The sequence below is a fragment of the Photinus pyralis genome, unplaced genomic scaffold (assembly GCF_008802855.1).
Source record: "Photinus pyralis isolate 1611_PpyrPB1 unplaced genomic scaffold, Ppyr1.3 Ppyr1.4_LG8, whole genome shotgun sequence".
NCBI lineage: Eukaryota > Metazoa > Arthropoda > Insecta > Coleoptera > Lampyridae > Photinus > Photinus pyralis.
Window position 1 is genome coordinate 35224387 of NW_022170819.1, and position 72089 is coordinate 35296475.

Here is a 72089-nt window from a genome sequence, read left to right on the forward strand (position 1 = left end):
GGTACTCCTTAGGTATTCCATGGAAGTCTATTGATATTCTTCAATATTTTACAATTTTTTTCAAGAAGTGAGGATGGCAATAGACGAAAGAACATCAAAGACGACCAGGAAATACCACAATTTCACAGAAAAATGAAGATTACCAAAAATTACAAGAGAATACTACATAATAGCAATTTTATTTTTTTACAAAATGTCATTAACTTCATTTTTACATAATTTCGTTATTGAATTTGGAAAAATACAAGATTCGAAATCACAGGAGTCAGAGCATTTTACTGTTACTTTTTTACAGTTACTGTAAGCACCTTTGGTATTACTCGTCAAAGTATTTCGAACCCATCTGCCATTTTTTAGGATATAATGAAACATTTCTGGGTTTCTTTGTACTTTTATTACTCTTCATCACATGTTTGGGACTCGTCTTATATTATTTATAGAATTTTTCTGAAACCGTTCTGTTTTTTTTTGTAAAATCATTTTGAAACCTTAGGATTCCATTACAGTATTAGCTGGGTCAAATTTTTTTGGAAATATTCCAGGAATTTGGTGGCGTAATTAGTTTCTAAGTTTGAGATTCGATGGTACATAGTCGATTATGACACTATACTTTAGGTTTGACGTTATTTTGTTGACTGTTCTAAATATGTAGTGCATGGGAGTGGTTTTAATGGTGAGATACTTTACCATTATAGAACGTATTTAGGGTGATTTATGCTGGTGCAATCTATATATACAGTGCGAGTCTCTAACTGGGAATAAATTTAGTAAAGTCTGCCAATTATCAGAAAAATTGTGCACAATTTGTAAAATAAAACAACTAAACGCAATAGTCCAGTATGCGAAGCAGTCAGAAGGGCCGATTCCTGCAAAAAGTGGTGTACACGATTTTATCGTTTTAAATGGTGCATTTATGGTCCAAATAACATCTATTTGAAGAGTGTCCACAAATTTTTTCCCGACACAACTTTTGGCAGCCAAAAAAACTCAAAATGTTCGGACTTTTTTCAGTTTTTCGCGTAAAACCCTAAAACGGTCCATATTTTATGAATAACACTTCTTGAGTAAATTAAACAAAACAAAATTCAAACAAAATCGGTCCAATAGAAAAATGTTCACAAGCGATCAAAAAATGCCCATTTTTTCCAACTTTTCCATAAAAACCTGAGTTAACCTTTTTTTAATGCGTTCTGGCTCCTAAAGGAACGATAAAATCCACTACCCCCTCCCTAAATTTTTGAAATTCGTTGGAAAAATGGGCGTTTTTTGATCGCTTGTAAAAATTTTCTATTGGACCGATTTTGTTTGTTTTTTTGATCGACGAAGAATTTTGTTTTCTTTAATTTACTAAAGAAGTGTTATTCATAAAATATGGACCGTTTTCGAGTTTTAAGCAAAAAACTGAAAAAATGCCAAACATTTTGGGTTTTTTTTGGCTGCCAAAAGTTGTGCCCGGAAAAAATTTGTGTGCACATTTCAAATACACGTTATTTGGACCCAAACGGACCATTTAAAACAATAAAATCTTTTACACCACCTTTTGCAGGTCCAAACTATCAGCATACTGGACTAAAATAGAACATAAAAAATACTTTTCAATTTCAACATACAAAAGCCTTTGGAACGTTTGGTCCGCCACTTGTGTTTTTTTAGTTTTTATAATTTATTTTTTATGTTATCGTAATAAATTAATATGGTTCGTCTATTCTTTAAAAAAAATTGTAATATATGTACAGATACTCTTTATCTAATTTTTGTCGAAAACCATTTAATGATAAGACATACTGCCCGGTCTGAGTTTATACACATATTAAAAAAAATATAGCGTGTTCCACTTGGAAAATTGGGTTTTACTTACATAAAATAAAGTTGAACAAAAGTCCTTATTGACTTTGTAGATATTGTGAAGAACACCAACTTATCATGCTTTCCATTTTAAATGCAAAAAACCGCATTAATATTTTTAAAAAATAAACATATTGAGACTTTTGACATAAAACAATTAGTATCCCAAATGCGGTTAATATTTTGAAAAAAAAATAGAAGACATGAAATAATTGTAGTATAAAGGGTTGTCAAAAAACACAAAAATGTAGGGCGTTCAAATTAGCAGACAACATCTTGACATACACACCACTGTTATGAAGCATCCTGTATGCCTACAAACATTTTTCGGTTATAAGGCTTCTCGTACCATAAAACTTTTGTTTAATACATTCTTTTCTAATCTCAAATATTTTCACGCTATTGGGCGCCTCCTGTATACTTAAAATGTCAAATGACATTTAGTATCAAGTATGAAGCATTGAGATTGAAAAATCAGAAAAACATTCCACAAAATAACATTTGTGTTAATCAAACATCCTGTATATTTTTCCATATTTTGAAATAAAATACAATTTTGGATTAAAAAATCTGAAACGCACAACCACCCCTAATAAATTAATAACAGAACTACAAAATATTAAACATTCAAAGTAAAAATTACCATAACAAAATATGCATCTTAATTTGGGACCCCTCACGAAAACTACACAGTTTAAATTAGAAAATTAGTACAATTTCAACTTGAATCTAGAAAATTGAGGACCTTTTAATTCTACAGTATTTCTTGACTTTTGACTCAAAATATAGTTGTATTTTGACCCTTTTTTGTCCCAACAACAATTTAAAACAATTACAATATTAAAACCTGATTTTTTGTTAACTTTAGGTTAGGTTTAGAATAAGCTTTACTTGATTTTGAAACATATTGTCTTTTTAGTCGTTCCAATGTCATAAGTAAGCAACGGTTTTCAGCTTCAATATGAAAATTAAACGATCATCCGGAAAGTGGAGCCTATTTAAAAACCGGAGCCTGAGGGGGACTATGGTTGGTAGAAATTAATTCCTTTCGTTGAGACCTTTCATTAGAGTACCATGAAAGATAAAACCAGTTCCGGCCCCCACCCCACCCCCTATTTTGATAAGGGGCAAAAAAGAAGGGACGTAGTTGGTATACAAGTATAAATTGTGCACAACCCATGTGCAGATAAAGCGCATTTTTTTAAACCGAAATAGATTAGTAAATGGTTGCGTTATAAGGTGGTAGCATGCTATATTTTCTTTCCACTTCACCAATAAATATGTCTTGTCCCGATAAACCCCCGAAAAACCGTTTTCGAGATATTCGCTCACAAAGTTTCATCACCAATAGAGATGTTTCTTCCAGACGTCCCAATCGCTCATTGTGAGTACCATCCTCCGACAATCTGTTTTTGAGATATAAGCAATTATTTATATCCGATCACGATAAGGAGTCGAGGAGGAGAATATGGTTGGTAGAAATCAATTCCTTTTGTTGAGACCTTTAATTGGAATACCATGAAAGATAAAATTAAGTTTTGCCCCCTCCCTCCATGCCTCCGGCCATACACTGAGCTCGGGAAGGAGTCGCGCAGGAAAGTTATACTTTGTACAAACCAATTCATTTCGGTGAGACTTCTCATTAGAATACCATGAAGGGTAGAACGTGTGGTTACCCCTGCCCTCCCCTCTCATGAAATAATGAGACAGCGAAATTTGATGGCCATCTGGAACACCTTCAAGGTATACGATACAAATTGCACAAAATTCCAGTAGGACCATTCCCCTAAAAGTAGTTCGAAACCGCAGAAGTGGGTCCGGAAGGATTGACAGACGGAGCGGCGGATTCTTAAAATATGCACTAAAAACGTATCGCATCAAGTTCAAACTTTCTAGGTTGTTCCAACTTAACAACTGTACGGCTTGCAACCCTAGAACTAAGAGATGAAAGGAAGTGTCTCTCTGAAACTTAAAATTGCCGAGGGTTTTTAGTGAGTTTTTTTTAAAGAATAAAGGTCAAGATTCTCTCCTTATTCCCCTAGCTTTCCAAATTCTTGCCATGCTCGTCTCAAATTTTCCTCGAATTACTTTCGCTCGATTTCCCCCCAAAACACAAGTTCACTTCAGAGTCGTTTAATTTCCCTTCAAGCTCCTCCGACAACAGCCTTCTCAAGCTCATTTACGTTCCCCTCCTTCATCTTACGGTTCTCTTCGAGTACTCCTCAAATTTCCTCCATGTTTTCCTCACGCTTTTAGGTTGTTTTAGACATCTTGACTTTTTAAGAAATGTATACATTGGTAGGTAGGATGATTGTAATTCTTCCTTAGCTTTAAATGACTCCAAGGGCTTTCAGGGATTTTCAAAATTCAGAAGTTGAAGCATTTGCAATATTGTCAAGAACCTGAACATAATATTGAAATCGGACTGTGCGATACTCGTTACCCAAAGACCTTTTTTAAAAACTTTGGAACGAACTAACTATGGTCGTCAGAATAATAAATGTGCGTTTTGAGGAAAAATGATGCATGCGTTTTTTTGTGATAACTGCCAAACACATCCGATCTGTCCAGAACAATTATATTGACCGCCTGTTACTTTTCCTCATTGATCCTCAGATTGCTTTTTCTTTGTAAGTTACCCGATTCAATAATAAGTCATGATTAGAGAGAGGATTCACTAACGCACAGGTGGAACCCATCGAATGAGGTGAAACAGGAAGCAGGAAATATATAACTATACTACAAGAATTGTATGTGTACTGCTGGAACGGAGATGACTTTGAAAAAACTAGTAACAACCTGCAAGTTTGCATATATCGTCGCTTATGTGATTTGTGCCACTTTTTCCAGATTAAGATCAAAATTTGGATAATGTCGATTAAATGGGATAGTAACAGCACGAAAAATTCCTTCTGTAGGTGTGCAACTTCCAAATCCGAAGAAATGTCACCGTTCAAATGGCAAGCCGTCGTGACCTCGACCCGAATGGAATATCAAAATCGTGCCCCAACGCAGATAATAGCAATAACCGCCCAACTCCACCTATCAATCAATCTTGAACGAAATCTAATCCGAGATCTGTGCGCATGCAGTTCAAATTTGCATTCATCACTTCGTTGATTGATACGTGCACGCTAATTGAAAAGTAAAATGGGCAAACGCTCCCTAAAATTCTTCGCTGGTGAGCTTGTTGATCCCGTCATCGAATGCGTGATCGCTCGGCCACATGCTTTGATATATGGACAACAATCATTCATTGTGTCGAGAAGCACGTGGGTGGGAAATGGTTACGTTTTTAATTTTCATCTTCTATCTCTTCCAGTAATCGTGTTTCGATCGCATTGTGTAACCAAATGCTTGGTAATCCTTTAACTATCTCGTTAATTATATGTTTATGTGGATTCGAGGGCTAATTGCAAGATAAGGGTGGTTGATTTTTAACCCGTAACCACCAAAATTTATTTATTTATTATTATCCCTCTCTTGTTCTTGGCCCTCATACTAGTATACAGACTTCTAAAGACTGGACGTTTCGGCGAAGAAAGTAGCTCCGAGGGGTCTATGTCCACCAGCACAGAAGGAATCTATCACCTCTTCCTAAAACAACCATGACAGTTCCTCTCGGTAAATAGGCATCAGATTTTCATATTTTCCTGGTGGCATTCCAAACCCCCTCAATCCCCCGGTGTTCTGCTCTAACATGTTTATAATAACTAACTTATGGCCGATTGCACCGGCAAATTTCATCTGAACTCAGTTTAGGCGTAGCTTAAAATCCATGGCAACGATTGTTGCAACATTGGTTACCATAGATTATAAGCTATGCTTAAGCTAAGGTCAGCTTAACAGGTCGGTGCAAACGGCCATTTTTCATTTTCTATGGAGTGCCATTACATTTTCTTAGAGATTTTACATACAAGAGACTTCTAACGACCGGACGTTTTGCTTACAATGTCGCTCTAGGAGGTCTGGGGGGTATGGAATGCCCTCCAGCACAGGAGGAATCGATTACCTTTCCTGAAAACTACCTTGACGGTTGATTCCGAGAAATTTCCATTTGATTTACCATTTTTCATAAGGGGGGTGAGGGGGAGGGGGGTATTCTATACCCCCAGACCGCCCGGTGTTACGTTCCTCCCAACACGTTTATAATAATCAACTTAATTATTTTCTATGCATTGTAGTCACGATTTCTTTTAGAGATTTTGCGTACACAAGACTTCTAAAGACTTCATATCTTCACTTTGTCCAGAGCCAATGAGAACTCAACAACTGTTTCCCTACTACCCTTCCAGACTAATCGAATCTTTGTATTTATGTGTCTGGCAGTCATTCAATAAACCCCAGACCCCCCCGGTGCTACGTTTTCTTTGTGAGAGTGCTAGTTAAATTAAGTCCCCATTTGCTGGGGAGTATTACTGAGGGTATTCCATATGTCATATTATTCCCCCCAGTGATATGCTCTTCCCTAAACACTAACACGAAAGTCCAGAGCACTTACCGTTCTGAGAAGACGTAGTACCGGGGGATCTGGGGTAACCCCCCCCCCCTCCCCCCATACATACCAACAGTATTATATCATATTACGAATGTTCAGTTGCCTTCTTTCGAAGGATTACTTGTAATATTCCACAACAAATGAGAACTCAACAACTTTTTCCCTACTACCCTACAAGTATAAATTGTGCACAACTCTTGTGCAGATGAAGCGCATCTTTTTAAACCGAAATAGCTTTTGTTTTGAGATCACCAATGGATATAATATGTTTTGCAGACGTCTCAATCGCCCTTTGTGAGTACCCTCTTTCGACAATCCGTTATTGAGGGAATACCTATACCCGATCACAATAAGAGGTCGAGGAGGAGGACTATGGTTGGTAAAAATTAATTCCTTTCGTTGAGACCTTTTATTAGAATACAATGAGAGATACAATTAATTTTTACCCCCCCCCCCCCCCCCCCCGTAGGCCCCGTCGTTCACTAATCTCGAAAAAGAGTCGCACGAGAAAGTTATAGTTTGTATAAACCAATTTATTTCGATGAGACCTACTGCAAAAAAATCCAGGACTCTAGGACCATTCCCCTAGAAATAGTTCCAAACGCCAGAAGTGGGTCCGGACGGATGGACGAACGGACAAAATGCAAACAATAGCACATTTTTTTAATTCTTAAAAAATGCGCTAAAAATAGTCCTCATTTTCTGTGTAGTATTGCGGAGGGTGTTCCGTATTCTCAAAACTATGAACATTAACACGAATTCCTGAACACCCTGTATACATTTTATGAAACGTTATTACATAATGCCTTTTTTGTTATTGACAAAAGAAAAGAAAGAATTCCAACCGAAACATTCTAAGCCATTGTTTTATTTAACGAAAGTTACATAGTATAGTTATACCAGGTGTCAACGAATTGATTAGGCCAGTCACTTCTAGGCGTATCAAAATGAAATTTGGCATAGATAAATGGTATCGAATGAGGAGATTGTTCGCATATTTTTCAGTTTCTGGTCACATTCGGTTTCACTTGAAATGCTGGCGAGTTGAACTAGTTCTGCAGGCGGAAAGCTGGTTGTTTCTTGAAGCGCCATCGCAGCACAGTTCGGGGCTCTGATTTTAAACGTTTTCGACCAGGGAAGCGACACTCTCATCACTTGGTCTTTTTGGCCAATGAGGGTGCAGCACGTTTTAGTTTGCTGCCGGAAGTTGATGCGACGCGTCACCATATTACTCCCCTGCTCCTCAGCGGCATGGACGTTGGCAAGCTTTTTGGGAAAATTCACGTGCGGTCCGGATCTTGTTTGTTCATCCGAAGAGTGGGGATTGTTTGGAAGATGCAGTTTCCTCGGCACGACTGATAGCTGGGGCGAAGAGGACTGCTGGATTTCACGATTTTAGACGATCGAAAGATACTTTGTCGTTATATAATATATAATATTATTATAATATATAATTCTCCCGGCAGGCGGAGTGTTGCACCGTACACAAGAGATGCGAGTGCAGAGTCAGAATCATCTGCGGGAGTTGAGCGAAGACCCAGCAGGATGATACCTCTACGAAGAGAACAGACTCAAATTGTCGGTCACTGTCGGTTCAAATCTGTTCCCGAATTCCGAATCTTGCAATCCATCCGCTTAAGAAATGTATTGCGACGGACTCGGCGGAGGTCATTTATGGGACAGCGTGGTGGTACGTGTATCTTACGCTTGTAGGAAGAGGACCGACCAAATCCATCTGTACGTGATTGAAATGTGGAGAAGATTCCGATTGGAAGTGTCCTGGAGGTGATACGGTGTGGCGATGATTGAGCGTTGACAATCGAGACACTGGCGACACCAAAGCTTCATGTCGGATGCGGATCTTCTGGTTAGTGGAGCTTGGCGCGAGGTCGAGCTGGCAAGGCGAACTGCTTCTGCAGGCGGAGAACTGGTTGTTTCTTGAAGCGACGTCATAGCAGGTTGCAGAGTTCGGAGCTCTGCTTTTAAACGTTTACAGCCAGGGACGCTACGCTCTCATCGGTTGACCGTTTGAACCAATGAGGGTGCAGCGTGTTCTAGTTTGCTGCCGTACGTGCATGCGGCGCGTCGACAAGGACAATTTGACATCGGCGCCTGAGAGAAAGGTCCCGCTGGAATTTTTCCGGCTGTCTAGTTCTTTCGTGGAGCTGAACGCGTACTATGACAACCGAGATGACAACCGATGGTTAGTGAAAGCGAAACAAAAAGTGAAAAACTGGAGGTCCATTAACTCTCGTTTCGTCAAAGAAATCTGTATATGAATGATTATTTTGGGCTACATAATGTGCCATACCTTTTGATATCGGGTTCAGAGCAATTTTCTCATTATTCCACATTCGGGTAGAGTGAATGGTTAGTTGATAAGCAAAGCTTATTGTGTTTGCTCGTAATCGAATGCATTTAAGTATAAACGTATAGTAAGGTGTTATTAATTAATCGATGGGTCAGCAAGCTGAATGTAGCTACAACTGTTCTTAGTGCTTGGATTAAAATTGCAACGTTCAGAACAAACACATCTCGATGCAATTTTCACGCATTCTGACATGATCGTCCACCCTGAAATCTGTTAGCATTCGATTCAAAACGATCGCGCACGTATTCCACATTTACCACTAGAGTAGTGTACGTGATTTATGTAAATACAAGGTACCCGATGGAACCGAAACGTTTTTAATGCACGAAACGTCCCGTTCGAATCGATCTTCTTTCCAGTGACCGCGTAACTGTACACGTTAATTAATTTTCTCCCGCCCCCTCCCCCCCCCCACACTTATAAATCGTGCCCAAATCGGCGAAGAAAATGAAAGGTACTTACTACGAGTGCGAATAATTAAAGAATTAATTGTTCATTATATCGACGATTACAATCACGGGTTGGCCTAAATTCGACCGCAATCAATCGAGGAAATTTTCTACTTTCTTTTGCAGGTGAAGGTGGAAGGACGACATCCTTCACCTTTTAATTTTGAAAAAAAACAAGAAAATTAATACTGAAGTTCTAACAAACCAATCTACATTGGCCCCTCTTAAAGTGTCTATTACATTTTTCTATGGTTCGTTTCAATGCTTTCAAGTTTCCATACAAATTTGTCCCAAATTCTACAAAGTTCTCTTCAAGGCTCGCTACATTTCTTTTCAACTTCCTCTGTCTTCTTAAATATCTCTTAAGTTCGTTCGAAACCCTTTTCATATTATTCTCAAGTCCTTTTTAAGAATTCCCTCTAATTCCTCCCCTCAAAATGTGCCCTTATTTTGTTTGAAGCGTCTCTTAGTTCCTCTGAAGCTTTCTTTGTAAGGGTTGTCGGGTTCTCAAATCTCTCAATGCCTTCCGCTCTATCTTGTAATGATGTGACATTTTTATCATTAATTCTTAATTAAAACTCCTGCAGGAATTCCTGAATCAACTGGTATTTCCACTAAGAGAGGGCGGTAGCTTTGAAGCATGGAATCAGGAATAAAAGTTGTCACCAGTTTCGTGCAAGAGAAGGTTGTGAATAATCGACAGGAATCTGGCACACCACGAGCTCGTTCTTCCGATCGTACAAGTGATGAATTAGTAATAATGGGACCGCTATCAGGAGCCAATCCAGCGCGTTCATACGATCGCACAAGGTTTTGCTAAGATCGGGTGTCAAGTCAGGAAGTCAGGATGGCTTTCACTGCCGCAAAAGATTCCCTTTCTGGTTGTTTTCTGGTGTATATATCATTTTAGAAAGAACTGTGAGTAAATGGTGGGAAAACCGGTGACAACTTTTATTCCTGCATCCATGCGCCAAAGCTACCGCCCTCTCGTAGTGGAAATTTAAATTAATTCAGGAATTCATGCAGGAGTTTTAATTATGAACTGATGATTAACATTTCCCATCATTACAATCTCATATGAAGTGCGATGTACGTAATTCATCGTTCAGCTTCCTCTAAGCGTTTTCAAAATTTTTTCACATTTTTTTAAGTGTCCTTTGAAAGTGAGGAGTTTTTTCTTAATTTTTCATCCTGCCAATTAGTGAATTTCGAAGAGTATTGTAACATTCCAATAGGGAGACTTTTGGAACTCCCTCAATTGTATTCAATGGTATGAAATAAAGGTTTAAAAGGAAGTGCTGTAAAGTTTTGCTATGTGTAATGGCAAATGGCGACTAAGGCACCCACAAAACATCTGCCCAGCTAACTGAATTAAGCTCACCACCAAAATCTCGATATCTGATGTAATTCCGAATACAAAATGGAAAAATTTAACATGAACACACTTTTCTAAGTCGTACTTTTGGGCTCGATTAATCACAAAACCAATCATTTGACATAAAACAATCAGGTTAAAAGAAAAACAGGCACACAGGGCCAGAATAACACATAACACGAAACGAGCGCTCGATAAAAATTTAATCAAAGTGTCAATACTCCAAAATCTCCGACCGTTTAATTACCGGTTCGCGTATTCAAAACTATTTTCCTCTGTTTAGTTCAGTTCCTCCTTCATTAAGAAAATAATGCGCGTTTTCGACAGATAGAACAGCACCTGTATTCAGTAGTGCAATAACACGTCCTGATCTTGAAATGTAATTTAGCGTACGCAGCGATAAGAACACTTCTTATCTACGACCGGAGAAAAACATGAGATAAACTTTTACAAATACTACGCAAATAATTTCCAGATGTTTAAATCTAATCTTATAACACGTAATTCTTTTTCATTTAAATAAACAAGGTAATTATTTAAACAAAATTAACAACTAATAATTAGGATACAAAACAAAATCGGGTCACTAACTATTATATTATTAATTGTTCGTCTCAAATTAAAGCATCTGTTATACCGGGTGTAATGAGTCGTTTGTTCTTGCGACTACACTAGAAGGGTAGCCAAATTTGTATACTTTATTAACTACAAACCGTATTTCTGAGTATGCAGTCTTCACAATTTTAACCCAATATTTATTAATAGGCAATGGGAAGAGATCTATTTTCATTACCCGAGTGTACCATTCATCATGAATTAGCATTAAAACATCACTCTTTTGCGTCGACCATTGAAGACACTAAAGAAGGTGATGAAGAATTTCGCAATTGCCTATTTAAACCTAAAGAACCTTGTTAATTCGTTCGTGGTACCTTGGCGACTACCACTGCACCTTGAGAATAACGCATAGTGCAATTAAATACGCGTTGCGTCAATTACACGACTTTCTTCTGTTAATGTCCCTGTTCTCTAATTCAATTGTTATTTTGTACGGCTTACACAACGTAATGGTAATTTTTTTTATTAAGCTGGAAGCAGTGGCGTGTAAGAGAATGATGCGTGCAACTTGAGCACGCTAATCATTAGCGACCCGTGCCTCTCTATAAACACGAGCTACTTTAAGTTCCTGCTCGTAATAACCCTTCGTTTACAACTAGGTATCCTGATTGCGATCTCGCCCATTATAATCCGTGTTTTTTCTTTCTTATAATAATGTCGACCGATCTTTTTAAGACTGCGTGATAATTAGTTAAGTAACGGAGCTGATCAGTGGATTGTCACTAATTCGCGTGTAATTTGGTTTTCAGAATTTTCGAGAGCAGCGGATCGACGGTTCCGGTTTACCGTTACTGACCGAGGAGCATTTAACGTCGACCATGAGCATGAAATTGGGACCGGCATTGAAATTGAAGTCGGTGCTGGCGAAGAAATTGGGCTCGTGCAGCGTCTGTCTGCACTGCACCCACTGTCACAGAAATTCCTCGGGCTCACCCGAATTGGGGCACACGACCGGGAATACATCCGATTCGGGGGGAACATCGTGATGCAACGATCCAGAACACTCATCGTCAGTGCAATAATTCCACGAACACTGCCACTCTTTGGGCACCATTGAGCAATTATTCTACTTAACGTTACGCCCTCGTAAATTTAGTACAAAGACTTTGCAGAAATGGCGTGCGTACTTATGGATGAGGAGAATTGAGAGTTGTTCCTGATCATGTAATCGATTGTAGGTTTGTAATTATAATATATTGTTATTTTATATATTAGGATGTAAATATATTTTATAATATTTAATGTAATTAGTGATTGTTTATTATTATTATTATTATTAATATGATGAAATTGCTCAAGTTGTTTGGTTGTGTTTTTTGCACACAATAAAATATTTATGTACCTTTATTATTATATTAATGTATTAAAATTCACGACGAATATTTTGCTGTTACCTTGTTTCAAGGCAGACTGTATTTTCGTTTATACAAAACCGTCCAATATAGACGTCAATGGGCCGTATGAATAAAAGGAAGCAAATGCTTATACTTACAAAATTGAAAGTAAATACTCGTAACTGCCCCTTCATACTGGTCTGTTTAGCATGGTTTAGCAGCGCTGCACTGCGTCCTGTCCTGCTGCTCAGAAGCGCTGCTAAATCGCCCAGTGTGAAGGAGCAATTACGAGTATTTACTTTGAATTTTGCAAGTATAAGCATTTGCTTCCTTTTATTCATATGGGCCAATGTACGTTCAATTTTAGTGGAAACAATTACACATTATCCCCACTCTTGTTTCGGAATGTCCTGGAACCTTTTTCGCAATCTCAAGTTTGTTGGAAACTTATCCCACATAATTATGTCTCTGCTACTACAGAAGAGTCACATGATCACTACACGCATTTGCCATTTTGACCCCTGAATCAAAAGTTATAGGCAAAAAACCAATATCGAAAAAAAATTCAAGGGCTGTAACTTTTGATTTAGTAGCCCAATCTTGGAACTGTTTGAAATTACGGTTTCTACAGGCCACATTCTATAAGAAAATGTTTTTTCTCGGTCGATCTCAGACAATTTTTTTTTGCGGCCTCAAAAAAAGGCAGTGTACAACCTTTATTTTTTGCCAAAAATCGACTACACCAAAATTTCTCGGGAAAACACTTTTTCTTATTAATCTTGATGCGTAGAATCCAAAACGTTTCGTACTTTTTCGATTAGACTTCTCAATCAAAAGTTATGGACTAGAAACCAAGTTCGAAAGAAAATTCAAAGGGCTGAAACTTTTGATCTAGTAGCCCAATCTTGGAACTGCTTAAAATTACGGTTTCTACAGGCCACATTCTATAAGAAAATGTTTTCTCCCGGTCGATCTGAGACAATTTTTTTTCCGGCATCAAAAAAAGGCAGTGTATAACCTTCCTTTTTTACCAAAAATCGACTACACCAAAAATTTTCGGGAGAACACTTTTTCTTATTAATTTTGGTGCGTAGAATCCAAAACAATTCGTACTTTTTCGATTAGACTTCTCAATCAAAAGTTATGGACTAGAAACCAATTTCGAAAGAAAATTCAAAGGGCTGTAACTTTTGAACTAGTAGCCCAATCTTGGAACTGTTTAAAATTATGGAATCTACAATCCACATTCTATAAGAAAATGTTTTCTCCCGGTCGATCTCAGACAATTTTTTTTCCGGCCTTAAAAAAAGTCAGTGTATAACCTTCCTTTTTTACCAAACATCGACTACACCAAAATTTCTCGGGAAAACACTTTTTCTTATTAATTTTGGTGCGTAGAATCCAAAACAATTCGTACTTTTTCGACTAGATTTCTCAATCAAAAGTTATGGACTAGAAACCAATTTCGAAAGAAAATTAAAAGGGCTGTAACTTTTGATCTAGTAGCCCAATCTTGGAACTGTTTGAAATTACGGTTTCTACAGGCCACATTCTATAAGAAAATTTTTTCTCCCGGTCGATCTGAGACAATTTTTCTTCCCGCCTCAAAAAAAGGCAGTGTATAACCTTCATTTTTTAACAAAAATGGACTACACCAAAAATTTTCGGGAGAACACTTTTTCTTATTAATTTTGGTGCCTAGAATCCAAAACGATTCGTACTTTTTCGATTAGGCTTCTCAATCAAGTTTTGGACTAGAAACCAATTTCGAACGAAAATTCAAAGGGCTGTAACTTTTGATCCAGTAGCCCAATCTTGGAACTTTTTGAAATTATGGAATCTACAATCCACATTCTATAAGAAAATTTTTTTTCCCGGTCGATCTGAGACATTTTTTCTTCCGGCCTTTTTTACCAAAAATTGACTGGCGAAGAAATTGGGCTCGTGCAGCGTCTGTCTGCACTGCACCCACTGTCACAGAAATTCCTCGGGAAAACACTTTTTCTTATTAATCTTGATGCGTAGAATCCAAAACGTTTCGTACTTTTTCGATTAGACTTCTCAATCTAAACTTATGGACTATAGAAACCAATTTCGAAAGAAAATTCAAAGGGCTGAAACTTTTGATCTAGTAGCCCAATCTTGGAACTGCTTAAAATTACGGTTTCTACAGGCCACATTCTATAAGAAAATGTGTTCTCCCGGTCGATCTGAGACAATTTTTTTTCCGGCATCAAAAAAAGGCAGTGTATAACCTTCCTTTTTTACCAAAAATCGACTACACCAAAAATTTTCGGGAGAACACTTTTTCTTATTAATTTTGGTGCGTAGAATCCAAAACGATTCGTACTTTTTCGATTAGACTTCTCAATCAAAAGTTATGGACTATAGAAACCAATTTCGAAAGAAAATTCAAAGGGCTGTAACTTTTGATCTAGTAGCCCAATCTTGGAACTGTTTAAAATTATGGAATCTACAATCCACATTCTATAAGAAAATGTTTTCTCCCGGTCGATCTCAGACAGTTTTTTTTCCGGCCTTAAAAAAAGTCAGTGTATAACCTTCCTTTTTTACCAAACATCGACTACACCAAAATTTCTCGGGAAAACACTTTTTCTTATTAATTTTGGTGCGTAGAATCCAAAACAATTCGTACTTTTTCGACTAGATTTCTCAATCAAAAGTTATGGACTAGAAACCAATTTCGAAAGAAAATTAAAAGGGCTGTAACTTTTGATCTAGTAGCCCAATCTTGGAACTGTTTGAAATTACGGTTTCTACAGGCCACATTCTATAAGAAAATGTTTTCTCCCGGTCGATCTGAGACAATTTTTCTTCCCGCCTCAAAAAAAGGCAGTGTATAACCTTCATTTTTTAACAAAAATGGACTACACCAAAAATTTTCGGGAGAACACTTTTTCTTATTAATTTTGGTGCCTAGAATCCAAAACGATTCGTACTTTTTCGATTAGGCTTCTCAATCAAGTTATGGACTAGAAACCAATTTCGAACGAAAATTCAAAGGGCTGTAACTTTTGATCTAGTAGCTCAATCTTTCTGCAGACGTTTTCCAAGGGCTAATCTAAGAGTAGAATAGCATCTCGTGTTGTTTTTGGTGCCAGTTTCCTCTCCGTCTTCTTACGTCACTGTACATCTAATAGCACAATTCTTCTATATGGAAGACTTTTTAGGAATCTAATTCTTCTTAATAGAGTCATATCTACAAGGGTAGTTTGGGCCATTTTTGTGAACTAATGCGGTTGGGTGGAAAGGAGGGTTAAAATCAAAGTAACGTTAGTTTATTTTATTTTACTCCTTGAAGTATAGCGAGAAATTTGGCTACAACACTGTTAATACACAACAAAAAAATATCGACGAAATGGAACAGATGTATAGTATTTTTGTGAAGAACTCTGAATACTGCCGAACATTAAGTGCATGTCATTCTCGCCCTCATCCGCCACTCTCTTACTTCCTAAAGCAACTGATTGGGTTGAAGTAGCATTGACGGTAGCGACTTTGTCTTTTCACTTCCGGATTACGGGCCAGACGTTCCCAGGCGGCCGGTATTGGTGGAATCTGATTATATTCGGATAATCTCTGGGCCAACATTTCCAGCTGCAATGGCGTTAGTCCGCTGTCTATTAGTCCTCCCGATGAGCCATCTTGCTCTTGGTTGATCTGAAACGACAGTAAACATATGAGGGCCCAGAACAAGAGAGGGAAAATAAATAAATAATAAATAAATAATGAGAAAAACTGGCGAGCAAAGTAGTTATTTAATGCAACGATCTTCAATGAAGAAAGGTAGGTATGTAAATGACTTATCGTTAGTATAAAAAACCACAAGCGCGTCAATTTTCATGGTGGATCGAACTATTATTTTGCGACATTTTCTTTGAGTTAGGGGAGTAGTTTTTGTTGTTGGTTTTAGAGAGGTTGTAAGGATTTGTTCTTTTATTCGTTCAGGCTAATAAATGTAATATAGAGCTTTTTGACATTAGCATCGCGGCTGTAAGTCCTACGCAGGGAGTAAAAAAGCTCTAGATTTGACATAAATGAGTCACAAAATTTTAAAAAGTCAATTTCGCATTGTGGAAGCTCTTACAAGTGCCTTCAAGCAGGTTATGGGACCACACCGGCATGTGGAATCGTACTGAAAGAATATCTCTAGCCAAAGACTCTACTAGAGGTACCCTCTAGCCAAACGATCAAAGACCTGCTGAAACTCTATAAGAACCACTAATATCTATGCACAAAATAGACCCTTGGTACAAGGGGTACGAAGAGGAATACTGCGTCATTGTGAAACGGACTCACTGTACACAGATGCCTTGGAAGAAGGAACGCTGTTCCCAGGAAGATGTTGGAGAAGCGAAGAGAACATAGCTTCAAATTTCGATTTACCTGGTTCGTTTCGCCAAAGTGAGTGGTAGATCGGGCGGACGTTGACACTGTCGCCAACACAAGAAGGAGTAAGATGGAACGCATCAAGAACTGCATGATTTGTTGTGGCATTGTTGAGCTGCTGAGATCTGAAACAATTGCAAAAATTACCAACGTAATATGAACGATTTGGCGTGCATCAATCTAAAATAAAAAATCCAAACAGTGAAATCCACATACAAATTCCTCGGCGCGATTTAAAAGTTCGTGAATTAGGTCTTCTACTGTCCGGAACACGTACATAAATGACACGTACCATCCCTTACTTGTTCATCAACGATTCAGGTCTAATCTCTCGCACTGAAAATGAAGCAATAAATATCAACAAGCGCAACTAACTTAAATTACCCTTAATTTCGACTTCGTGCCGGTGCCTCATTTGCCTACTGTTACTTAAGAATATCAAGCCGTACGCAACAAAATTAATTTGGGAAGAGAGATTAATCAAACACGAGACGGGTAAAAGTTGCTCAAATAATATTAATTAAGAGAATATTAAGAGGAAATAATAAGATTAGAGGAATGAAGGTTTATTCTATTATTTTAGGAATCGGTAGGCGGCGTAGTACCTACTTCGTTTACATTAAATTACTTCGGATCTCTATTTTCAGTTAAATTGTAAATGTAATGCACGTAAAAGCTTTTAGGCGACCATCTCTTAGTTTGTAACTTTGTTAAACGAATTAAAGTAAATGTATAGATATTTCCTGAATAACGAATTGTTGGGGGCCCAGCAGCGTCATTGCGTCATCTCTTTTGATGTGCAATTGAATAACTAAGATTTTTCCATCAATTTTTTCTGGGAAATTCCAGTGTAAAATTTAGTATTACTTGAGTCAGCGATTGTGCCAACAACATTTAATGGAATCGTAATTATCGATGTTTTGCGAATGTGCGTTTATCAAAAAAAATTATCAAAATCCTCGTGTGAGATTTGCCTCCACCATCAATAAGATTTTGTGGAAGATTACCATATTCCCTTTATCGGTACCCGCTAATCTTTAGCATTGCCCTAATAGAGTTCATTGAAAGCAATGAATTATGAAATAGTAAAATTATAATGAAGTTAATGACAAGAGAAGCAAGTAAAAGAGATTTCTAATTTAATCCCTCCAATTAAACTAAATGCACGTTAGCAGTTCGCATGTTTTTGCAACTTAAATTCAATGACCAATAATAATTGACATCCGGACGCATAATTTCAAGTCGCGTAATTTTTAATTAATTCCCAGAAAGAACATTGCGATAACGTCTAGATTAATTATACCCAGTAGCAGACCACAGCAATATTCATATTATGATTATAAAGACAAATATTGTTCTCTAATTCAATTAATTAAAGTTAATTGCAAATAATTTACCTTGTACGAAGTATTCCGATAGTGGGTTTGCACGGAATATAATTAACAAATGCCTCAAACTGAAAGGTTTGTAACTCCCCTCGAGCGCTTCCTTTACAAGTAAATATCCATTCTATAAGAACACCGTAAAACAATTATTAGGCATGCCATCAGAAGCGTAAATTTTTCGCTTTTATTGTTTCAGTCTCATAATCAAATTATGCTTATGCCCGACGTCACAAATTATTAGTTTATGTGTTTAAGGCCGTAAGCGCTACTTTGTTTCGGTTGGTTTATACGTTTAAAATCCTATACGTGTTAGAAAAAAACACGCCAATGTGTAAATTGCGTAAATGCTCCAAATACACTGGAATGTTAGGGTTATAATTTAGTTTGAGTTAGTATTTTTCCAAATTTGAATTACGAGCTGTTGACCGTTAATGAGATTATAAATGGAAGAGAAATCTATTGATTTCTTTCCTATTCTTAACCCATTTTTAACTGAGTCCGTCTGGGAAGTAAAAGATCTAAAGGTAGCTTCCAACGTATAAAATTGCATCGAGCCACATCCCGAACCTGAGAATATTACCAAACCTTTGTAAGAGCAACCATAGCAAATTGTCACCCAATCGGCGGTCTTCGGATCATCACCGCCTGTAAAGCAAGAGTCTCAATGCAATTTCATATATTCCAGTGGTGTAACGAAGAACAATTTTAAGAAACAAAAACCAAAGTACTATTACAACTATAGTAATGGAATTAAGGTTCGCTTTTAAGAAAGCTCCTCCAATAACCAAGAAGAATAAAATGGATAATACTAGTGGTGACATAATTTTCAATCAAGAAAGTCAAACCATAAATGCAAAAGTGGACATGGCAATTGTAGTGAAAGCGCTGCAAGATATAGAAGCAGGACAAGTACAAATGAAAGGACAAGAACAGATTATAAAAATCAAGAACAGAATGCAAAACAATTACGGGATGAATTAAGAAGCCAAAAGCAAGAATGAAATGATTCATTAAACAAAGATTGAAAGCTTAAATCGGCAACATGCGGGATTTAAGTAACAGTGGACTGTAAATTTAAAAAAAGGACATAAAATAACAAAACAGGTAAGAGTAATAGATTAAAAACTTACTGAATTGGACAAGGTAAAAAGTATTCCAAAGATCCTCCGGAAATCCTAAAGAAAGGTACCCACAGAGGCAGAATAGGGAAGAAGAAAGTCAGAAAAACGAGTAAAATCTGGATCAGTATAGCTCCGTTGATTCAGCAACAACGAAATTTACAATAAAGAAGAAGAAAATTGAAATGAATTTTATTAATTCAATCTGGAAAAAGAGGAAGGAGAACAAATTACTAGAAAACAACTCATGCCCCACCTTTAGGTTCTCTTTTTCGAATTTGAAATTTTTACTTTCGCCTTGCTTTTTGTTAAAGTTTAATATTTTATGACGGTATTTTATAAACTAAAAGTTTGCTTTTCGATTTAACTGTTCGGATGTTTGAAAAACAGGAGGGGGTACTGTAACAGCCAACGTTTTCTCCATTTCAAGTAGTTTCCTTTTTATTCCAAATGTAGAGGGAATTTTTGAATCTTATTTAATGGGTCGATTCCACCCATTAGATCGTAGCTCACTCGAGATTATTGTCACATTGCAAAAGAATTTGTGTTGGTACTGCACATAAATCAAGGCTTCCTAAACGGACTAAAATTTTGTAACTTTGTGGGCGGATTTCATATTATCAGTTGGTGTTCCAGTGAATGGACTTTTTTGTATGTAATCCTAGAGGTTATATTTGTTTCCTTTTTAAAAGGAATTAAAATGATACCGGCGTCAAACAAATTTTCAAAACCCCAATATCGTGGAGATCAGGGCAAAATGAAACATGTGTTTTTTTCTAACATTTTTTTCCAATTTTCCCCCCCCCCCCCCATAAATGATTTCACTCCCATAGATGATAACTCGGTGAATGGCCATTTTTTTTTTTTGTAATCGCCATTGGAGTCTTATTACTTTAGAAGGGAAATAAAATATAGTAGTGACAAAGGACTTTTTTAAAACCTCATGAGCGGATTTCACCCACTTTACCGGTCGCCAAGTGGCGTAACGGTACATACCTGTAAATTTGCTTTCAATTTTTTTCTAAATTTCATCCTGAAGTTAGATTTAGGATTCAAAATTTTAAGCATTGAGAATCATCAAAGTTTTCAGGCTGTGAAGAAAAAAAATTAGAAATGCGAAATTATTTCCCAGCTTGGCGGAAATTCAAGAATCAATTTTTTAATTCAGGGACATCAGTATTATAAGAAATTGGTTATGTAGAGTGACAAAGGTCCCGTATTCAGTCAAGGACATTGTTGATAGGTGCGCTAACACATGTTTGGTATCATAAAGGGCTACTCTTTAAAACAACCGTGAAACGTTTTCATATCGCTTCACATCACGAAGGGTTTGAGCTCAGTTGTTTGGTCGTGGAAAAAACATTCTAATTACTGCAGCGGAAAAAGCTCGGTAACACATTAAAGCGCATTTTATTACGGATTGAAGCTTTATCCCATTTCGTTATAATTTAAAGAAATGTTAGATGAAAATTGTGGTGTGTTTGCAATTTTCAAATACAAGGATCCGCCAGAAACAACTGCGTTCGGTAATTCTTTACATCTGTCGAAATTTCAACGAAGAAATTTGCCGTTGAATTAAAAATGAAAAAAAAAACTTTCGGTTGCCTAATAATCGGTGTGCATATTAAGTTCTACTGGATTTTTACATTTTTATACCCAAAATAGATAAATTATAAAAATGCAGGCGCCTAGTGACCCTTTTGGCAAGAAAAAAATCCCTATTAAAGTGTTTGCTATTCTGAACAGATTTAATGCAGCCCTTCTACATTTGATACTATTAAATATTGAGTTGCATTTGGGAAATGAGCAAGGAAGACTCAGTAGCTTTCGGTTCGGAAACAATTTCTCCAAAAGTAAACGTTTACAACCCTGATTGAGCTAAGTAGGTGTTTCTAAATGACAATAATCGAAAATTTATAGTTGCAGAAGGAATAGTTGTTCAAATTGTGGTAGAGACAGACGAAATGGCTACCTGTCCATGGAAATGCCAAGAAGTAAAACAGCAGTTTATCCGAAACAGAAACAGGACTCAAAGTTGTAATCGCACAATCAAACGAAGCTTTGCAGTAAACTGTTATCCCAAACCATGAAGTTGCGCTTTGCTTTCATACTATCAAATCTCTTAAGCTGCACAGATATAGAGAACTTGTCAGTTTTACGTTACTGTCATACAAGAAACCCATTTATTCTTTCATGTAGATGAGACCTGTCAGTCGTTCAGAGGCTTATTAGAAACCAAACGCAAATGTTCTGCATTCTCAGTGGCAGATCGTGAAAGTAATAACGAGTATTACAATCAAATGCCGATTTGAAATGCTAAATCCCTCTCGAACGGCGGATTAGCAAATTTGACACGCGTTTGAAACCGAACCTTGTATCCAAAACCCACGTCAGCGTCATCACAACCCCCAACTCCCGAAGTCCCGCGTTTCTTTACCTCCGTCAACGTTTCTGTTTGCCGCCAAATTAACACGTCACACGTAAACAATTTGCATATTACAGTGTTGCTAATTAACAACTCGCTCCATGCGTCCATTTACGTTGACAAGTTGGTATTCGGTATAGTGTAAAATATCTCGTCAACGGGAATAATAAACGAATTGTGGTGGACTTTTCAAAATGCTTACCTAATACCTACCGCATTCGTGGCAATTTTTATCGTTCAAAGCTTATTCGTTTGGAAAATTGGAGAATTGGAAACGATTATTTGATAATCTGGCGTTTAAGTTTTAATTTCCCTATTGTAGGTACTTTGCTAAATGATCAATTTGTACAGTGTTATTGCATTTTTCACCTACAATTCAGTAATCATTGTCGCAATTTAGGATTGAGGACGAGAGTGATGAGTAACTATATAAAGAAAAGACAAGAGTATAGAAGAAGATATTCCCAGTGTCTAGTATTGACTTATTGAGGTTTTAACTAAAACTGGGAGATAAAAGTTGAGGATCAATCTGCTCAGTGTTAGGCAAAATTGTTGTACACGTAGCATTTTAACAATTCAGCAATAGTCTACTGTGAATAGAGTATATAGGGAATTAGTAACACAAAGTTATACAATGATGGACATACACTGTATGTCCTTATTTGGATCATTTGAACATCAAATGTACGTCCAAATTACGTACCTAGTCTGCTAGTCATCCATTAGACATCCATTGGATTATACATTTGGCACAAGAATAGAGTATTATTGGACATCCATAAGTCACATCCATTTGATGTACAAGGTACCATCCGTAATGCATCATTTAGGGTTGCGAATTATAGATATGATCGTCCATTGTACGTTCAACGGACAAAAGCTAACGTACCCTGGGACCAAATATGGACAAAAAAAAATTATACACTATAGATTTAAAATTAACATCTATTATTAAATACGTATACAAAAAGAAACAATACATAATGTAAACAAAATACATACAGGGTGTTTTTTTGGGAGCTTTAGTAGGTAGTAGTGGTAGTAGTAGGTTTTTGAAAATGTGTACTTAGGAGTTACTCTGAAGGCCGAATTGATGTAAAATATTTTTAAAATGGCCGCACTTGCGGAAACACCGGAAGTAGAATAGATAGTAACTTCGTTATTTTAAATTTTTTATACGCGAAATTTCAGTTCTTTTGGTACCCACATGTCGATATCTGCCATTCATTGTTTTTAGTTATTTTGACTTTATGAAAACAAATTGCCGGATGCAGATGGTACCTTGATAATTGATTACTTGAAAACGGTTATAGTCATGGCTACCTATTTTTATCAGTGCATAGAGAATGATTAGGGTTTTCTTTTAGTGTACTTAAAAAAAAGTTGCGTACGACCACCCCTATGGAGATCCAAATTTATGAAACTTCAAAGACTAAAACCTCAGTTTTTTTTAAATAGATCGACCATTTTCTTACTACTGCATGAGATAAAGAATCGAAATGAGCACATTTTGACAGTACATGTTCGTATAGCTATCTTTAACAGCTTCTGACTTATTCCCATTTTATTGAATTGACACTATTTTTTTCGGATTTTATTTTTAGTAGTCGGCCATGATTTTATAACTATCGAATTTTAAAGAAATATAGTGACACTAATCCGCCACCTACTGTTATAGATTAAAAAGGGGTTTACACGGGTCGATTTTCGTCGCACGTCGCACGACATGGCCACGCGGCAAAAATCGACCGTCTAATGTCAATTCGGCTAGGCCGCAAGACTTTTGTCCGTGCGGCGACCGGCAGCATGCGGCTGGTAACTAAAATCTGTTCAACACTCTTTGGTACTCTTTGGTGTAAATGAGGTGGCGATGCGGCTTTGTGAGGCGATTTGTGAAGCGATTAATCACACGGCGAAAATTGACCCATGTAAACACCCCATAACATAAGTTTTTCAAAATTCGAAAAATGACTGGCAGTGGTTTCACCTATTTTGGAATTTAATTGTTATTTATGGTGAAATGGACAGAATCGCGGCACGTGCTTGCCGTACACTCATTCGAACATTGGAACGAAATTGTATGAATTTTGAAAATGTTGTACCCCTAAATGCACTGCAAACTGTTGAAGCACAAGTGATACAAAGCTCTACAAGAGAATATTTAAGAAAATGAATTGAATTGCAAAATACAAAATAAATTCAATGAAAAATATAAAAAACTTCGTTGAAACATTTTTGGTATGGAATTGTTGCTAGAACAGATATTACCTCTCTGAATTTCCAGACTATACGCTGTTTAAGAAATTCAGTTGAACGACTCTGTCTAGATTTCTCAAAAATTTTCCCTCCTATATCCTTAATAAATGACTTTAATGAATTATTTAGACTAGAATCAATGATATTAAAGAATCCTTTCCTTGATTTGCTTAAAATTCGATTATTATAAAATCATGGCCAACTACTAAAAAAAATGCGAAAAAAAATGGCATCAATTCCGAGATCAATTCAATAAAATGGGAATAAATCAGAAATTGCTAAAGATAGCTATAGGAACACGTAATATCAAAATATGCCAATTTCGATCTCATGAAATAGTAAGAACATGGTCATTCCATTTAAAAAAACTGAGTTTATAGACTTTGAAATTTCTTAAATTTGAATCTCCGTGTGTGCGGTTGTACGCAACTTAACTTTTAAGTACACTAAAAGAAAGCCCCATTCATTCTATATGCACTGATAAAAATGGGTTGCCATGACTATAACCGTTTTTAAGTAATCAATTATCAAGGCAGCCGCCTTTTTTTTTCATAGAGTCAAAAAAAATTTTTTTTTATTTTATATTTCTATTTGCAATCAGTATAATTTACATTACTATAAGCAAATATGTTGCAATGTGTATGCGTTGCAGTGGACACGAAAGTTTTGTCCAATGACAAGACAAAACTTTCGTGTCCACTGCAACGCATACACATTGCAACATATTTGCTTATAGTAATGTAACTTAAAAACCATAAATGGCAGATATCCACATGTGGGTATCAAAAGAACTGAAATTTCACGTAGAATCCAAAAATGCAATAAAAAATAGGGGTTGCCATTTAAAATAACGAAGTTACTATGGACTTCCGATGTTTCCGGAAGTGCGACATTTTGAAAATATTTTACATCGATTCGGCGTTAGAGTAAGTCCTAAGTACACATTTTCAAAAACCTACCAAATTTGCTATCCCAGAAACGTTCAACTAAAGCTCCCAAAAAAACACCCTGTATAGTGCGTATATACAAAATACACAAAAATTTAATTTTTGTCTTTTCTTTCTTTTGCTCTTCTTAACCATTTCTCGATCGCTTTTTCGAGATTTGAGATACATTATAATTTCATACCTATATAATGGACGCCCAGTAGATGTTCAATGTGTGCAAGAACTACACGCCGTTATTATGTACGGAAGCGGTTATGCAATGTATGCTCATTTTCCGTACATGGACGTATGTACATATCATGGACCAAATTCGAATGTCCATTGTTTGTACTGTGTTGCCTCGGTGACCAAAAAAGCGAAAAGCTACTGCTTATGCATATGCAACTCTTTCAAAAAAGTCGACTTAATACATTAATCCCAAATTCAATTCCTACCGCAGAGCGCCTTGTGACACTTCGATTCTTGGCTGACAAATATTACCTCGAAAAACTACCAATACAGACACGAGATTGCACAATAAAACTCTCACGTGCTGCTGATACAAAAGTCTCAGACCAGTGAAGTCATATCACGTTTACACGTTGAGACTTATTGACAAAATAAAATTGCGTGAGGCAATGTGTCATGAAACATTTCTCTAATATCTCGTGTATCTCACTATCGCTTTCACCGTAAATTTCATGGTTGCAGAGATTTTTGTATCATGACACAAAAATCGCATGAAAAAATCTCATCGTGTAATCGCACTCTTTACAATACTACTTACGCGAGTACCACAATTGGGTACTACACCTTATTTTGTGTAACTGTACAGGGCGAGTCAACGATTGCGCGGAGTAACTTAATGCCTTGAAGATAAGATTTTTCCATAGAATGCCTTGTATTATGATATTGTTGATTCTCCACATTTTAAAAATATTTGGAATTATACAGGGTGCGCCCACAAAGTAGGGCGCCACAATGGACATTTTTTGAAATAGAATGTGTAATGTACGTCTTTCTTATTACATGGTTGATATCCGAAAAACTAGTAGTTTTAAAGATAATTCGATTTGTAAGAAAAATTGGGCATTTGCAAGCGTCAGTATATTGTCAAAGTTATTACTTAAATTTTGATTCCAGGTTTTATATCTTTTATCCTGAGTTAAGTAAATGTCAAATAAATACATCTACTATGAAACATTAAAAGAATAGCTTACATGGTGTTTTTTTGGTAGGTCCAAAGTTCCTAAACGTCATATTAAAAAATCTCACTTTTTTTTTAATGGAACACTCCGTATATTTTTCTGTCATCTTTTATCGCCTCCAAAAACCTTCAACCTTTGATAATAATTTCCTATACCTATCCCTGATAGTTTTCGAAATATCTTGGTTTTCCTGGTTTTTATATTCTAATCTTATAAATAAGTCATATGTAATTTACATAATAGTGAGGTGGCCATGCAAAAAAGGGAATTTTTATCTATCTCGTCCAATCATATCGATTAATTTATTTTTCAAACAATTTATTTTAAGTCCAAAAACTGGAGAATAAGTAAAACATTTGACTACAAAGCAAATTTAATTTAACTCCTAATGTCATTGAGTCAGTGATATTAGTTTTATTTTTTTCATATTCATCTCGTTATTATGTAAATTAGAACTTATTTCAGATTAAAATATAAAAACTAGGAAAACCAAGATATTTGTTTATGTTTTTACTATCAAATTTGTTCTCCAGTTTTTAGACTTAAATGAATTATTAGAAAAATGAATTAATAAATATGATTTTAGCCTTGGACGAGGCAGATAAAAATTGCCTTTTTTTTGCATGGCCACCTCGTTATTATGTAATTACATATAACTTATTTAAGATTAGAATATAAAAACCAGGAAAACCAAGATATTTTGAAAAATATCAGAGATAGGTATAGGACATTATTAGCAAAAGTTGAAGAAGAAGGAAGAGGTAAAAAAAACACAAAAATATACAGTGTTCCATTTAAAAAAATGTGAGATTTTTTAATATGAAGTTTTGTAACTTTAGATCTAGAAAAAAAAACACCCTGTAAGCTATTTTTTAATGTTTTATAGTAGATGTATTTGACTTTTACTTAACTCAGGATAAAAGATATAAAACCTGGTCACTAAGGAATAATTTTGACAATATACTGACACTTGCAAATGCCCAATTTTTCTTACAAATCGAATTATCTTTAAAAATACTAGTTTTTCGGATATCAACCATATAATAAGAAAGACGTACAATTACACGTAGAACTCAAAAATGCATTCAAAATCAGGGGGTTCTATTTAAAAAAATGTACCATTTTGGCGCCCTACTTTGTGAACGCATCCTGTATAATTCCAAATATTTTTAAAATGTGAAGAATATTCAACCATATCATAATACAAAAGCATTCTATCGAAAAATCTTATCTTCAAGGCATTAAGTTACTCCGCGCAATCGTTGACTCGCCCTGTACAGCTGATTGTTCCTCCAGGTGTGGGTGCAGAAAAGCAAGATTAAGATTCTCGCAAATTACTGAAATTGTGAGGGAGTACAATGCCTCAATGCATACATGGAGCAAATTTGCGAAAATCTTGAAGATCCCGAAGATTCAGACATTCAGTGCTGCACGATTAATAACACATGTACAATTAGGAAAAAAATATTTCAATATAAATTTATGCTCCAACGTATTTTTTAATAGAATTTTACTGCCACTTCCTGTTAAAAACGTGAAAATCCAGTTCACTCTACGTTTTTTGAGCATGACCACTCCGGTACAGTACACCTCTTGTGGTTAGCGACTCCTTGGTTCCTTGAAATATACAAATTTGCAAATGTCTATACCAAGTTTCAACCACTTCGCAATTTTCTTGCCTATTTTGGACAATTTGCCTGTGCTACATGTCATGTCAATAAAGAGATTAAGCTTCAGTCTTGTCCACATAATTTTCAATTATTTACGTAAAGATAAGAGTGTAGAAACCATTGCGGTTGGAGATTTGTTGTTGTTGACGATCAAAACATTGACCCCACCTATTAATTTGCGAAATTAAAATTTAAATTTTCGAAAATCCCCCACCTGCCCGCACAATCATTTTGCTCTTTGGAATTAAAGCGATTAAGTATATTGGCAATTCTCCAGGTGCAGTCCCAATTCTGGCAATCAAATCAGGTCTTCCCATACTGCCATGCGTCACCAGTGCAAGCGTTCAAATATGAAAGGGTAGTCGAGGTGGGTTAAACCTTAAACCTGTTAAATAAAGGTCTATCGTCCCATGACGATTGCGCACTCCTGGGAAATCCGTATAGTTTAAACCATGATGTAATACCAATCATTTGTTTACGCCGACTGCATAATCAACAGAGATTAAATAAACTTGCTTTCGCCGATATCAGTAACAGTTAACCTTTGTCTCGGTAAAGATGTACTTAAGACTAATGTTATTATGTGTATTCATGGCGAAAGTGCACACAAAATGTGAAAAAACCTTCACGTACGAATGTGAAAAAGTGAAAGACGTTGAAATTCACGGATTGAAAAGTTGGGAAAGTTTAATAATCTCGCAGAACAAGTGCAACAAAACGACCTCGCATACTCTCGACGAGGTACTCACACGGGATGCTTTTAACAAAACACCTAACATTCAAGAGCTGATAATCGTCGAGAAAATCAACGCAATTGAGGTGGGGGCCTTTAATGGGATTAAAAGATTTGATCTTCTGAAGTTTTATAAAAATCAACTGACGGTCCTACCTCGCCTCGCTTTCGCCGACTTACACATTTACAAATTGGATTTGAGTCATAACTCAATCCAGAATATCGTGCCTGAACTCTTCAGGCGATCAACTGTTACCGTCCTCAACTTATCGCACAATAAGTTAAGTACAATCACCTTAAATATACTAAATTTGCCTAGCTTGCGATACCTAACACTCTCGAACAACAACCTGCAGTCGTTAGCCGATGAATGTTTCCACGAAAATCTGGAACACCTAAACTTGGGGTCCAACGGTATCACGCAAATAGAGGAGGGGGTGATTGCACCGTTGAAGAATTTGAAGGAACTCAATTTGTCGAACAATAGACTGAAAGGCGTTAAAATAGCTTACGGTATGCCGAAATTAGAAACCCTCGACCTGTCGCACAACGAAATCGACCAAATCGCCGAGGGCAGCTTCGGGCAGTTCCTCAAACTGAAACACCTATTACTGAACCACAACTACTTAACCTCCATCTCGCCCACAATCTTTCCGGACCCCAACTCGATCGTCACACTTAACTTGCACTCGAACGCCTTTATGTATATAACCGAAGAGACGACCAAAGCTTTACGGAAAGTACGCGAAATCACCACCTACGGCAATCCGTGGGCGTGTTCCTGCCTTAAACGCTTCTACGACTTCCTTCAAGAATATAACATCACGCAACCAGAATGTGAGCAAAAGTTCTACGCCGAGGGTAATACCGCCGTTTGCGTCATCACCACCGACACATGCATGTACAACGATAAACTTACCCAGGAGCATTTCCAAAGCTTTCGCGTCTCTCCAAAGAAAGAATTCTGCGGATGACTGATATTCACCTCATCGTCGACACATCGGATAATTAGAAATGGATGTGTATTTGATATTTTTGTATATGAAATAAACTAGGATTTTTTTTAATTTTTAAAAAATTTAACCCTGTTTAAGAAGCCATCGAATAATTAAGCAGTGGGTAGTGTTACTATTTATAACACAACATTGAAAAATAGCTATTGCTGTTTTCTAGGAATTTGATGTTCATTTATGGTAGGTAGAGCTTTTGTGACTACCAATCCTTCCAGAACCACCGCCATCTTTGAAACATTTAATCCAAAACCACTACCACGTGGGTATTTCCAGCGTGCATAAATAACAACTTTGACATCTTTTGGTTAAACATATTTTGCCCACCAAAAATTCATAGAGATCAGTTCCTTGAGCATCGAGCAGTATAGTTTGGTCTTTTTTTCAACAAAATCGGTGATTAATAACACATTTTGACATCTTTCGGGTACAAATATTTCGGTTACCAAAAATACACAATATGGATCACGTCTTGGGCACCGAGCAATCGAGTTTACTCTGTTTACCAAGAAAATTGGTGCATAAATAAGGATATAGACATATTTTGAGTAACAAAGTGATGGATGCCAAAGTTAGTTTTAAATAGGTGCACATCTGAAACTCATAAGCCGGACCCAAAGTCAACGCGGTGCTTTTCGCCAAGACAATCGGTACAGAAATAATAATTGACCAAAAATATGTTGGTCACCAAAAATACACATGGATCCTTGGCCTTTGGCCTTTTCCCCAAGAAGATTGTTGCATAAATAACGAAGTTAGCTAAAAATATGTTCTTGGGCATCAAAGAATAGAGTTTAGTCTTTTTGCCAACGAAATTAATGCTTAAATACCGATTTTGTCCGAGTTTAGGCAACAACTTAATTTTTGATATTTGCATATTTGGAATAAATAGTTTCATATAGATAGACGAACAAAAAAGTGGGTTGCGCTAATAACAAATTGAAACGGTACTCATTTACTATCTAAGGAATCTTCATGCTCAAAAACAGGCCTTCTTTATTCAGAAAACTGGAATCATTTTCTGCTTCAAATTGCTCAAAAGTCGAATTTTTCGGGGGGTGAAACTCGATTGACTGATTTTTAAAGCGGTTTAAACGTAACGCATCCCCTGTTTGTAACTGGGGGTTTATCGCGTGAAAAATTTGACACTGGCATGGAAGGACTAGGTCAAACATTCCTTTGATAAATTCGACCGAACTGTTCGGGGTGATTTTCTACATCAAATTGCTCAAAAGTCGAATTTTTTGGAAGTAAAACGCCATTTTCTCTGTTTTTTAAAGAAGACTGCATCCTATGTTTGCAACTGAGGGTTAATCGTATGAAAAATTTTACAATGACATGGGAAGATTTGGCCAAACTTCCCTTTGCCAAATTCGACTGAGCTGTTTGTGCTGATTTTCTGCTTCAAATTGGTCAAAAGTCGATTGTTTTTGGGTAAACGCCATATATTTTGTGTCCAATAAAGTCCTATTATTATTCACTGATTTTTAAGGGAGTTTAAAACATAATGCATCCCCCGTTTGCATCTGAATGTTACTCACGGGAAAAATTTGACATTGAATGTATCAAACGTCCTCTTTGACAAATTTGACTGAACTGTTTGAACAGTTGCTCAAAAGTCCATTTCTTGGAGCTAAGACGCCAATCACTGGTTTTTATAGGAGCTTGAACCAGAGTTCATCCCCTGTTCGCAACCGAGGATTAATCGCGTTCAAAATTTGACAATGGTACGCAATGACAAGGTAAAACTTCCTTTCAACAAACTCGACTTGCGGTTTAGACTGAGTTTCTGCTTCAAATTGCTCAAAAGTGGAATTTTTGGGGGGTCGAATGCCATTCACTGATTTTGTTAAGGAGTTTCATACATAATGCATCCCCTGTTTACAAAATAGGGCTTATCGCGTGAAAAATTAAACACTGATATCGAAAGACTAAGTCAAATTTCCATTTTACAAATTCAACTGGCCAATTTTGGGCCGATTTTCTGCTTCAAATTGCTCAAAAGTCGAATTTTTGTAGGTAAATGGCTATTCACTGATTTTTAAATGAGTTTGAAATAAAATGCTTTCCCTGTTTGCAACTGAGGGTCTATCACGTGAAAAATTAAACACTGACATCGAAAGACTAGGTCAAACTTCCCTTTGTCAAATTTGACTGAGCATTTTGAACCGAGTTTTTGCTTCAAATTGCTCAAAAGTCGAATTTTTTGGGAGTAAGGGACCATTCACTGATTTTTAAGAAGTTTGAAACTGAATGCATCCCCTGTTTGTAACTGACGGCTTATTGAAACTTTTCACCACCTTTGTAATTTACATAACCTGCAAAGTGGAGACGGTTTTGTAACCTAAATAGCCTGTGCAATATTAGTTGAAATTCGCAGAAGTTACATTTTATAGAAGCTGCACAATTTTCTGAGTATGCAGACTCTGCAAATGACGTGAAAAGAAACGGTTTAAGACAGGATCCACTAAATACATATAAGACCTTCGTATTCTACATAATAACAAATGTTTGAAGGCCTTTTGGAAGTCACATTTTATGCAAGGTACACAATTTTTTATTGTGCAAAGTGCGAATTTTGTGGACACAGTTACACAGGTACACAGTTTAAGACAGGGTCGATTGATTACCTTCGTGTTTCACATAATCTAAAGACTGTAGAAAATTGTTGAAGGCTACATAGCCTTTGCTGTACCAAATTCACAGAGTTCTTACATTTTATGCACATTGCAAACCTTTTTGAATGTGCAGAGAATGTGAATCCAGTAAAAATTGCACAGATTAAGACAAGATCGACTGATTACAGACCTTTGTATTCATCTGCGGACTGTAGAAATTATTCAAAGCTAAATAACCTTTGCAGTAAATGGAATTCACAGCGTCATATTCCTTGGTCGGTCAAACTCGACGTACCTACTGCTTGCTCCAATAGCTCAATCATAGAAAATGACAGTCTATACAACATCCTGACCTCGTAAAATGAATGGCTCCTTTGATTTGAAGTTGAAACACGGTCACGAAAAAAAATTACGTAATCCGACGGCAAGCGTCAATGTCCTGTAAAGCTAATAACATACAATCGACTGTTATAGGCGTGCGGAGAATTACGTCATGAAAGTTTATTATTCATTCTCCGGCACCGCAAAATATGACGATGATAGAAGTTTTATTTCCGCGTGTTTAAATTACTATACTTACTTTATTTAAAGTTACACGGTTTCATTGTTACACTTCCACCATTGTTTGTATTTAGCGTAATTATTGTTTCTAAATAGTAAATCATCCTTTGTAAATGAGGGCCATTTAAAACTTTAATTCGCAATTTTACGCGTTTATTTTTTCATGTGGGAATTTCTTTACACAAATAACACGAAGTTTCGATTATACATGTATAATGTATATGTATAATGTATATCGCAGAGTGTTTTCTGCGATAAATTACAGGTGGTCGCGTTAACTTCGGTAATGGTTCGACGCGAGTTAGAATAACTAAATAAACTCTCCCTACGGATAAATTACAGGCGGTTGACTTAGCTTCGTTCTCGGTACAACGGTTCAACATTCTTCTGACGCCAATTCTCTCACGAGTCTCCCCGAACAACTGACTTTCCACTACTTCTCTTTTTTCCAGAACGCAAACCTTTTCCACCAATAAAATGAATTTGTTCCGCCCAATCAGATCGCTTGAGAGTCATAAGCCGACTCAACGTGGTGTAATTTGTCGCTGATCTTGCGAAACCCACGCTACATAGCAGCGTCGATAACAAAAACCGAAAAATAATAAAAACTGCCATATTCCACGACTTTCCGACGCCGCCAGGTTTTAAACGCATCTAAAAGCGTATTTCAGAGCCAGTCGTGCACGTAAAATAACCAAAAAATGTAGGAAATGTGGTCACTATCGTCTGAAATCGTCACAAACGAGAAATAAATCATAATGGTTAAAAATTGAAAGTAAAAATGTTGTCAGTCTACATTAAATGTTGCAGCTGACTTACCATTATTTGCCCCCGATTAGATTTCACGCCCCCCCCCCTAATCGGCAACAACATCACCCTATACAGTGCTATTTATTAACGGCCAGATGTTTATTATTTAAGAAGTTATTTTGGTTGCATAAAATGCAGCACCCTTCAGAAGGGATTTTGTCATTTAAAAGTAGACATATGGAAAAACAATACACGTAAATCCCTATGTCTACTTCTTAATAAATATCAATGTATATTATACGTGAGTTGCTTCTGGTGGAAAGTCGATAAAATTACCAACTTATGGACAAATACTCTAAGGTTTCCGACCTATAGGCGGCATAACATACAGTTAAGTAATTAGATGAAGAAATAAACCGTCGCATTGGTAGTAGTAGAGAAATACACGTCGATGTTGCATATTAATAAATCATTGCGAAAACTGCGGGAAATAAACAAACTACACCGAAAAGAAGGCGCAGAACCTTGATTATTTTTTACCTCTACTTTTTCCCTTCATTCGCGACACTTCGCATAATGCACCTAGTTTTTTTATTTCGTTTCCGATCTTAGCGTCGTGGCCAAGTGCGCCCTAACATTCGACATAGCAAAGCTTTTCTCTTTTTCCGTTCCTTAAGCGGTATAAATGGCGTTATTTTCATCAATTACGGTTTCGTTTCGCGCGCGCAAAGAAAATGTGGCAATTGAAGGGGAACGAAAATGATTTATCTCAGTTACACAGTTAAGCACTTGAGAGCTTCACATCGATTTTCGTTTTCCCTACTTTCTATGCACTAAATTCTGTCGTATACTGGTCTATATTGCCGTCATTGTATTTCAGTGTAGATTTGTTTGCGAAATTTTCCGAAAAATTGCTGGGACAAGCCCAAACTATGGTTTAAACGGGTTTAAAGGAAAGGAGAGAAGGGGACTGGGAGTGAAAGTTTAGTTTCCTGTATTGGAAACAATGGAAATTCAACTAGCATTTCAACTCGAGATTTCCACCGTTGAAAATGATTCTCAAACTTTCACAAACTTTAGCCTATCTTCAGCTTTGGGGTTTATAATTAAGGAATGTTCATACTATTTCGTCTGAATATCTGAAATTTTTCTAATCCCTCAATTTAATTTGAAAATTCTATTAAAAAAAGTCTTGGTAGACTAGAAAATACCGTAACATAATCCTTACTAAAGTAGTTTTTAAATTTGCCTAAAATATCAAAAGATTATTTTTGAAATTCACTAGAAACTGTTCTAGTACTTTTTATACGGGCGCTATGACATTCCTTCTTTGAAAATTGCTTTGTAAATTTAAAAAGCTTGAACCCTTATTCTACAGAAAACACAAGTTCATTTAAAATGTTTGCTAAAGAATCCGCAAAATTTTGATATTGCTAAAGGTTCCTTTAGCTTTTTTAAACCATTTTAACTATTTTAGTAATATACAAATTATTATCAAAATTCTTTCGTCCGAAAAATTTACTTTACTTTAAATTAACTTTATTTAAAAGTTCTCAAAATTTCCTCTTGGAATAGTTGCTTGATTCTGTTTTAAATACTTGGGGCACTCAACTAAAGAATCTTTAACACTATTGCCAATCTTTTAAATTTGCAACGTATAAGCAGAATCCCTCCAAAAAAAGATACAGATTCCTTAGGACAATTCATAAATTTTCTAAAACCTCAGGACATCAATTTTGGGATACTTAGCAAACCTCTCATATTTTCTGTTGTATCGAAACTTTTGAATGAAGTATCCAAATTCTTTAAAAGTGAACGACGAGCAACACCCACAGGAGCTTGGGGAATTTTTAAAGAAAGCGTAGCGAAAGAATTCTTTCCGTAGCAACTGACAAATATTGAACAGAATTTTTAATAAACTAAGAAAATTGGCGTGATCAGTCCTAAAAACTAGAGACGTTTTTAGAGATATCGGCATTTTTATGTACGTTTTTAAAGCGTCAGGAAACTGTTCGGAAACTTCCTATATTAACCAATGTGTAAAAATTTTGAAAAAATTTCCGATACTCATTTTAATACAAGATTAGACGTAGAAACTTTAAAACCAGTCGTGGGATAGATAATCCCAAAGAATTGATATACATTTATGAAACGTTGATCATAGTTGCAGAATACTATAGGAATAATAGAGAAACAATATTTTCAACAGTATCAAAGTACCTATTCCTCCAAATTTTAGTTAATTGGCAATTAAAACCTGCCATTTTCTATAGGGTAAAGATTACTTATAATTTAAAAAAGTTTCAAAAAACAAAGTTGAGTACCTCTTTTTAATACAGTAGGAAGCCCACTCAAAGTCTTAGAGATTTTATTGTAGAACAACTAAGAAATTGAGAATAGCTTTCAAAAAGCTAAGGTTAAAAATTTGTGGATGTTTGCGATAAAATTTTGGAATACTTGAGGAATGTTTCAATATTTCGCGAGTTGCAGGTTCTACAAAGCTCAATGGTGAAAAAATTGAGATATTCCCGCTATAGCTGGATTCTCCTATAACGAATGATTGAAGAATTTCAAACAACCCTTACAAAGTTAGTGAAAAACTGAATGACCTCCAAAGAGATTGATAACAAGAGAAGCCCCGTAATGAGTGGACTTAGAATGGATTTTCAGAAACAAAGACATGCAATTTCTCCAATTTTATTGAAAAAATATCATATGCCCTTATTTTGTATAAACTTGGAAAATTTGTTAGGCCAGTTTATTGTGAGACCTCTACCGAAAATAATTATGGGACACCCTGTATATGACAAATATTTCAGATTATTTACGAATAAGCACGGAATTAGGTCATTTCATTTCTGTAGCGTTATTTTGTTTTTAAAATTTTTGCAAATGCGTATTGTTTATTTAGATCTATTTATTTTACTGTAAAACGTGAAATTGCGTGTTAAAGTGTAAGCACATCTGGTCATTTGTGGTAGGTTAATTAATTTCAACGAAAAGTAAGATTTACCTACTCGCGCCTCATCGCCCTCCTCCCCTTCACATCCCCCGACCCTCCGAGATCGAATCCGGACCCGGCACATCGGAAGCGCCCGCGAACCCAACGCAAAAAGACCGCAACGCGATACGCTTTCCGTTCCCCCAATACGACTTCTCGACTTTGCCTCTAATCGCGGGGGGAGGGGGGGGGCAAGTTTCGCCGCTTCCGCCGCCTTCCCGTAACGGCCTTTCCTATTTTTCTCGGGGGAAAATCCGTTTTACTCCTAACAAGCGCACTTGTTCTTCAAAAACTCCCACGCGCTCCGCTTCCCGTCGCGCCCACTCCCTACCATTCCATTCGTTCACGCCGTTGAGTAGGCTAATCGCGCGTAACGTAACGTTTTTTCGTATCTTCACTTCTTCGTCCGTTACGAATGCTTAAAGTAGCGACTTTACCTAAAAACGACATTGCCAGCGCACTTTGGACCTTCCCCCTACCTCCGATGGGGGGGGGGTCGAGACGGACCGAAAAATGTCCGAAGTAGCACGGATTCCGAAAGTACCAACCCCGTCGATCCAATAAGTTTTTTTCCAAGTCCGAAAAAGTGCTTGCGGCATCCCCCACGGAAAAACACGAAAACGGGAGTGGCGAAGGGAGGGGGAAACTGGTCGCGTGATTTGGTTCCTTTTTACATATTTTCATGACCCATTCGTGAAAGACGTTTTGCCAAATTTTCAGATGACAAGAAAGTTTGGAAACCCACCAATTTGATGATCAAAATCGATACGTTACCTGAATTACATTTTTAAATCAGTAAATACTGGCCAATGCGGACAATGTATCGTCTGCTTTATTTATGAGGAAACTATAGGTTACAGTTCAAATAAAATAACAATTCCTAAAAAAATCTAATCTAAATCAATTCATAAATTGAGGAAATATTCTAATGAATTGCAATTACGTTTATAGGAATTACGAGCTGTGAGAATTTTTCCTGGGAAAAGTCCTTTAGCTAAAATTATTTTTATCCAGGTTTATTCCAGGTTAGATTTATCATTTTTTAGGGGAAGGCTGAAGATACAAAGTGTTATTTAGGGCATATTTTAGTTTTTGATACATAACTAAAGTGTAACTTTCCACTAGCGTGGGTCACTTTCATTTAAGATTAATATACAGGGCGTTGATACAATTTATCTTGAAGATTTTGTGCATGTAGGTCAGTACACCACCCACACAAAACACTTGTCCAGCTAGCTAAAAACAAACCAGAATGGACACTTCAAATTTTATAATCTGTCCTGGTACACATTCTGTAATCCCAACATTGACTTAAAACATCTCGATTTGAAAGACTCGGGAGCTTTGATCAATTTCCCAACATTCCAAAGTAATTATTATAATAATTAATGCGATACATTCGCTTGCTCAGCATTAGGTTACTCTATTGATTAGTAGGAGATTTCGACAGTTGGCCCTACCTCTTCCTTCGGTGCTTTCATGGATATAACGATTCCAAGTGGCCCAATTAAAAAAACATGGCGGACTTAGTTAGGTACACGTGATATGAAAAAGGGGCAGTATACTTAGTGAAAATATAGTGGGAACTAGTTTTGGTGGATATTTTGGGATCATTCGGCCAGAGTATTCGATGTGTAGTTTGAAAGTTAATTCGCGTCTTAATCACGATAAAGTCGATGGTATCGGGAGGTTTCCTAGTAAAATTTGGGATTTTTTTTTAAAGTTATAAAACTTTCAGATTCGATTTTTGGACAACCGTCACGACCAGTATTTGTGTTTGCAACGTAAAACTAAACCTGGAACTAATCGAGTCTTTTATTGGGAATTCGACCCTCTAAATTTCGGAACGGGTAACCTTTTAGTGTACGACTTTCCCCCGGCTCCGCTCCGGCTGTTCCCTCATAATTTATATTAGTTTGTGGAGCCAATTTTATACCAATGATCATGGTTCATGTTAGTATCGTTTTAAATTTCCTTTATTGGTAAGTGCAAATCCTTTCGCATACTTAAACGCAACCACATCAGCTGTGTACATACCTTTTTTTGAATTTAATTAATAAAGATCCGTGTTCGTAAAATTTCATTGAAAAGGCGCGCACTTAGAAATAGTTTACTATTAAATCACGCGTTATTTGATCCAAATCGGTTGAGCCTATTATGCCCTATGATGAATAATCCTCCACTGTCCTTGTTTGCCGAAGTGATCCTAAATCTACTAGTATCGCGAAATGCTTCATTAAAACCAAACGCACTTCCACTTTTCCATAATCAGCTAAAATACGGACGATGTAGGACGTGTAGCCTGACAGCCAAAGGGATTCCATAAGGGGATTGGTGTAACTCTCCACTTGTTGGATTCCGTAGCTACGGTTGCACACCTGCTGCGTGTAACTAATTCGCAACCACTTATCGCAACTTTGGAAGTTTTGAGGTATCTAACTACCCTACTACCGACAAATCCCTGTTAATTAAACAAAATTGAATTTCAGGTGCTTCTCGACTGAAGGTCAGCCCTGTACCATCTCTTAGTCGTTGAAAGCAATTTCAGACCTAGAACCGAAATTGTCTTGGCGGTTAAACGCATCTCCGTGTAAATTCAGAAGTTTAGATACCCGCTCGCAGAATGAAAAATGTAAACCACTCGCTTTCCGGAGCCACCTTATAAATTTCGCTACGTTTCCAATAAAACCCGGCACGGCGGCATTACTGTGGATTTAAATGTTTTTTATTTACTTAGGAAACTTCGCCTCGTCCATTTCGAACTCGTGAATCTTTCGGGTTCTACGACGCTCACCTCGTCTCCCGTGTATACGGATTTAAGGCATTATTAAATTGAAAGCCGCCCTCATCAGTTATCCACGAGGTCACAATTAGGTGTGTTTATTGTGTTTCCTTTCAGAGGAAAACGAGGAGCGGACTGGCGTGCATTTCGCCAGGGAAAAGTAATGGATCACCTAATGCTATCATTCATGGTTCAATTCAAAGTAGGGGTTAGTGAAACGGGGCTATCTTATAACTGCAACCATCCCAATGATTTGACTTTATAATCAAGTTTGTAGCGAAAGATGCCCACAATGCCCTAGAATGTTTGGAGCATTCCTGTGTTAATTGCCATCAGTATCCGGACCATAAACTAAGAATATGGCAGGGGTTAGGTATTCATCACCCAGTTTTTGTCTACCACAAACGTAAAATTTACACAGCGTTTTATACGGAGCAACAGATTAGAAGTAATTGAAATCGCCTTGTGAGTNAATAAATAATAAATAATACATAATAAATAATAAATAATAAATAATAAATAATAAATAATAAATAATAAATAATAAATAATAAATAATAAATAATAAATAATAAATAATAAATAATAGATAATAAATAATAAATGTGACACTGGATTATACCAAATTTTAATACCCACCATAATTCATCATGACTGCTTAGTACCTAAAAAGAGAAATACACTACATATAGACTAGAAACCAATTTCGAAAAAAAATTCAAAGGGCTGTAACTTTTGAACTAGTAGCCCAATCTTGGAACTGTTTGAAATTATGGATTCTACAGCCCACATTCTATAAGAAAATTTTTTCCGGGTCGATCAGAGACAATTTTTTTTTCGGGGCTCAAAAAAAGGCAGTGTATAACCTTCCTTTTTTACCAAAAATCGACTGCACCAAAATTTCTCGGGAAAACACTTTTTCTTATTAATTTTGGTGCGTAGAATCCAAAACAATTCGTACTTTTTCGATCAGACTTCTCAATCAAAAGTTATAGACTAGAAACCAATTTCGAAAGAAAATTCAAAGGGCTGTAACTTTTGAACTAGTAGCCCAATCTTGGAACTGTTTGAAATTATGGATTCTACAGGCCACATTCTATAAGAAAATTTTTTTCCGGGTCGATCTGAGACAATTTTTTTTTCGGCCTCAAAAAAAGGCAGTGTATAACCTTCCTTTTTTACCAAAAATCGACTGCACCAAAATTTCTCGGGAAAACACTTTTCTTATTAATTTTGGTGCGTAGAATCCAAAACAATTCGTACTTTTTCGATTAGACTTCTCAATCAAAAGTTATAGACTAGAAACCAATTTCGAAAAAAAATTCAAAGGGCTGTAACTTTTGAACTAGTAGCCCAATCTGGGAACTGTTTGAAATTATGGATTCTACAGGCCACAATCTATAAGAAAATTTTTTTCCGGTTCGATCTGAGACAATTTTTTTTTCGAGGCTCAAAAAAAGGCAGTATATAACCTTCCTTTTTTACCAAAAATCGACTGCACCAAAATTTCTCGGGAAAACACTTTTTCTTATTAATTTTGGTGCGTTGAATCCAAAACAATTCGTACTTTTTCGATCGGACTTCTCAATCAAAAGTTATGGACTAGAAACCAATTTCGAAAGAAAATTCAAAGGGCTGTAATTTTTGAACTAGTAGCCCAATCTTGGAACTGTTTGAAATTATGGATTCTACAGGCCACATTCTATAAGAAAATTTTTTTCCGGGTCGATCTGAAACAATTTTTTTTTCGGGCCTCAAAAAAAGGCAGTGTATAACCTTCCTTTTTTACCAAAAATCGACTGCACCAAAATTTCTCGGGAAAACACTTTTTTTTATTAATTTTGGTGCGTAGAATCCAAAACAATTCGTACTTTTTCGATCAGACTTCTCAATCAAAAGTTATAGACTAGAAACCAATTTCGAAAGAAAATTCAAAGGGCTGTAACTTTTGAACTAGTAGCCCAATCTTGGAACTGTTTGAAATTATGGATTCTACAGGCCACATTCTATAAGAAAATTTTTTTCCGGGTCGATCTGAGACAATTTTTTTTTCGGGCTCAAAAAAAGGCAGTGTATAACCTTCCTTTTTTACCAAAAATCGACTACACCAAAATTTCTCGGGAAAACACTTTTTCTTATTAATTTTGGTGCGTAGAATCCAAAACAATTCGTACTTTTTCGATCAGACTTCTCAATCAAAAGTTATGGACTAGAAACCAATTTCGAAAGAAAATTCAAAGGGCTGTAACTTTTGAACTAGTAGCCCAATCTTGGAACTGTTTGAAATTATGGATTCTACAGGCCACATTCTATAAGAAAAAATTCCGAGTCGATCTGCGAAAAATGTACCTTTATAGCATGCCTAATAATTGTTTTATGTTGTTTTTAAGGAATGGATATTTAACTTGTAAAGAAAGTGCTCGGAGGGACAGTTAAAAACGTCTGATTGTAGAGTAAGGAGTGCAATTTCATGATGAAATCCATCGATTCCAGTTAGAAAAGATACAATATTGTTGACCTCGATTGAGTAAATATATTCAATTAGAAGCACTTGTTAGTTATATTCAGTGTGAACTCACTACCGGAATACTTCACTACAATGTAAATTCTGTTCAAATAAAATTAATTAATTGAATTAATATTTGCAAGTAGCCTTAATAATCATGATGTGAACGTTCTTGTGGTCTGATAACTATTTATTTAATTAGTGTCCTCTCTGTATGCGTAGATACAGGACGATGGGGCGTGGTTACTGCAACTTACTGTTAGTGTGGCCAAAAATGAGCTTTTAAATTTTGGTTCTGTAAAATGCAAGACACTACATCCCCTAATACCAGTCCCGCCTTCCGTGGACTTGTGGTCTCTAGTACTGTCATTTATCGCTCGTCCTTAAGTAGACTGAAAATTAAGAGCGCATTCAACGAAAAGAAGAGAGCGAACCCTCACCACCTACTTCACACCGTCCTGGAAGCATAAAATGGGATACCAACCCAATCAAATCTGACCCACGACATGGGTAGTTGGATGTCGTTTCGGTCGGTTCGCGGTCATCTGGTCCAGCGATCCATTGAAAACAATTGCTGTGGAGAACACAGATATCGCACGATGTGCCTAATACCTCCTCTACTCATGTGCGGCTGGAAAAAATTAAAGAACTATAGGAAACTCTAATTAGACATCAAAGTTACAAACGTTATTAGATATTTCGAATCTTGACGTAATATCCGGAACTCGGACTCGGAAATTTAGAAACAGTCCCAAATATTTTCAAAAAATGATGTCAAATCTTCTCTTGGCCCTTGGAATTTAAATAGAACCTTCTTAATGCGTTTTTTAGAAGGTTTATTACCACTCCCGACAAGTTATCCGAAACTATGACCAGAATTCAAAAATGTTATCGCAGAATAGCTCTTGGTGTTCCAATTGAAACTTCAAATTTCAAAAAATCTTTTAGCGCATTTTAGAAAATATGAAAAGATTTTAGCCGATATCGGCCGATATTGCAATGCCTGAACGCCGATACACGACCATTTTTTAAATTTTATTTAAATTTATCTTATGTTTGGTCTTTATCTTAGATAAAAATTACGCATTTTCAAAATGTCTAAAAGAAAAAACCAATACGGAAAAACAAATTCAAATAAAACAAACCAACTCCCGTCATTATTTCTGGTGTTGCGTCCGAAATAATGTCTACATGGCGTTGTTTACACAACAACATATGAACAATTTTCATTCACAATTTACCTTAAAGTAATTACAATGAACCCATGATTTTTGTGGTTACTGCACTTTGAAAAACCTTTAAAACAAACACTGACTTTCATATCCAATCCAATTTCACAATATTCAACTACACAAAAATTGTTTTTAACTTAAATTCTTTAAGTACGTAATAATTAAATTTTGGTTTAGATATTTCTTCTGTTTAATCTACAATTATTCATTAATTATGATACTGGTGCTGAAAGAGATTTAACCATTTAATTTGAGATAAATAAAATAAATAGAACTAACCTCGTAAAACGAATATTCATGCAGATAAGGGCGTTGAATCCGCAGAACCTTTGGGATAGCTTCTTTACATTGACAACGATATGGAAACGTTTAACCAAATATTTTCCAACCTACAAATTTCGACAATCGGGTAATTTCGATGATTCACAATCTACCCTCCAAAAATACTGAGAATTGTTGCTTTTGGCATTAAGAAGCTCATCCAACGACCGAGCGGACATAATCGTTAAAGATCGTACAAAACCGTAACGTTTGAAATAAATATGTTAAAATTGTTATGTTAACATTGAGCAATAACGTAACAAAATTATCACGGGATAAGCACACGGTAAGCTCAGGCAAAGTAGAGGTGGGGTGAATAACGGAGTTCTTGTACGCTAGCTAAAACGAAGTAAAAAGGAAATATAGTAATAGTAAACTGGATAGGCGCCACTTAGTCTTTGGTAAATTTCAAAAGAGAAAAGACTTACCTAAAGGGGGAACAAGACAGGCTAAGGGATCCTTGTTCTCGTCTTGATAAGCTTAAGAACTAAAATAATTGACAGGGATAGAACATAAACAAGAATTGATGTCACAATCGAGGTTAAGGTTCTCAAAATATTACAAATAGGACAGCATTTAAATTTAAATCAATTTTTAGCAAAAAGAGAATCAATTCGTAATTAGGAAAATTATTACAATCAAAAAAGGCTTCGAAGGTATCGAAAATCAGTATCTAATCAAACTTTATATCAAGGAGTCGTCAACAATAAAAAAAATTACCTTTGCTTTGGTTGTAATGGCCTTTTGAGCTCAGAAGAGCGCTTTGCTGCCTTATCTGTAACAGATATCAACACAGAGAAACGTGAATAGCGGCACAAAGATATTTGCGGTATTAATGTCTAACGTCTGACACTAATCAGTCAAGTCTTATACTAAAACCGTAATTAGTGGATACAATGTAATGAATGAAATCACCTAAAATAATTTTTAAGCACCAAACAAGATTTCTAAGGAGATTTATAAAATGTCTCTGAATAAGGTTCCTAGAAATCGATAGGATTCAAATTAATAAAACCTCTGAAGAGGTGTAGAAGATGCCTAATTAGGTTTTCATTGCTTTCTATAAAAATCTTTCTAACCAAGTTTCTAAGATCATTTCTTTAATATCTTCGATTTCCAGAAAGATGTCTAGTAAAGGAAGATTGACACACGTTCTAGGATATTTAAGAGTTGAAAGATGTATAAAACGATTGGTAAAATGGTTTTCAAGGGTCTCCTGGGAGGCCAACTGTGCTTCTGAAAAATTTCCTAGCAAGCTTGCCAAAATGGCTTAGTTGAATGCAGTTGATCATATTTATAGGAAAGTTCTGGCGCTATATTCCCGGAAAAACTTGCCAATAAATTGTTCTAAACCAAAGTTTATAGAGTGGTCTAAATAAGTTTTGAAAAATTTTAATTTTTCTCGATAGACTGAGACATGAGACATCGTTATCAGGATTCTAAAATGGTTTCATAGAGGGTTTCCAAACAGATTTGTTTATTGCGAGGTTTCTAGAAGCTAGAACAAGAAGAATGTATAAGGGAAATTTTCAAAAAAACGTATTTCTAGGAAACGTTTCTAAAAACATGTTTGAGTTTACGGAAACCCAAAGAATATTTCTAAAGAGTTTTTCAAGACAGACAGAGAAATATGTTTCTGGGAAATCTTAGTGCCATGTTGATTGTGGATTTGAAAACTCTTAGTGCGATATTACGGTAATAAAAAGTTACACAGTCTCTCCCTAGGTCTCCAGATATTTCAGAATCCATTTTAAATTCTTTGAATTTGTAGCTGAAATGTTTGTAATTGGTTTGAGTTTGTTGTCCAGATGAAAAGTTATGTATCTGCTTTATGTAGTACAAAACGTTGAATTAAACGCAGAAATCAGTACAAAACGGCAGAAGAAAACTTTAGTCACCATTGAAAGTCTCTTGTTGGTCCCATTCCATAAGATTGGAAGAACCTTTACGGTTTTTCTTTATCCCTTACAAATTATTTTGGTTTTGATCACTGATTAAAGCTAAAAATGTAAATAAATGACACCGTTTGCAACGTTGCCACATTTAAATTCGTGTGGCGCAGTTCACTTGAATCTGGACTGCGGTACTGAGCCTCTACTTCAAATCCGGGTTTGGGCATGGATATTTGTAAATGTATATTGGGTTGGGTTGGAGTAGCCTTGGATGAAACCCCGCCCTGATTAGTCACATGAATCATTGAAACTGAATGTCTAAGGAAAGTCACAAAAAATAGTCAGTGACCGCACAAAAAACCAAAGGCAATCTTCGCTTTGTTTTTGAGATTTCTGAAAAAGAACATTACAAACCCCCTAACTGACTGTATCAGTAATGTTTCTTCCAACTGATGCCGTCAAATTCAGTGAGGTAAACACAAGAAAAATTTATTGCATTATGTACAAAGCGCGAAATAGGTACACAGAATTTCCGAGATGAATTAAATCTCTGCGCATGGGTCTTGCTGCCTTGAATTTCTAAAGTTGTCGAAATCTTCCTGGGTAAGTCTCTCGTCGAACGTGCACGTATTCGTGGTGATGATGCAAACGGCGCTGTTGCCCTTCCCGAAGTACTTTTGATCGCAATCGGGTTCGCTGATGTTGCGTTCTTGAAGAAATTCGTTGAAGCTCTTAAGGCATGTGCATGACCACGGATTGCCGGAGAAGGTGACTTCTCGGATGTCTTGCAGAGCTTCCGTCGTTTCTTCTGGTACGTACATTAGGGCGTTAGAGTGCAGGAAGATCGTTACGATCGGGTTGGGGTTTGGAAAGATTTTGTGCGGGAGGGAAGTTAGGTAATTGTGGTTTAGTATCAGACGTTTCAGTTCGAAGAATTGACCAAAGCTACCTTCGGCGATTTGGTCAATTACGTTATGGGACAGGTCGAGGGTTTCCAGACTGGGCATGCCGAAAGATACTTGGATGCGGTTCAATCGATTGTGGGACAAGTTGAGTTCCTTCAAATTGGTCAATGGTTTTATTACACCCTCCTCGATTTGCGAGATGTCGTTGAATGCCAAGTTTAGCTGTTCGAGGTTTTCGTGGAAAGCCCCATCGACTATCGACTGCACGTTATTGTGGGAGATAATTAGGCGTTTCAAGCTTGGAATGTTCACCATGTTTATTTGGATGTTATTTAACTTATTGTGCGATAAGTTGAGGATAGTCACAGTGGATTGTCTAAAAAGGTCATGAACTATATTCTCAATTGCGTTGTGGCTCAAGTCTAATTTGTGAATGTGTAAGTTGGCAAAGGCGAGGCGTGGTATCACCGTCAGCTGATTTTTATAAAACTTGAGATGCTCCAACCTTTTAATTCCATTGAAGGCCCCCGCTTCGATTCCGGTGATCTTCTCCATGATCATCAGCTCTTCAATGTTAGGTGTTTTCTTAAACGCATTTTCCGTGATTACCTCGTCGAGAGTATGCGAAGTCGTCCTCTTGCACTTTTCCGGCGATATTATCAAACTATCCCAACTTTTTTTCCCGTAACGTTCGATGTCTTTGACCTTCTCACATTGGTTCGTAAAGGTTGTTTCACATTTCGAATATACTTTGACTATAATCACAAATACAAAGCATAAGCCTGACCTAACAAACATGTTGACGGAGGAAAAGGTTAAATGTTACTGATTTCAGAAGCCAAACGCAAGGTCATACTAATCTTGCTTTATTGTGCCACATGAGTAACCAAATTATTGCAGTTACGTCATAATGAAGACGTGTATTTAACCGGTTTGAGGAAAATTTGTCTCGCGGTGTGTATAAAGTTACCAGTAGAAATTCCAGAGATTTTTTGAAAGTAACAAAACTTTTTTTAAATTATATTTTTCGTTAGTGACATCTTTTAGGGTACAGTTATATAATCATACCATTAATATCACTTACCCAAATCGTCAGAATCATTTAGGCCTCTAACCGTACCCGCTTCCCATGACTGCTCTCAGCCGGGACCACTGTAACTACAAGAAACACAAGGAGCACCTCTGCCTTGCATTCAGCTACTCTAATCCTGTCCCTCAGCAACACTCAAACATAGACATAACGACAACAGAGGTTCTTCTCACGTCCAGGTCCCCATACGCCACCCGGCTACGTATTCCCCTGTGCAATCCCTACCCTCATGCCTGGAACTAAACGAGGGTCTGGAAGAGTCTTATCACGTCAGCTGGCTAGCTTCACTATGCTACAACTTCTTGGTGTACTCAACATCAAACTGCTACTTTTTCCGTTAACGGAAAACACGCTTTGAAAACTTCTCACGAACTTTTACTAACTCTCTTCACTACGTTATAACTAAAATCTCTCAATACGATTACCTAACTTCTTCTACACAACTTCATTATAATCACGATTAATTACGTATCAACTGCCTAAAATAACACACATCCAAACCGTCACCAAATAACCCTCGCTCCCGTAATTAAAGGTTCCACCATTTCCACCAAAACATAACAGGTATGCAGTACAATAAATGTTAATCTTATTTATGAGCCAATTTTTTTAAAGGGTAATCACTGTTCTACCTCCAGTCTTCTAAATGACTCTTAGGGTCTGTAACAGGCCCTTTATGGGTCTCCTTAAGAAGCCTTTAAGCGTTAACAGTACCGATATCCGATTCTCAAAGATCCTTTACGAGCTTTACTTTATCTATCAGGCAGATTCTAAAGCCTTGAAGGGTTTTTGAGGCTCTTTAAGAGTTTCCGTGCCTCCCAGTTTTCAAGAATCTAAAGAGGCTTGAAGTGGTTTTTTGAAAGAGTTTAATTTACCTTTGGAATTCTTAACGACTGTTTGAATGTTCTTCAAAGCCTTCAAAAATCTTTAGTGTTTAGGGGACAGGTCTTCAAGATCGCATTTTTTTGCACTGTGGGTATATAGGTACTGTTGATGTATCTGACCTTTCCCAGTTCTTTGATATCTCCATTTTTTTCAATTTCTTATTAGGAATCATTAATTGTATTTAACAGTTCAATCTCTATAGGATGTTCGGATCCTCGGATTTCTCCGAAATTTGCATTAGATTCCTCCGGTTCTTAAATGTTTTTCGATTTTTCGGTTTTCTTGGATTCTACGGATGCTTATACCCTTTAAGTTATTATGATCCTTCAGTTCGTTCTTCTGACCCTTAAAATTCTTTAGATCCATAAAATTTTAACCGCAGATGCTTATAGTAATTCGCATATTATAAAAATTAGGAGTGCGCGTGTGCAGAATCGAAATAGACATCAAAGTGCCATAAAAAATCAGCGATATGAAACGAAAGTGGATGTGATGCACTTTTTCCGGGAAATATGGCGTGATTTGCTCGAGAACATTCTAGAATAGAAGAGGCGCGGAAAACTTACATTAGGTATCGTGCTGCGCCACGGCAATGCACCAGTGCACAAGCCCAAACTTTCATAAGCTGCTGTAGCTGATTGTGGCTTCGAAGAAGTTGAACATCCGCCTTATAGTCAACATGCACCGCCCAGTGACTTGTCTTGTCCCCGAGGCTCAAATCAACACTAAGTGGGACAAAATTTATTTATCTTCTAGGAGTTGGGAGTAGAAAAGTACTTTAATTTGTAGTGTCGTTTTAGCCACCGATAAGGAAATCAAGATACTGTAACTAATTCGCTGTTGGTAGCCCTTCCCGTAGAGATATTTTAATTATTCTTGCATCCTCCGAAAGGTCTCGTCCTTTGGAAGACGAGAAAAAATTAATAATTTATGGTTTCCGTTAATTAATTATGGACCGCGAACCAGTATTAAACCAGTATTAAAGGAAACAAGGCCGTGCAGTTTACAATAGATAAACAGACCTCTCGCCTAACTCGAAAATTGCATTTATTTTATTTATTTTTTTATTTTACCTTTATTTTTAAGTGGGCGGGGTTTCAGCCGAGGCTGCTCGGGCTGCTAGCAACGGGCCTTACTGGACTACCGAATTTTAGAATTTTAATCCGGCCAATTAACTGAGTATAATTAACCGTAGTTAATTAATTGTGTTGCAGCAAACGTTATCAAAATTGGTCGCGTTTGGTATTGTTGGATTCGCACTTAAATAGAATGAATTTTGAGATTGGTTCGAGATTTTTTATGATAGCAGGGGACCGAGCCCTTCCACAAATTTCCGAATTCTATAAAAGATGAGCCGTCATTTAGAGGGGATGTTTTGCATCTTTTAGCGTCATCGTGTAAATTTTTTTCTCTAAATCGTCCTGAAATCTTAATGTTCATGGCCACTACAGAAAATCTTAGTTTCCATCACAGCGGCAGTAACACTTCTCATTTTACCGTATCGTTTAGTTTCGAGATACGCGTTTCATACTTTCTTTCCATGAAATATAAGACCCAGAGGGCACTAAAGATATTGAACTGGAGTATTAGGGTAGTCAAGAGGACACAGAAGTTGTGAAGAAGAGTTAATCTACCACCTAATAATCATGGAAAGCTTGAAGGGGGTTCTTTCTAGGGTGTTTTAGGTTTATTCAGACCTCTGTATGTCTGGAAACATCGTGGACAGCTGAAAAAAAACGAAACAATTTGAAGGTTTTGTAAACCTTTGGAAAGTCACCAAGAGGAAGCTAAGATGACTTACGACTACTGCTGTGGAAAATGCTTAAACCGTTTAAACGACCTTGTTCTACATAATGTACACTGTTAGCTGGAGAGCTTCAGCTTGTGATAACAACATTTTTTCTGTTTCTTCATGCACGTATCATGAAATTTTCACCAGGAGACACACCCAGAAATCATTACGTCACCAGTGATGACGTCATAATTCTGGAACTGTTGCTGTTTATTTCCTATTATCTCCGGTCGTTGCGATATGAAGTTTATCGCCGCTTAAGCTATTTAAATTGCAATATAAACAGGTGTTATCGCCGAAGGAAAGCAGAAGTGTTTGATTTCGAGACGAAAATTCGAGCGGAAACTGAGAGAGGGAAGAATGTACTAAATAGCGGAGGAACACGTGAATCTTGGCTTTTTCGCTATAGTGGACGTTGAAACGTCGCCGCTCATTGTTTTGGTGATTGGCAGTTTTGTCGTATTTGGGGGATTATTGCAAGATCAAGAAGTGAAGTTTACGAAGAAATTGTTCTTTCCCTGCTGATCAAAGAGCCGATTTCACATCTGAAATTACAACGAACCCAGGGCAGTGTCAATCGAAGTTTAAGTGCAATTAACGAAATTAAGTTCCCGAAATTTGTGTGTGCGCCATATAATGAAAATCTCAGTTACGACCGGATATTTTGGATTAATAACACTTTAATCTTTCTTTCATTAATTATTTCAATCGATCGCTTGTGGTGTAGTATTTGTACTTTGTCCCGGAGTACTTATTTTTGTTGATTGATTTTGTCTAATACTTACTTACTTACTTACTTCTGTAAATCTTTTATGTTCTGCTTAATATCGCGCAAATTATGACCTAGATAAGAGTCATCCTAAATATTTCTGTTGGTACTAAGTGTAAATAAAAAATTGAAACGTTATTCTATGGAATTGATCAAGGCTGCTGAGTCTTCTCAAATTTAATCAAATGAGGATACTGAGCGATTTGCGGAATGGGATTTACAAGAATTGAGTGTGACCCCAAGACTTTCAAGAACTGTTATGGTATCGCTTCAGAGAGAGGAGGTTGAGAAGGATAATGGTGGGGGCAGTGGTTGAGGATTAATTTGGATTCCGATGGGATTTGGGAACCATGAATGCAATCGCAGTAGTAAAAACAATTTGATAAAGATATATACAACGAGAAAGAATTGTGTGAAGTACGAAAAATTGTAAGACATTTTAAGGAACAAGGGTGTGGATTAGAGAGAAAGATTGATCAGCAATCTCTGGTGGGTGATATAATGACGGAATGGTTTGGAATAGGAAGGGTAGTTAGGCAGGGATCTTGCCTATGGCCTACTTTATTTAATATTTGTATGGAGCATATGGACGTGGAAAATACTGGGGGGTATGATCATATTTGCAAAAAACACACGGGAATTGAATGAAGTGTTGAAACGACAGGAAGAAATTGAAGCCACGTATGGATGAGGAGACACCACCACAAAAAGTCGTAGGTAATGAAAGTTAGAGCAGAGGATATACATTGCGTTCTTTCCTCTTTATTGTAAGTACTGCCATTTGTATTTCGTTTACTATTTAGTGTTCGGCTGTAATTTGTTATACTGCAATTTCCATCGATAATATCAATTTATTAATTTGTGGAAAGTGTTTTAAGATTCAGTACCAAGTTTCAAACACCTGCATTTGCTCTTAGTTAAGTTCGCGTTTCTAAAATATTCAGGTTGAAGGTTACTTGTCTTTCGTGAACGATTTTTCAATTACAAAAACTTTTGTTACTTTTGCGTTTAAATCAATTTTGCGTTTACGTTCTGACCCACCCCTAAATTACTTCATCCGTTAGTTTTCACATTAATCTAAAGTAAGCACGAGAGGTTTATCTAACGAACTTTCAAAATTGATTAATTAAAAATAATTCCTCCGCCAGTATATATTGCCTCGTGGACTGAAAGTACCGTTACATTTCTCTAAAGCATTTCACAGTTTGTAAAATTAAATTTCAAACTTTTCAAGCTTGAATACACACGCCGCAACCTTTGCAATAGGTACATTTACAAAACCGCCGCGCGGACATTACATTCAAAATTTGATTAAAAGCTGTCAGCAAGTCAAGTATTCAAAAACCGACTTCGCCCTTCTCAAAGAAGGACGCGTACAAAAAAACAAATCAACATGCAAAGGTACGAACGTAATTCATTTCGTCAAACACAATTTTTTCATTTTCAGTTTTATCCCGCGAATTTATGGCCCGTTTTATTTTCCCTTCGCCCTATTCACCTTTGTCTACATTAATTATGACATAAAAAATCATCGCTTTCGACGAAATAAAAAAGTGAAAATTTCATTACGGTATTTGCCCATCTAATTTTTTCTTATTTCAATTTTTGGATGGCGCATCAATCACGGAGGCGGTCGAGGGGGTAGCGCAATTTAAAGGGCAAGTTTTTACAGTGCTTTTTAATTTAGGCGAGAATTTGTATTAAAAATGAGCACGCGCGTTATTTGCGTTAACAAATTTACGTGACTTTTATTGGGGGGCGGCCGAGGGTGGTGGTCTGGCGGTTTTATTCCGTACATCTATCCCAATTTGTTTATAAAATCCGTTTTAATCGAGGCAATTAAAATGCAACAGAAATTTTTCACCGTTCAAAATAGTCTCTTGTGACATAATTAGATGACTAGTACACAACCATTCCTCCACATCAAGTAGCGGCTTATCACAATTTAAGCACATTATGTGAATTTTATTAAGGAGGAGGAGTTGTTTCCATGACTAAAAGGTAGAGAGGAGAAAAGGAAATTAATCCATTCTATTTAAAAGAGCAATTTGCGATTTTTAACGAAAACATTTTCTTATAGAATTTGGCCCCCATAATTGCAATCAGTTTGAAGATTGGGCTACTAGTTAAAAAGTTACAGCCCTTTGAATTTTCTTTCGAAATTGGTTTCTAGTCCATAACTTTTGATTGAGAAGTCTAATCGAAAAAGTACGAATTGTTTTGGATTCTACCCACCAAAATTAATAAGAAAAAGTGTTTTCCCGAGAAATTTTGGTGCAGTCGATTTTTGGTAAAAAAGGAAGGTTATACACTGCCTTTTTTTGAGCCCCGAAAAAAAAATTGTCAGATCGACCGGGAAAAAAAATTTTCTTATAGAATGTGCCCTGTAGAATCCATAATTTCAAACAGTTCGAAGATTGGGTTACTAGTTCAAAAGTTACAGCCCTTTGAATTTTCTTTCGAAATTTGTTTCTAGTCTATAACTTTTGATTGAGAAGTCTGATCGAAAAAGTACGAATTGTTTTGGATTCTACGCACCAAAATTGATAAGAAAAAGTGTTTTCCCGAGAAATTTTGGTGTAGTCGATTTTTGGTAAAAAAGGAAGGTTATACACTGCCTTTTTTTGAGCCCCGAAAAAAAAATTGTCTCAGATCGACCCGGGAAAAAAATTTTCTTATAGAATGTGGCCTGTAGAATCCATAATTTCAAACAGTTCCAAGATTGGGCTACTAGTTCAAAAGTTACAGCCCTTTGAATTTTTTTTTCGAAATTGGTTTCTAGTCTATAACTTTTGATTGAGAAGTCTGATCGAAAAAGTACGAATTGTTTTGGATTCTACGCACCAAAATAAATAAGAAAAAGTGTTTTCCCGAGAAATTTTGGTGCAGTCGATTTTTGGTAAAAAAGGAAGGTTATACACTGCCTTTTTTTGAGCCCGAAAAAAAAAATTGTCTCAGATCGACCCGGAAAAAAAATTTTCTTATAGAATGTGGCCTGTAGAATCCATAATTCCAAACAGTTCCAAGATTGGGCTACTAGTTCAAAAGTTACAGCCCTTTGAATTTTTTTTCGAAATTGGTTTCTAGTCATAACTTTTGATTGAGAAGTCTGATCGAAAAAGTACGAATTGTTTTGGATTCTACGCACCAAAATTAATAAGAAAAAGTGTTTTCCGGAGAAATTTTGGTGTAGTCGATTTTTGGTAAAAAAGGAAGGTTTTACACTGCCTTTTTTTGAGGCCCTCAAAAAAAATTGTCTCAGATCGACCCGGAAAAAAATTTTTCGTATAGAATGTGGCCTGTAGAATCCATAATTTCAAACAGTTCCAAGATTGGGCTACTAGTTCAAAAGTTACAGCCCTTTGAATTTTCTTTCGAAATTGGTTTCTAATCTATAACTTTTGATTGAGAAGTCTGATCGAAAAAGTACGAATTGTTTTGGATTCTACGCACCAAAATTAATAAGGAAAAGTGTTTTCCCGAGAAATTTTGGAGTAGTTTTTTTGGTAAAAAAGGAAGGTTAAGTATTCAAATACTATGCGAAGTATTCGAATACTTCTCAAAGTATTCAAATACCTTGCGAAGTATTCGAATACTTTACGAAGTATTCGATTACTAAATATTTGTGAAAGTATTTGAGTTACAAATACAAATACTGCTTCCATAAAAGTATTTAATTACAAAGTATTTGAATACTCTAAAGGATTTGAATACTAAAAAGTATTTACAAAATCGAATACTGCCCAGCTCTGTCTTGCGCATTGTCGCAAAGGTTGAAAATGTTTCAAAGTTACGTACGGTCAAATATCATACTACTTGTATATATGATAGTAGTATGATCTTTGGTTTATTGTAAACAGCAAAGTAAATTTACGGAAACGATACGGATATGTACGAGTTACGGTTTATGAAATATTTACGTATACGTTCATTGTAAACGCATACTTACGTAATAAAATTAACCCGCTCCTTTCGCCCTCTAAAGTAACTCAATTCGCTTTGTAGAATGGAGCATGTCTTCACATTTTTAGACGAGTGGCAGTTCTCAAAAATCCCCCTCCTGAAAAATTCGACTAGGCGGCTAAATTTTAAACTACATTGGGTTTGTTTTCATATTATATTATATTATATCATCATTACTATTTCCCGTCATTTTGTAAAACATTAAAGAACTGTCTCCATAAACAAGAATGGGCATTGCAATCTGCGCATGCGCACACCTAATTTTTACCATATGTGGCACGCTTTCCTTTACTATAGAAGCATCTGTGGTTAACATATCAAAGAATAGCTCTAGAAATAAGAGAGTTAGCATTATGCGCATAATAATCGTCAAGATTTTTCTTGGCTCAGGAACCAGAGCTACAAGTTACCGAATTCAAAAAGAACGAACTAAGTATATTAAAAATTGTGGGACTAGTCTTCGGGCGAACGGACAGACAAAACTTGGAAAACCTAATAGAAAAATATGAAGACCAATAATTCTCTTCTTCAAAGAGCTTTATGCATTAGTTAAAAATTAAAGACTGGGTCTGGTTCTTCAATAAGAGCTACTCGGTTTCATCCATAAATAAGAACACTATAATTAACGGTGGTGTTTATAAAAAAAACAATTAAAAATCTTAAAATTGCCATTCGAGAGAAAATAGTTCAGAATTTTATCGATAAGACCAGCTCCAGAATACCTCTACCACAACGCTGAGGTTACTTTTCTCAGGAACCATACACTGCGGTTGGCTGATATTATATTTTTATACTACACACTCTCGTTCCTCTCCTGCAGAACACACAAAAAAAACTACGAGCGTCGATATCTCGGAAATTAGAAAGTTAGGGTCCCCGGAAGGGGGTCATGTTCTTTTTCTTTAACCTATGGAAGGATACCAAAACGAATCTGTATTCATTTTTGTGTATAAAAAAGGCCAGCTGGCTGGTATTTATACACTACACGCCCTCATCCCTTCTCTGTCGAACACAAACAAAAACCACAAGTCGATGTCTCAAGAAATCGAGAAGTAGCGATGTAGTTTTCGTGAAATTCTGAGAAAGTTCTCTGAACGTTTAATCTGCGAGACCACTTTGGGCCCTTACAGAACGAAAATTGGTCAAAAATCCCCCGATAAAAAATCTGGCACAATTTGAGATATCGTCATGCGTTTGTATTACTTGGATAGAGGAAGGATGGGAGCACGAAATGTAAAAATGTGGGCCACCTGGCACTTTCGATTTCGGAACAGCCCTATCCGAAAGTTGAGGAGTAGGTATGGCGGCACTTGGGTCTAGGAAAATATTTCGGCAGTTGTTCCGGATCAAATTTTGGTAGTTGGTCCGAGGTGCAAGGTTCAATTTTGGCAGTTAGCCCAGGGTATTTTGAAAGTTGGCCCGGGTTAAATTTTAGGAGTTGTCCCGGGGTGCGAGATCATATCTCGGTAGTTGGTCCGAAGTGCGGGGTCATATGTCGGTAGTATTTATGCGCAGGGTATTTCGCTCGTTGGTCAGCCATCTTGGATGCCATTTTGAACCTTGGATGGGGGCATCCTGGATGAACGGAGGATTGCAGGACAATTTTTTTTATGCTTTGGCTAACGCGTAATCAGCTGACACGGTGTACTCTTAACTTTAGTCATCGTGCAAACTGTACAAAATGGCTATACATAAAATACGTGAATCGCAATTTGCAGTGTATATTGCGCATCCGTACTGTGGCAAAAGTTGTCAGTTTTAAAGATATTAATGAAACAGTTAAGACATTGAACAAATTATTGACAGGATACCCGTTACATAAATTATACAATATGTTTTTAAAATATAGAGGTTCTATGTAGGGTCATAAAAAAAGTGACCCGATTTCAAACATTAATAAGTAAGGATGTCAGGAGTTAGAGCTGATTACCCATACACTGCGCGAAAACGTCACTGCCTAAGAATCGCGCACATTCAGAGTACCACTCGCCATGACTTACTATTCTATTACAATAAGTCAATAGACAAGGTCTTCCATATGACGATACTGAAACTATCTAACTATCGCGTTTATAGTTCAAAGGTTGCCGTTCGTTTAAAGTCCATTCCTCACCCTTCAAAGTCCAAAGGTTGCGCCCCGTTCAAAGTTCAAAAATTCCCTCACCGTTTAAAAGTTGCTGGTCAAAGTGATGATGATTTTGAGGTGTGAGATAGTAGTTAAAGGGCCATCTAAACCAGAGTAACATGACGTAAAAAAATTTGCGCGACGGTGAGGTTTGCGGGTATGTGTATGAGACGTATCGCGATAGCTATTTTGAGAAAATTCCAAACCCGACGTTTTTCGTAAAATGGCCGAAGTCCTTTGAAAATGTAAATGTTGTGTAGAATCTAAAAAGGACCAAATATCCCACATGACCCCAACAGCAAAATTCTCGACCCCCTTGTTCGTCGAGACATCGACTTTTTTGTTGGGCAGAGTAAGGGTTAGAGCGTGTAGTGTAAAAATTTGGGCCATCTGGTATTTCCCCTTGTGAACGGCCCTGATCAAAATTTGAAATTTTCGCCGTAAATTGCAGGTGGCGATATTCTTCCACTACAGGGCTCTCATCTCTCCTCTGTCGACCGCATATAATATATACTTTTCTCAAAAAATGAAGTGAGAAAATGTGAAAAATCGAGTTTGGTAATAAATCGTGATCGTTGAAAGGATTCACTCGATTAATTCAGTCAGTTATTTAGCGGTCCACAGGAGGTGCACTATGCAAGTATAGGAATTCCAGGAAACTTTAGGTCTCTACTTCACCCCAACAGAGCGTTATATTAAAACGTCCCCTATTTTACTTAAAAATGAAATGTACTGCCCTTGTGGATCCCAAATAAGGTCGACAAGGTTTCGGAATCTTCCAAATGATTCAAACGCCGGTCCGTACACACGGAGGACTGTCTTATGATTGAGTCAGATCTACCGAGTTAATGCACGAACGCAAAAATTACTGCAGTTTCCGGTAACGTGAAGCACGCATGATTTACGATACCAACAGTATAGGCAAGCAAGAAGAAAACTAATAATGAAAGAAGCGGAAAGCTCTAGGGTAAATGCAAGACAAACAGAAAAGAAACACTGGTTTTCCATGGAATAAACGAATTGATGAAAGATGTTAATAGGCGCTTGAAGGAAAAAGGGTGCCTTATTTTATTATTATTTCGAATGTTTATCTACAATTGTAATTTAGATGTGTGTATAATTAAACGTTTGTTCTACGTAATTAACGTACGACGAATTTTTAAACTTAAATGATCTACGTGAAAATATTACGGCACCTTGTATGCCATTTGCACGAGAGAATGCGAAAGGAAAAAGTCAGTTTAAAAGTATTACTTAATTTAGCACGCGGAATTATCTCCGCAATGCAACGACTTCAGCAACAGATTGTTTAATTAAACCCATCCGAGTATGAACATTTTATATCTGTTAGGTTTAGCCTTCCCTGAAATTAAGTACGGGTTGACTGCAATTTTTCAATGCGAAATAAAAAATCGGGATGCGCGTCCTGCTCCGGTGGAAAAAAATTAATCGTATAATATCCCATTGGAACACTAATTGAATTAAGTGAGATACAGGGAATGCGAAATATTGGGGTACTTAATCGCAAATTAAATCATGTTTGCCCGATTCGGGCCAATCTATCCGCTATCGCAAGTTAAGTCCGAGCTTAATATTCATAACTCGTATATGGAGACATTTGGAATAACTGATGTAACCGAAATTGGTAATCGAGCTTTGATTTTTAGGGTGTAACTGGTGGATTTTTTTTAACCGACTCGCTAAACTCAGTCGCAGAAGGGAGGAAGTAACATTGTCATTTGAATATCAGTTTCCTTTAAAAAGCGTCGGTTGAAATTAACATAATTGAAGTGTTCAGAATTCTTTTGGTAATTTTTCGAGGATGTAAAATGTAAATTAGATAACTTCAAAAAGTCAAATTTAAAACACAAAAAAAACAATAAAACTGGCAAGACTGTCATCAGTAGCGAATAATCGTAGTACGACAATGACGACAGGTTTGCTTTTGAAACGCGATACTTGTACAGGGTGTCCCATTAATAATGGCCACAGGCAATATCTATGGAACCGTTAATTGCACAGCTTCAGGAAAAAAGTTTTGTTAACAAATGGAGCCAAGGGAAATCGCTGGAAATTATTGTAAAGTTTCTAACTTCGCCGCTAGAGGGCGTACGATTCATGATTAAGTAGAAAAATATTTTCGCCATATCTATGCTTAGAAAACAGATATCAAAATGCGTTTTTTCACTGATATTCTCACTTTTTCATCTTATTTGAGAATATCATATAATAATTATATCGTTCCATTTGAAATTTTCAAAAAAAATGCAAAGTTTATGTTAATGTCACAACGCGCCCTCTATCACTCATCACATTACAAGTCTCTATTCATGTAAAATCTGATTCCACGAAGAGAGCTCTTTCGAACAGGACCTATTATGTGAAAATCTGTTAACCTAATCAGAAGTTACATTCAATTCCTTAAAGAAATGTTCCTCTTCCCACACCCCTCATATTTTATGAGCTAGAGCAATATGTGCTGCATCAAAATGATGCAAAATTGATACAAGATTGCTATGCATGTATTTTTTATGCACGTTTGTTGGGTATATTTTAGAAAAAAAGTCATTTTTTTACTTAACCATGAATAGTACGCTCTCTGGCGGCGAAGCTCTAAACTTGAAAATAATTTCCAGCGATTTCTCTGTGCAATTAACGGTTCCGTTGTATAGCCTGTGACCATCATTAATGGGACACCCTGTACAATGATGACCCACCGGTAACCGGTAACGGTAGCTCTAAATTTTCATTTAAACTTATTCAAAATTTTGCATTGTGTTATTAATCGATTCCGGATATTTGGAGACTATATGACTTGGATATGGATCATATTCAGTTATTTTAATTGGGCATTGTGGAAACTACAGTATTGGTTGTGGTTGTATGGGGGATTTGTGTTATTTCTTTAATTCTTGTTGATTCGTAGTATAGTATGGGGCGGAAATTAAGCAAACAAATCAACGATTAAAGATTTCCGATTTTGTTAATAAGAAGCCATTTTGTAGGCGTTTATTAATTTTTTCGAAAGGGATAAGAGGGGTTTAGTTTTGGGGAGAAAGTTCAATTAATTTCATTCATTACCACGCGACCCAACCAGAGTGTTGCCTTTTTTTTGTGTCTAATCTTTGTTGAACTCGAAATGGGGTTGTATGATAATTATTTTGATTAATTTGCGGTTGGGTCAGGGTTGCTACCATTGCGTGATCTTTAGAAAAAATTAAAATTAAAAAATTCGCGTTTAGTCATTATTGCGACCAGTTGCCATAGAGGACTGGCTCTAAATCAGTTGAAGATCAATCACCACCTAGCGGTGAACTTGTTCAAGTTGAAATTCAAAGGTCACTCGTCTCTGTGTCTGAAAAGTAGGTCAAGGTGCAGTTCAAAACCTTCTAGGCGCCTGGAGCTGACCTTAAAGAATAGATCAAGGTAAAACTCACAGGCTTCCTTCACCACCACTAACGCTCCCCACTGTCGCCTACCACGTGGTAACCTCGGAAAATGAGTTAAAGCTTCGTTTAATCGATCTTTGACCTCTAAACTTCTCTCTCTACCCAGACGTCAGGCATTAATCCGAGTATAAGGTGGAAAGTGACCTCGGAAAAGTTATGTACCCTACACTTTTACTCTTTTTTAACCTAGATCTACTTCTATTGATGTATGTGTATAGCATGGTGACTGGGAATTAGCTATAGATGAAGCTCAAAGGTCCCTATTCCCTGCAAGGCCGCTCGCCGCTCGTTTCCAGGTCCAGGTCAGTGTGAAGCTCAATGGTCGCTAGCTACTGATGGCGACCTTGCGAATCAGGTCAAATCATTTCCGCGGTTTTGTAAAGTGGTTCAAGCTGTCGATCCAAGGTCGCTCATCTCGCTGGTAGTAGCCATATATGGCTGATCCTAACTGAAGTCTATGTAAAATATCAGAAGGCGACTTCCTAGTGTCACAGTCATTTGACAGTTACTTCAAAACTAATTGGAAGTCATAAGGCTATAACGACCGATTTGTTGAAGGGGTCGTGGTTGAAGAGCTCCGCAATCATGCATTTGGAATAATATTAATTATGCCATGGTCATAGAAGCATAATAGGGATATCATAACGCAACTCCATGTAAAATTCCATACGGGTTCCGTCAAATGTTATCTCGCCCTCCTCCTGACGAGGACTTTAAAACTTAAATAGAGGTCTCAAAGGTTAACGATGTGATGATCTTAAAAATTAAGCTAGTGTAAAGTTAAAAGGTTGCTCACCGCTCAAAGTTCAAAGGTTGGTCGCCGTTCAAATTTCTAAAGTTGGTTACCGCTCAAGGTCCAAAATTTACACGCCGTTCATAGCCCAAAAGTTTGGCAACGCTCAAACTCCAAAGGTTTGTTGCCGTTCAAGTTCCAAATGTTGGTCGTGGTTCGAAGTCCAAATGTTGGTCGTCATTCAAAGTCCAAAAATGGCTCGTCGTTCAATGTCCAAAGATTGACCAAATCACAAATTTGGGGGTTAATTAACCTCCTTGACGAGATTATCTAAGTTTGTGTATATCTTGTTCTTAACCTTTTGTATAACTTTGATCTTCAAAATTGTAAATTTGACCGTCCGAAATGTAAGCTCTTACATCATAATGCAGTTTTCAGTTCAAATATCTTTTTGTAACCTTGATCTTCTTTGGTTGGTGGAGTATTTAACCTCTAGGTGGACAAAGTGAGAGATGAAGAGGTGTTGAAGAGGATTGGAGAAGTTTGGCGTTGTCTGTTGACTACTCTGAAAAAGAGAAGGTACGCCTGGATGGGACACACTTTAACATTGCTAAATACATTACTGGAAGGTACTGTGGAAGGTAGAAATGTTAGGGGCAGAACCAGGTTAAAATACATTGACGAAATAATGGGCTGTATATCCCACTTGGCACTGAAAAGGTTGGCTGAAGATCGGCAAGGATGGAGAACTGCGACAACCCTAAGGATTGTTTCCTGGCAATAAAGGTCCTAATCGAGATAAAAAATTGTAATCAGTATGAAACCCTCTCTACACATTCCTCTCTAGCAGCCTATCGGCCTATACAGGTTTACCACCCTAAACATCCGTGCTACAGTTGATTAGTCGCCCTCTACGAAATGCAGTGTCCGTTGTTTCCACGGGTCAACACGAAATTTACTTAATTGTTCTTCCACACAAACAAAACTTTTATTTTAAAGCTCTTCTTTGGTCAGAAACACTGAATCTTCGATTAGAAAACTTACCAGGTTTCCGAGTTGATGTAGTACGTTATTAGTAAAATATGGAAACGCTCAATTTTATTCTATGTGCATAATTGCGCAGCAAATAGAAGTAAGTACTACAATTTCCCCCAACCAAATGAAACTCATTGCTTCCAATGCGATTAATTTCGATAGTTGCATTTGCAAAGCAGGAAATGAGACTTCAGTCGAAGAGAAAACGTAAGAAGTAGATTTCGCGGTTTCCCCCAAAGAAAAAATTGCGAGCAAAAAACGCTTCGTAATAAAACATCCGGTTTGTGTTGTAAATTTCTGATGTACTTACTGTAAATGTCACGTTAGATTCCAATAAAAATCGACTTTCCATTACACTACCGTAACACAACGAATCGAAATGGAAAATTTATGTAACCATCGACGACGTTATCAATAAAACTAGTTTAGATATGGGGAATGCGTAAACCGCAATCAGCGCGTTTCGACGGCTACCTTTCGGGGATTTATTATTCGCTTATTTTGGTTGTGTTGAGGGTGTTTATCGCCAATAACTTTTAAGAACGCCGCTCATAATTTTGTTTGACAAAGTGCCTACGAGAAACTTTCACTCAACGAAAATTTGATTTGTGGCAAGTGTCGGGTAAAATAGATTTTCAAAATTTACTGTGCGAGTATTGTCGATGACATAACCTCTACTGTTAGTGCATTTCTCAAAAGTGCTATTTTTCGATCGATGTAGAGTTCATCTGAAGCATAACTGTCACTGTTGAGATGAACAATTCTCGGCCAAAGTAATACGTGGACACTGAAGGACAAGCGAAAGATAAAGCAACATCTGAACAAGGAATTTAATCCCGCAACACAAAAGCAGGAGTTCAAATTAGGTAGAAATAGACGGGACCGGCAATAGCTTTGAGAAGTGCGAAAGCTACAATCGAGAATCTCCAAAACCAATGTTATAGATAAATTGTTTTACTTGAATTTCTGCCCAAGTGTTATTTTTAGCGCATTTCCACAAAAATAAAAAAAAAATGCGCTATTGTGGCCACTTTGTCCGTCCGTCCGTCCGTCCGCTAACTTTGCGACGCTACTAGTTTTTTATCTTAAGAGCTATTGTTCTACTTTTTTCGCTATTTGGTTCGTTATGGTGTCGAGTCTTGTACCAAGGAAGGAATTTTTTCTGTACCGCTTACAAAAAAAGTTATTGTAAAAAAAACAAAAAACCGTTTTTTACATGTTCCATAATTTTACACTTTTGCCGTTTATTAACGATCCTAGAGATCGTTTATAATTTTGCATTGCTATCTGTCGCCTGCCGGTTGGTCTCTCCGTCTGTTCCTTTGTCTGTCTGTCCATCTATCTGTCCGTGTGAACGATAACTTTGTTTAGAAATGTTCGATCGCTTTTACATCTCCGTTAGTTATGAACTGAATTGCATGAAATTCAATATGGGCATAGATTTAGCCATATAATACGCAATGCCAAAAGTTGAATCGAATCGATTCAAAATTCACAGTGCCCTTTTCGCATCTCGACCATTTATAAACCGAATTGCAAACTTTTTTACTTATAAAAGTATTTGAATGAAATTTGATACATAGGCACTTGGAATAAAGGAAAATCAAACGCCAATTTCAAAATTTGGTTTTGCGCATGCGCAGTGCCAACTTTTTTATTTATGGAAGAATTTAAACGAAATTTGATACATAGGCACTTGGGATAAAGGAAAATCAAACGCCAATTTCAAAATTTGGCTTTGCGCATGCGCAGTGCCAACTTTTTTTATTTATGGAAGAATTTAAATGAAATGTGATACATAGGCACTTGGAATAAAGGAAAATCTAGCGCTAGTTTCAAAATTTTATTTTGCGAATGCGCAGTGCCAACTTTTTTATCTATGGAACTATTTAAGTGAAATTTGATACTTAGGCGCTTGGAACAAAGGAAAATCTAACATTAGTTTTAAAATTTAGGTTTGCGCATGCGCAGTTCCAACTTTCTTATTTAGAAAAGCATTGAAATGAAATTCTTCTCATAAACTGAAATTGAAGTAGCACGTCAACAATGGATTGCCCATGTGCAACGCTATCTTTCATATTTGTGGGCGGATTTTTACGATTTTAACAGAAGTTGCATCTTACAAATGGGAAATGAATGCAAGTGGCAATGCGCTTTATGTAAATCGTTTACGATTACTTTTTAACTTGTTTCTTTTGGTTTTGTTTGTAACCGCATAATTTTTGTTTAAATTTTATCATTTGTGTAAATTATTCGATATAAGTAATAAACATCTCGCCACTTTCCGTAATATCATTTCAACGAAAATGCACATCTGGTGCACAAGAGATTTGGGTGAGCAACGATGTGCGCATTATTTTCGGCGTAAGTGGGGACGCGTTCCTTCGCAGCCGTCGTTTTTTAAATATGAGTGGCGCTCTATTTGTAAATACCAGTGGAACGGGATTATTCGATAATGGAAGTGGTGTCTCCTTAAATACGGCAGACAAGGTAAAAATGGGGTTGCTGTTGCTGTTTCGCGACGGTGAAAAGAGCCTGTAAATTTGTTTACGCCGTTTTGTTAAAGAAACAGTTCCTCAGTATCGAAAAAGTGCGTAAAGGAAATTAAACGATTTTAATAAAAGAATTAAGTTATCGGCCAGTGAAGTAGTAAAAGTTTGTGGACAGTTGTCTGCTTAGTGAAAGAAGTTTCCACCGTCAGGGCAGCCATAATAAATCTTTTAAAAACTGCTCAAAACTGTATGTATATGTGATGACTGTTGAGAAACTTACACATTACTAATTATACTGTTTTCAAAAAGTAAAAGCTTTAATTTTTCAATGTAAACTCCCTTTGATGTTCACTAATGATAAATAAGGGTAGTGTGTGAAATAGTCTTTCTTTTTCTAGAAAGTGAACGGAAACGAAAACTATGGTAGCATTATTATTTATTAGTTGTTAATTGAAGGATTTGAAGAAACTTAGAGAATAGAAAAGTTTTAGGTAACTATCGGTTTGAGTTATTACAAACATAATCAAAGGAACAGGAATGTAAGATTTTGAAAGGCTTGATTTGAAATATTTTGAAGAATTAAAAGAATTTTAAAAAACCGACACACCAGCAATATAATTGAAGACTTCCAACACAAGAGCAATTCGAAAGGTATGAAATGAAATCAATCAGGACAAATTGGACTTGGATCTGGAAGACTTGAAACAAGTATAAATTGTGCGCATTCTCTTAAACTGAAATAGTTTAGTAGACTATTATTGGTTTCATATCGCCCTTTGAGAGTATCCTTCCCCGACATTCCGTTCTGCAGATCTTTGCACAGAGAGTTTCGACATCAGCAATAGATGGGTCTCGTCCAGACGCCCCACTTTCCCTTTATGAGTACCTCTCTGAAACAGTAACAGTAAGTACGTATTTGTTATTTATGTTTTACGGTCACTGCTTTAAATTGGTAGAGATTCGCTAGCATAGGTACCTAAATTGTAACCGGCGCCATCTGTCGGTAGATTTTCGCGCATGCCAGGATAAGGAGTCGAGGAGGAGGAATTTCAGGACCGTCTGACACACCTTCAAAGTGATAGGTATCGTGTAGTTTATTATTTTTTTTTGTTATTTAATTCAGGTTTTTTATAATTTATATTTTATTATAATTTTTGATCTTTGATTGTTTGTGTGAAAATTGTAGTTTGCTTTTATCGTTTGCAACATGTAGCCTGACATTAAATTTATATACTTATCCATTCGCTTAAATATGTGAAAGGTGTTTGCTGTGTGTACTGTTCTGTTGTATGTAAACTGTAAACTAACACCCTTCGCTCTTGTACAGGGTGATTGAAATTCGTGGCTCACCATTGGGATTTCTTCAACAATGAGAGATACAGTTTTTGTTTAGCGCATTTTAAGTTTTTGAAATGTCTTTGAAAATAACTGAGACAACTAAAAAATTGAAAAAAAAAATAAAAATTATATTTTTACATAAATTTACACAGAAACAAAATTTAATCTAGTTACCCAAGGATAAACTTAAAAGATTTGATCTATAAATTTAAGCGGGTTTTTAGAGGGAATGGCCATTCCGGTGGCCATTTTTAAACGTTGCCGGGTGTCACCACACTACAATTTACCAAGAATCTATCGGTTCGAAAAATCCAAAAAAGCACTAAAAAAACGCAACCAAAAATAGGAGGAATTTGTAGCACTGGAATATTTGAAATCTGAAGAATTTTAAGCACTATACAGGATGTGCGACCCTTAATCATCATAATTTTGAGGAGGAGGAGCTTTAAAATTAAATTTTCACGTGCATTCCCTGCACAATATTACCTCCCAATACCTTCCCCTCAAATTTTCCTTAAAAAAGAAAAATAGTACGAGTCGCTATTAATTAGACAGAAACTGATTCTCACATCATAACATATTTAGCAAATTACGTAACCATTTAGTGAAACAATTCGTCCGAATCAAATAAACCAGATTCCTTCGATAGGGTTTTAAAACGGTCGGTGGTTAAAACTGGGTTTCAAGAATTTAGTAAACTTGTTTACCGTAAACGTATTAAACTTAAACTTAGCCCGCAAAAGAAAATGTACGAAACGCAACTTTAAGCTTAATTTTAACTTAAAATTCATTAATATGTAAATACTTCCTGGCTTTCATTAAAATTTGTTGTAAATCGCCCCCACTTCACAAAGTTTGGTACAACTACCACCTTTCAATTATTGAGAGAAGTGCCACGTTTCACATGCAGAATTTGCCAATGGTACACTACACTAAGAAGAAGCACCATCGAAAATCGCGTAATTTCATAGAAAATTGAAACCATCAAATTTGGATACATTGAAAAAGCAAAATAACGTAGAATGCATTACAGGTGGCTAATGAGGGAAGTTTCGTATCGAGTTAAAGTTGCAGAATTCAATACGGCTATAGAACAATGTATGACCGTAACATTGCATTACATATATAACGGGTACAATATTCGCTCGGGGCAATTATGACTTTGCGGGGTGGTTTTTTTTAAATGTACACACATCGTGCGGAACAATTTCACAAATTTCTTGGTTAGAAATAAATCGAGGTTTAAAGTTTATAAAGTAACAAAAATTCGAACTAATTAAAACTTTCACTTATTAATCAGTATTTGATTGATGGTCCTACTTAGGAACCTATCTTTTAAATGATTCAGAGTTAACAATATCCATACTTTACTATGGTGGGCGGCTACTTGCGATGATTGACGTGACTGTTTTTATACTAGAAGAGCAATAATTACTTTGTATGAGTTAATTCGAGCAAGCGGTAGCCTATTCAGGTTTCATGAGTCATCAACACGCACCAATGGCTTTCAAGAGATCTCGAAAGAAGTACTCGTATTTCAGATTTTATTTGAAATATTAGAACTTTAAAGCTCCAAGGATCTTAGATACTCTTAAGGGGTTTTAAGAAATATTAAGGGGTTTTCATTTTTAAGGGCATCCATTTGCTCTCTAAGCGCATTCAGTGCATTCTGCATTCTAGTTGACTCTAAAGTCTGTAATAAGACCTCTAGAGATCTATTCAAATCTTGAATGGTCTTTAATATCCTTTACGAGCTTTAAGAGTCTCTGAGTGCATTTAATGATTACTGAAGGTTTTTAAGAGCCTTTAATTATCGCCAACAGCCTAATAACAGTATTATAAAGATATTTAGCCTTTAAGACTTGTCCCTAAGCACGGATATTATAAAGGCCTGTGTAAGAGACGTGGGCTGAAGAGCCTTTACAAGATTTTTTATGTCCCTAAAAGTCCTTTTCTTCCCTCATTGGTTTTCTCGAATACTTTTTGATTTTTTGCATTCTTCTAATACTTCGAATGTTTCGGCTTGTACAAATCATACCGATTTCGATGATTTTTTTTTCTTCCACTTCTTCTTTCGATTCATTGCTTAATTCTGATTCCTAACATAACATAGTGTGCTCGGATCATTCAATGTCGCCGCGATTTTTTTAGGTTCTTTTTTGAATCTTTTTCGTTTGTTTTTGAAACCTTCAAATCCGTTGTTAAATTTTTTAAATTCTATAAATTCTTTTGATAGTTGGAATTGTTGTGTTGTTAAAGACAAGGATAAAGTAAAGCCGCTCAAACCTAATTTTAGGACCTTTCGAAAAACTTTTCTTTATGCCGGTTCCATAATTTATAATTACATAGTTGATCATTGTCCGGAATTGTGTAGGAATGTAAAGCACTTAAAGAAATGGTTATATAACAACAACACCATATATGATAGTATCCTAGCAACGTTATGATGGAAATATCGAGCGATATTTACCAATTTTTTTTTCCTTTTTGGTTTCTCGATTAATTGATACCGTATCTAATCAATTCAAATTATGCACTGCAGAAAGCAGCACATACCTGTTCTTTATGAAGTAGTATTTGTAATTCGGTGGTGGAGTAATTTTTCCCACCATTTTCTCCTATAGAGTAAGTTAAGTGTAAATTTTTTATAAGCGAAATGTGTCGTGTCAAACGGATTTCTGTTGGTCCTACATGTTAATGGTAGAGGGTAAAAGTAATTAATTTAATTTCTAAAGTCGTGTTTCAGTCATCATTACCGCATACGAAAGCTGTAATTAATTCACCGTTTGGAACCGTTAAGATATTTAAATTATCTTTGTTGCGTCCGAAAGCTCTTGTCATTTAGAAGACGAGGGCAAAGAAATATTTTAGAATTTCAGCTCCGGTTTTAGTTTTCTATATGCTAATTTAAAACGAGCATTAAAGCTACAAGGCCATACAAGTTTACACCGGTTTGATAAGGGACCTTTTGCTGACCTGAGAAATTCCGAGAGGCAATGGGGGTTAATTAGAAGTATAAATGTAAAAATTTCATCTTGCACATTTAAGTGAATTTCATTAACAATACCTAATGTAATGAGTTGCAGCAACAACATCCGATTAGGTCTCAAAAAAATCACTCTTAATTAGTTAGAATTTTAAGACAAATTACAGGTCATTAGACCGTCAACAGACCGCGCAACTATTTAAGCTTCCTTCTACGAAGAGAGGTACAAGTGTACCCCCATTTTTGTTTTTTGATGATAATGTTGTACTAAATGACTTCTGCGCTTCCGTGGTTTATTAACGATCCTGGAGATCGTTTATAATTTTGTATTGCAGTCTGTCTGTCTGTTCGTCTGTCGTGTACACGATAACGTTGTGTATAAACGTCGGATCGCTTTGAAAACTAATCCGCATGTTGTTATAAGAAAGGTCGCTATTGTTTTTCGGCTACGTAGACTAACGAGACAAAAAGTTACAGCCCAAAAGCTATTCAAACCTCCAAAAAAAGTGCTTCTTTTATAATTCTTGTTACAAAGAACATATGAATATCGGGTTTTCTGTGTTAGTAAATATTCCTTCAATGCAGATGAATTAAAAAAATTATTAGTATTTGCCCAATCCCAATTTTTTTATTTGTTGAGATATTTAGCTGAAATTTTGTATGTAGGCAACATTAGTATTACGTTATTAAAATAACCTATACATTTTGTAACGCATATTTACACTTCTAATAAAAAATTTTTTTGTAAATTTTTGATAATTTGTAACGATTTATTTTTCCCATTACGAAGCATTCTTATTGCTTACGGTTTATTACTTGTTGAAATACCCTCATAACAAATGTAAGGATTTGATAAATGGCCCCACCTATTGTTGGAACCTGACAGCGCAATTTTTTGTTTAATTTTTTAACGGCGCATTTTCTTGCCTTGATCGCTGGGTGTCCACTACCATCTTTGTTTCCTAATCAAACAGCCACAAGCGTGAGGTAGAACGCACGGAATTCTAATTGCCATCTTCCGTATATGTGTATTGATCTTTGGCAATTAGATTTAAAAGTTGGGCATTTCGAAGTGATTAGTGGAAGGAATTCGCCTTTTTCGCATTTACGTTCTTCCTTTTTCCATTGTCGGTTGTATTTTGTTGTATTATTATTATTATTATTGCTTCATCTACGATTAGCCCTCTTATAGTTTTAGTTCCAGTTTAAATTCAACCCATAACGTTTTTGGGATTTTTCAGTCTTTGTTCGAATTTGCCTGACTTTTCAGCGTATTCATATCATTGGGTTCCCTCAGATTTTTCAGATTCTTACTATGACTTGGATTTTTCAGGTCCTCTCCTTTGTTTCTTTGGATGACACTTTCTTTACTGTCTGCGAAAATGTCGAATGTTTCTGTTCTTTGAATCTGGACCAAGATTGCATGCTCAAGTTCTTAAGATCTGTAGATATTCATTCTTTTTAATCGTTTCCGTTTTATGAAACCATTAAAATTCATAGGATTCCTCCGTTTATAAGAATTCTTCGGACTTTTCAGATTTATAAAATTTCTCAAATCCATAAGACCTCAATTTCTCAGCATTCTTAAGATTTTTTAGTTTCTTTGAATAACTGCAATTTTTTTAATTCTCACCTTTGGATATTTATACCTATTCAAAGTTCTCTCGTAGTTCAAATTATACCATTTTTCAAATCCACGAGATTGTACGGATTTTTTTTGGAAATCTTGAATTTTTGCATTCTTCAGATCATACGCTCATAGAAATAAAATCAAAATAAAAAAATCCGCTTTTTGGTTTCTTTTAGAATCCTTCAGTTTTGTTGTAATGCTCACAGTTTTTCAAATTCTGCAGAATCTTGGAGTGCATAGAATTATTCCCTTTCTTCGAACGCTTCTGACTTAATCTTCTCTAACATTTCTTAGATTTCTAAAACTATTTGGATTGGTCTGTCCTTTTTGGATTCTTTCAATTACTCCCCTTAGTTGTTTCTAATAGTCTAACAGTAATAGTCCTATAGGATATATTCTAATCCTTCCATTTCTCCGAAATTTGCTTCATATTCCTCCGGTTATTCAAGAGATTTTTCGATTTTCGTCGGATTTTATGGATCCTTGCACCATACCCTTTAAGTTGTTACAATCCCTGGAATCTTTCAGTTTGTTCTGATCCTTCCAGTTTCTTCAGGATCCTATAATTCCTAGAGTTGTGCCCTTTCTTTGAACCATTTTAACTCTTAGAATTCTTTAGGTCCATAAGAATTTACAGATTTTTAAAAATATTTGGATTGCACTTTTCGGTTTCCACCTTTCTAACACTTTAAATTAGCCGGATTTTTTTATCCTTCTGTTTGATATTTTGGATTCATTAATAGTGCCTAATTTTTCAAATTGTTTAATGTCAATTTTGGCAAATTTGTTTCCTATTCTTAAATTTTTGGTTTCTTTTGCTTTTTGGATTCAGACTCTTGGAATCATTCATTTTCTTATAATCCTTTCATATCGTTCAGTTCGTATCGATTCTTAGGACTTTTTCGATTTTTCCTGGGATTTTTTATATCTTTCATCTCCATAAGATTCCTAAAATTATTAATATTTTCCAGATTCTTCAGTTCCTATGAACTTTTTCGATATTTCAAATTCTCCAAATTTCTACGATACTAGGAATTATTCCATTTCTTGGAATTCTTCCGAAACTTTAAATTCTTCAGATCCATAACATTCTCAGGATTTCACAGTTTTTTTTGGAAATCACCCGACTTTTTAGATTCGTCAGATCATGCGGTTCCTTCACTTTTTTACTTTTGATTTCTTCACTCTTTGAACGCTTGTTTCTGATTGTTCTCAATTCTTTGATTTCTTACAGTTTTAACTGTATCCGGCTTTAGTTTGTTCGGATCTTTCTATTCCTTCGAAATTTGTTTCGGATTCCTCACTGCGGATCCATCAGTCCGTTTTAATCCTTTTCAATTCTCCATATTCCACAGAATCCCGCAATTGATATTCTTCGCTTATTCGAAATCTTCAGATCCACAAGATTCTTCGTGAGTCCCAGTTTCATCGAGTTTTTTCCATTCGTCAAATTTTATTTTAAGTTTATTAAAGCCCCACTGAATAGTGGAAAATTATAGAAAATCTGCACCCTTTCATTGTAAAAATGTTGTGGGAATTTCTTAATTTCAAACTCATAATCTCTCAAAATCAGAAAATGCTCTGCAAGCCGATGCAATAAATT

At 36.4% G+C, this 72089-nt stretch overlaps 4 protein-coding genes across 6 annotated transcripts in view; 2 read left to right on the forward strand and 2 right to left on the reverse strand.

The window, feature by feature from the left end:
• Positions 1 to 12503, forward strand: part of LOC116178170 — a 120140-nt gene extending 107637 nt beyond the window's left edge. For all 3 annotated transcript variants that reach the window (XM_031497585.1, XM_031497586.1, XM_031497588.1), the window contains one exon: positions 11906 to 12503. In XM_031497585.1, coding sequence (XP_031353445.1) covers positions 11906 to 12142 — 237 coding nt within the window. In that variant the 3' untranslated portion in view covers positions 12143 to 12503. The remainder of the gene's footprint in view (positions 1 to 11905) is intronic.
• Positions 12504 to 15784: 3281 nt separating this feature from the next.
• LOC116178673 lies at positions 15785 to 47304 on the reverse strand. The gene is made up of 3 exons (XM_031498242.1): positions 47284 to 47304; positions 16898 to 17025; positions 15785 to 16171 (listed from the first exon to the last, which is right to left on the reverse strand). Exons 2-3 carry the CDS (start codon positions 17006 to 17008, stop codon positions 15959 to 15961), a joined length of 324 nt encoding a protein of 107 aa, XP_031354102.1. The 5' UTR covers positions 17009 to 17025; positions 47284 to 47304; the 3' UTR covers positions 15785 to 15958.
• Positions 28396 to 29688, forward strand: LOC116178672 (leucine-rich repeats and immunoglobulin-like domains protein 1). The gene has a single exon (XM_031498241.1). The coding sequence runs from the start codon at positions 28447 to 28449 to the stop codon at positions 29593 to 29595; it is 1149 nt and encodes a 382-aa protein (XP_031354101.1). The 5' UTR covers positions 28396 to 28446; the 3' UTR covers positions 29596 to 29688.
• LOC116178671 (leucine-rich repeat-containing protein 15-like) lies at positions 45766 to 47008 on the reverse strand. Its single transcript, XM_031498240.1, has one exon. It carries the CDS (start codon positions 46995 to 46997, stop codon positions 45837 to 45839), a length of 1161 nt encoding a protein of 386 aa, XP_031354100.1. The 5' UTR covers positions 46998 to 47008; the 3' UTR covers positions 45766 to 45836.
• Positions 47305 to 72089: the final 24785 nt, after the last annotated feature.

Bases quoted from the DNA above. Each gene is read 5' to 3' on its own strand.
- LOC116178673 (XM_031498242.1), bottom strand. From the start codon at position 17,008: ATGCCACAACAAATCATGCAGTTCTTGATGCGTTCCATCTTACTCCTT. The intron at 16,172-16,897 runs GTAAATCGAAAT...CTGTCGTTTCAG, and splicing joins ACTTTGGCGAAACGAACCAG to ATCAACCAAGAGCAAGATGG.
- LOC116178671 (XM_031498240.1), bottom strand. From the start codon at position 46,997: ATGTTTGTTAGGTCAGGCTTATGCTTTGTATTTGTGATTATAGTCAAA.
- LOC116178672 (XM_031498241.1), top strand. From the start codon at position 28,447: ATGTACTTAAGACTAATGTTATTATGTGTATTCATGGCGAAAGTGCAC.